General features: G+C 36.1%; 3 protein-coding genes across 3 annotated transcripts; 1 reads left to right on the forward strand and 2 right to left on the reverse strand.

Moving 5' to 3' along the window:
• Positions 1-38,379: 38,379 nt before the first annotated feature.
• On the forward strand, positions 38,380-39,213 carry LOC147486798 (uncharacterized). The gene has a single exon (XM_086573852.1). It carries the CDS (start codon positions 38,380-38,382, stop codon positions 39,211-39,213), a length of 834 nt encoding a protein of 277 aa, XP_086429978.1.
• Positions 39,214-42,261: 3,048 nt separating this feature from the next.
• Positions 42,262-44,614, reverse strand: LOC147486799 (uncharacterized). Its single transcript, XM_086572174.1, has 2 exons — positions 43,637-44,614; positions 42,262-42,503 (listed from the first exon to the last, which is right to left on the reverse strand). The coding sequence occupies exons 1-2, from the start codon at positions 43,897-43,899 to the stop codon at positions 42,362-42,364; spliced, it is 405 nt and encodes a 134-aa protein (XP_086428300.1). The 5' UTR covers positions 43,900-44,614; the 3' UTR covers positions 42,262-42,361.
• A 5,729-nt stretch (positions 44,615-50,343) lies between these two features.
• LOC147486800 (putative E3 ubiquitin-protein ligase RHC2A) lies at positions 50,344-52,479 on the reverse strand. Its single transcript, XM_086572173.1, has one exon. It carries the CDS (start codon positions 51,991-51,993, stop codon positions 50,737-50,739), a length of 1,257 nt encoding a protein of 418 aa, XP_086428299.1. The 5' UTR covers positions 51,994-52,479; the 3' UTR covers positions 50,344-50,736.
• Between the last annotated feature and the right edge of the window lie 19,610 nt (positions 52,480-72,089).

Here is a 72,089-nt window from a genome sequence, read left to right on the forward strand (position 1 = left end):
AAGCATGTTGTCAAGAGATTAGTTTTGAGATGGAAACCTAAGTGTTCACCACCTGTTAGTTTGTGGGATTTACTCCCCGTTGACCTTCAAAGGAATATTATTTCTATCGCTCGTGTAGGGTTCAGTAAAAGTTCATTTGCGCATAAGAGGAGAGTGCGTTGGTATAAGAATTGCCATTCTGAAACTTATCATGGGTTACAGCCATTAAGAGAAAATTGTTGGTACAAGGTATGCTTTTGTCAATGACCTGCTGAGAGAGATCGAAAGAATCCTTACAAAGTGAAACCTAGTGGGTGGGAATACTAGTCTTGAGGATCTAACTATAAAGGACTCAAAAGTCTTGAGAATCTGACTTTAAAAGACTCACATTACATCTTGGGGATCTCACATGAACAAATTTCTATCAGTCCTCAGAACTTTCAAGAACCAGAATATCAGGGATGAGAGTATCAAGTTAATTTTTTTTCCACTCTCACTCAAAGGCAAAGCATCTGAATGGTTAACTGCGCAGCCGATCAATTCAATCAACAACTGGGAGAAGTTGAGAACAAAATTTATGAACAAGTTCTACCCACCCCAGAAGATAGATGCCATGTAGCAAGCCATCGATAATTTCAAAGGGAAGGTGGCTAAAGAATATCATCAAAGCCGGGAGAAATTCAATAATCTGCTAGTCTCATGTCCACATCATGGTTATGATAAGAGCACACTAGCTCATTTTTTTCTTCGAGGACTTTCTACTATGAATAAGCGGATGATTCAATGATACATCAAGGTAAGTTTACATCATCGATGGAGAGGGAGCCTACAACTTTCTTGAGAATTTAGCCGAAGACACTCAACAATGGAGTACTAGCAACGAGGACGAAGCTAGAGTGAAGGGGGTGCCGAAGCAATTTGGTAACCAAGTTCGTGAAGACCCAGATCAAGCGATGCTATCAATTATGGCAAGCTTATCAACAGGACTTGAAACTCTGAACAAGAAGTTTGATCAATTCTCAATGAATCCTCTGAAAGCAAACAATTTCCAAGCTAAACCTCAGCCATCCAAGCCTTGTTATGTCATTTGTGAGTTATGTTCTGATGAAGGCCACACCACTGAAGAGTGTTCGTACTATTTGGATACTAAAGCAGAGGCATGTAGTATCAACTCTTGAGGAAGAAATAACCAGTTCAATCAGAGACAGAATTATTAGAAGCCACAAATTACAAATCAGAGGAATTTTCCTCCAGGATTCCAGAATTAGTCTAATCAATTCCAGAATAACCAGTATCAGTTCCAAGACCGCCAGCAACCATACAGAAATCAACAGTCATACCAGAACCAACAATAATAAGCCAACACAAACAAAGAGTTAGTACCAGATCTTATGAGTGGATACATTGCCCCTACGCCTCAGTCGAGCAAAGCAGTTATCCCACATATGGAAGAAGCTATCACTACCATTGTCAATGAGATGAAATAGAAAATTAAAAAACCCAGAAGTTGGAGAATAACTTTAGTGTCATTCAAGGCTAGATAGGGAAAATCGATGCCGCCTTGATGAAAAGATCGAAAGGAGCATTACCAAGCCATCCGGAGCTAAATTCGAAAGGAAGAGGTGTCTTGCATGTGGATAACCTGGAGATTACTCATTCGAATAACCAAGTTAATTCTGTCACCACTCTGAGGTAAGGCAAGAAAGTTGATAACAAGATTGTCTATGAACCAGGGAAAGATTCTGCGGAGCCGGAGGTAACTTATGTTCCCACCATCCTACCCAGTTCTAACAATCCAGATATATATAGTGTTGTGCCACCCACTGAAGTAACTGTTAAAAGTGAAGCTGAAGGAACTATTGTGGAAGTCAGTAAGAATAAGCCATCACGAGTGACTCCACCTTTCACTCCACTATCTGTTACCAAGCCAACCGAAACTAAAAGAAGAGAACCGATATTGAAGAATCCGCCAGCACCATTTCCTTCGAAACTAGTGAATACCAGAAAGGATGACCAGTACAAAGAGATTTGCGATGTATTTTAGAATTTGCATATTAATATCCCATTTCGACCGCCATCAAGCAAGTTCCCTCAGATGCCAAATTAGTGGAAAGATCTAGTGAAGAAGAAGACCAACATTCTGAAAGAAGCTTTTATCACTCAAAGATGTTCATCGCATCTACGTAATCTAGCGGTTGTGAAACCGAAGATCTTGGAAGTCCAACTATTACATGCAGAATGGAGATTATTTGGAGGAGCAAGCTTTATTAGATTTGGGTGCCGGTGAAATCTTCTACCATATTTCGCTTATCTACGAAATTAGGGCTTGAAGGATCTAAAACCAACTGATGTTACTTTACAGTTGGCAGATAGATCAGTGAAGATATCTAAAGGAATCATGGAAGACGTCATAGTCAAGATCGAAGATGTCTATTATGCGGTTGATTTCATAGTACTCGACACATAACCTACATCTAGTAAGTAGATACCAATCATTCTAGGAAGACCATTCTTGGCCACTGGAAATGCACTCATCAACTGTCGAAAAGGTAATATGACGTTATCCTTTGGTAATATGAGAGTCGAGACCAATGTTTTCCATATGTTACAGCAACAACAGGAGGTGTGTGCTGTGAACGAGGTATGTATGATTGAAGTATTAGCACAGGATTATCTTACTCATTCATATCTTGCTGATGAGTTATTGAAAGCTCTGACAGACTCTGACTGTGAGGAACTTAGTGTCCAGGCAATCAATGCGATTTTGGATTCAAAGCAAAGTTTGAATCGCCTACGCCTAATGGACCATCTAAAAAGCTTAAGAAGGAGCCGCCTAAGCTAGAATTGAAGCCTTTGCCATCTACACTAAAGTATATTTTCTTGGGAGATTTGGGAACCTACCCAGTAGTCATTGCATCAGATTTGACTGAGGAGCAGGAATCCAGGTTAGTAGCACTTTTAAAGGAATATATGACAGCTATCGGTTGGACGATTGATGATATCAAGGGGATCATCCCTATGATAGTTCAACATAGAATTTATTTGGAAGAAGACTCAAAGACTTCTAAGCAACCACAGAGGAGGCTTAATCTGAAGATGAAGGAAGTAGTTCGAGAAGAGGTCGTCAAACTCCTTGACGCCGGCATTATCTACCCTATTTCTGATAGTCAATGGGTTAGTCCAGTTCAAGTTGTGTCGAAGAAGTCCGGAACCACAGTGATCGAGAATGAGAATAATGAGTTGATTCCAACCAGGATTCAGACTGGATGGAAAGTTTGCATCGATTATAGAAAGCTGAATAGCGCATCGAGAAAATATCATTTTCCATTGCCTTTCATTGATCAGATGTTAGAAAGATTAGCTGGACAAGCTTACTACTGCTTTCTTGATGGTTACTCAGGATATTTCCAGATCCATATCCACCCCAGGACCAAGAGAAGGACACATTCACATGACCACTTTTGGTCTATGCAATGCAACCACCACTTTTTCAAGAATGCATGATGAGTATTTTTTGACGACATGGTGAAGAAATACATGGAAGTTTTACTTAATGATTTTTCAGTTTTGGATATTCTTTTGAGGATTGCATGCTTATCTCTCCTTAGTCCTTAAACGTTGTTCGCGATACCAACTTAGTTCGAACGGGAAAAGTGTCACTTCATGGTAAAGGAAGGGATAGTGTTGGGCCACCAAGTTTCAAAGGAAGGAATTCTAGTAGATCGAAAGCAAAGATTGATATTATAAAGGATCTACCCAAGCTGAGAATTGTCAAAGATATCCGTGCCTTCCCGGTCACCTGGATTCTACCGTCAATTTATCAAGGATTTCAAATGTAATTGCAAGACCCGGCCATCATCCGTTAGGGAAAGATGTTTTCTTTGATTTTGATACCTCATGTGTCGAAGCTTTTATGAAATTGAAGGAAGCACTCACTTCAGCACCAATCTTTCGTGTGCCCGATTGAGCCAGCCATTTGAGATCATGTGTGATGCATCTGATTATGCTATAGGAGCCGTTCTAGGACAAAGAGACAAGAAGGTACCATACGCAATCTATTATGCTAGCAAGACTCTAAATGGAGCTCAGATTAATTATTCTACCACTAAGAAGGAACTCTTAGCCGTCGTCTATTCTCTTGACAAATTTCGTTAATATCTGATAGGTTCAAAGGTAATAGTCTATACTGACCATGCTGCCTTGCGTCATTTACTCGCTAAGCAGGATATCAAGCCTAGGTTGATCTGATGGATACTATTTTTACAAGAATTTGATTTGGAGATACGTGATAAGAAAGGAACAGAGAATGTCGTTGTTGATCACATTTCTAGATTGCTAGTGGAGAATACGAAAGACAATTTACAAATCTGTGAGACTTTTCCTGATGAATAGTTCTTCAGTATATCAGAAGTACCATGGTACGGCCACATCGCAAATTATCTTGTAACTGACAAGGTACCATCGCGATTGAGCAAGCAAGAAAAAAAAGATTTATTCTACTCAAAGGCCAGATATTATTTTTGGGATGATCCATACTTATTCAAAAAGTGTTCGGATCAGATTATTCGAAGATGCATCCCGGAATCGAAATAGGAATCCATTCTATCATTCTCATTCATGATCAAATTTCATGGAGGACACTTTGGCCCACAACATACTGCAGACAAGGTATTACAAGTTGGATTCTATTGGCTTACTATTTTTAAAGATGCAAATGTTTATTGCAAAGCATGTCCGAGATGCAAATTTTTGGGCAAAACCTCGAAAAGGTTCGAGTGGCCTCAACAACCGATCCTTATCTCAGAAATCTTTGATGTATGGGGTATAGATTTCATGGGACCATTTCTGCCTTCTTTTCGTTACACCTACATTCTACTGGTTATGGACTATGTTTCAAAGTGGATTGAAGCAGTTCCTACAAAGACCGCCGACCATAAAGTCGTCGTGGACTTTTGGAAGAAGAACATTCTACAAAGATTTGGAACATCGAGAGCCATCATCAGTGATAACGGTTTTCACTTTTGTAACCGTGTATTTGGGAATCTTATGGAAAAGTATGGAGTAATTCACAAGCTAGCTTTACCATATCATCCTCAGACTAATGGTCAAGCAGAAATTTCAAATAGGGAAATCAAGAGTATTCTGGAGAAGACAGTTAATCCTTCTAGGAAAGACTGGTCTCTTAGACTCCAAGATGCACTATAGGCATACAAAACATCATTCAAAACACCCATAGGGATGTCACCCTATGGCTTGGTATATGGAAAGGTGTGTCATCTACTTGTTGAGTTAGAACATAAAGCCTACTGGACAGTGAAAGAGATGAATTTTAGCCTAGATCAAGCAGAGAAAGGAGAAAGTTTCGTGATAAGTGAATTAGAGGAATTGAGAAGTGATGCTTATGATAAGTCAAGGATTTACAAGGATAAGACTAAAGCATTACATGACGTAAGAATTCTCAAGAGAGAATTTAAACATGAACGCGAAGGTTCTAGTCTACAACTCTCATCTAGAAATTTTCCCTAAAAAGTTGAGATCTAGATGGACAGGACCGTTTGTAGTAAGACATGTCACACCTTTTGGAGCTATTGAAGTAGAAGACATAAAGAGAAGGACTTGTTCCAAAGTCAACACTCATCGACTGAAGCTTTTTCTGGAGTTACCTACTGGAGATGTGGAGGTCATTTTTCTCAAGGATCCAGTTTATCAAACCACTGTTGAAGCGGAAAATTCGGGTAAGTTACCTACACACCTTAAAGATTACATTCTATGTCTTGCCTAACCTATTACTCTGTCTAGTTTAAGTTTTTTGCATGGGGAACCCAAGCGTCGTAAGCTTGACTCCTTATGATCTCATTAGTACAAGTGCCACCGATAGCCGGGCCCTCAGATTTTCATAACTTTATCCTTTACTGAGAGGAGTTGCAAGCGCCGGAGTCAAAGTCTCATAACTCTAGTAGACCGAGTATAAAATGTCTACAGGAAGTAAGCATGTTGTCAAGAGATTAGTTTTGAGATGGAAACCTAAGTGTTCACCACCTGTTAGTTTGTGGGATTTACTCCCCGTTAACCTTCAAAGGAAGATTATTTCTATCGCTCGTGTAGGGTTCAGTAAAAGTTCATTTGCGCATAAGAGGAGAGTGCGTTGGTATAAGAATTGCCATTCTGAAACTTATCATGGGTTACAGCCATTAAGAGAAATTGTTGGTACAAGGTATGCTTTTGTCAATGACCTGCTGAGAGAGATCGAAAGAATCCTTACAAAGTGAAACCTAGTGGGTGGGAATACTAGTCTTGAGGATCTAACTATAAAGGACTCAAAAGTCTTGAGAATCTGACTTTAAAAGACTCACATTACATCTTGGGGATCTCACATAAAAAGACCTAAAAAATAAAATAATACTGATACATGATTATGAGGACTAATGCTGATTATGAGGATTAATTTTGATTTGAACTTATTGTATTTGATTTTCTCTATTTTGTGAGCTTAACCACTATATGACAGAGAAAGATCAAAATATTGATATTTGGCATCAATGGTAATATCCTACTTTTTTTTCATCCATTTCATTTACTTCTTTATACATTAAGGTCAATGCATGCATAAGTAGGGGGAGGGTGTACTTGAGAAATGAATTTCAAAAATTAGTTTTCAAAAATAAAAATATTTTTGTTTCTATATCAGTAACATGAGAAAAATGAATTTTAATGATGAGTCTGGGATATAGATTCTATACTGTTTAGTGTTGAGTTTGATAGATAGTTGATATTATTGATTTCATTACCGCTTAAACTATTTATTATGCTCGGACATAATTCTTGTTGATAAAATTCTTTATCAAGGCACCACCATAGTACTTGGTCAGTTTTGTGTACTTTTGCTAGAAGAGAGATTTAACCCCTAGTAAACTGGAAGTAGATTTTTTAGACTTGAGCTTTATACCTATTCTTTGGAGAGTTCTTATGAAAAATCCGAGTCTTAGTGACTCAACATCTCTCAGTTCTTTATGTCATTGTAATATAGTCTCATTATTCGTTGGTTTGGTTAATACAAAGTGACATCAACTGGGGAGATAGCCATTAGGTCTTGTAGTCTATTCGAAATAGAGTATCATATTGATAAGTCAAGTAGTGAACGTATTCAGCCCTTATCCCACCTGGTAGGACCATCATGTTAAACCCTTTTGAGCCTTACAATAAACCATTTTCTTTCATAAAACCCTTTACCCTTTACCCTTGTGCCCCTCGTATTCTCAGAAACATATATGAAGATTACAAGGAAATATCAGAGAGATACAATGAATACCATCATTCTGTTCTAAGTGAAAGAAGCTAGTGAAAAACAAGCATATCCAGTACTAATCAAGGATATACCACTGAGTTAAAGAAAAAAAAAAAGTTGAACAGAATGAATGGAAAAGCTAAAACAAAGGAAGAATTTTCTCTGTAATACAGGATTTGAAAAAATCTTCCAAAGAAAGAAGCAAAACCCTTAGTGTTTTCAGAAACAACCTTTGAATCCTTTTTACCTTTCCCTCATAAACCAATACGCAAGCCAAATTACAACCCATGACTATTTTCATGAGACTACTTTCATTCAGAAGTCCATTTTTCAAGGTAGTATGTGGGATGTTCGTATTCATTATTCTTTTCCCCGCGTACATGAGGTAAAATAGTATACCATTTTCTGAAAGATTCTTTGCTGAGAGTATGACCGGTGAGAATTGAAAGTTGAGATTATCTGCCTATGGTAAACTAGGAATTTCGTTTCTTGGATAGGAGAGTATAGGAGATTGACTGAGTACACACATAAGCTTTGATTAAAAATTTTGTCAATTTTTGTTATCTCCCATCATAATCTATGAGTCTTTGCAGCAATGTAGTTGGTAATAGAAACTCATCTATTAGAGTAAGCACTAAGTTGGTAAGGAAATTTCTCTCTCTGAAAAATGCCATCAGTATTGAACATGTTATTGATTGATTTTGTGGGTATGTCACCTGAAAACCCTCACGAGACTGTAACTCGTCCTTTTTGGAGAACTTAAAGGTTTAAAGCCTTGTTGCATATGGTAAATACAATCGCGATGCCTGTGAAAGTGAGTTAGGATTTTATTTTTGTTATTAGGATGTGATTTTGATCACTTATCTCTTTTTATCTTATTTGCTAAGAGACTAGCAAAAGGCTAGTTGGGAGTTGTGATAAGTGCTCAAAAAGTGCATTTTAACCTTCAATTATATCTCTTGTTTAGCCATTTAAGTGGACTAATAGTGTTTGTAAGTCATGTTTTATGATTCTACAGGTGAAAAAGAGAGTTTTGTAGAATATTAGAGAAAAAGGGGTAAAGCGGAGCAATTCGGAGCATTAAGGATCACATGGGAAGCTCGTGGACAATCATGGAGAAGGCCAAAGAATTGAAGCTATGAAAGATGCGATTTGGACCTATTTTAAAGCCTATTTGGAAATCCAAGGAAAAAGATTCGTTGCTTGGACCAAAGCCTGCAAAAGAGGAAAGAAGGATGGAGCAAAAGAGAAAAAATAGACTCTCGTGTCTGAGCCGCAAGGATCGTGTCTCCAGACACATGAACCGACACTGTAGCCACTTCTTTCACAGTTTTGGAAATGAAGTTGGACTCTGAAAGAAGTTGATTTGCATTAGAAAACAAACCACAATTTAGGATGCTTCTAGAACTCATTGTAACCCCTATAAATAAAGGACCTAAGTGCCTCATGAAAGTTGCTAATTCACTTACATTCTTGTCTCCAAAACTTAAGGTAGAGAGAGATTAATAATAAAATATTTGGTTTTAACGAGTCGAGTCTTGATAAGTAGTCTTTCCTGTCTTATGTTCTTCGACTCTTCTTCTTCTCGTTCTTCGTGTTCTTCCTTCTTTATGGAAGACTAATCTTCTTCTTCGAGGGAGGAGATGAAGCCGGTGCTTAGGGTTTGATGATTCTTCTGATTCATGGTGTTCTCCAATCAGGTTAGTTCTTTATGTTTTTAGTTATTAGTTTCATTGCCCACACTAGAAGATGAAAGTATAGAATAGGGTTTATGTTTTGCAATATTAATATCATGCTAGTGTTCTGCACTTTTCTTCTAGTATTATAGTTCTTTAGAGTTAGGGAAGTATTCTTTGTGTTGCCCTAGAAGGGGTAGCTCAAGGAGTGGCTTCCTAGGGGAAGTATTCTTTGTCTTTGCCTTAAGTGGTGATTCATTGAATGGCCGCCCTATTAGCAAGTACTCCTTGATGTTGCTCTCGGTATTTAATACATTGAATGACTGTCCGAGCTTACATAAAAAGAAAGAAGATATTAATAGTATAAACATAGGAACAACCTTAAGTAGAGTTATTCGTCAATGATGTTTCGTCAAAGAAGGTATCGGCACTCGCTCGATTGCCTAATTATAGTCTACTTGTGAGAACAACCATGAAACAGAAGATAACAGATCAAGGTAATGGTAGATTCTAATCTCTTGAATTCTCTCTCCTATAAATTCTCAATATAGTTTAATTAGTTTAGTTTAGTTTAACATTAGAATCTAAAATCTCTACAATCTTAGTTTTTAATCCCTCAAACCCCCTTTCCAGTCATGTCCTTCACATAACATAAACTTAAAAGTGGAACGATATCCTACTCATCATTTACTTATTGAGGGATAATTAAGTTTTGATACGCTTCTATTTTGTTTAACGACCATCATCCATATACCATCTCATACACACAAAAGGAGCGCGTGTCATCCGGTTAACAAAAGTGGGAGCTGGTATGTCAAAGACACGGCTCTTCCACTCGCTTTGTATTCAAAATGCTAGAATTAATTGGTGCAGAGCATGATCGCTCCGTTGTAGGGGTATACTGTGAGTATCATATATTGAACTAGATCCCATTCAATTGAGTATCATATATCATATATATATGTATATCGGGCCGGCTAGGTAGACAGTAGAATTTCGGACAGCATCCAAACAGCAGAATATCGGCGGTTGGATCATATCTGATCAGATCTTGATGAAAAAACGATATTTCGAAGGGTTTGGGTTTTGAAATTCTTTTTACGAAGGGGTTTGGGTTTCAAATTTCCTCCAAAGCAAACACCAAACTAAGATCATCAACAGACTTAACAAACAACAAATTCAAAATCAAAACCACCGAAATCATCAACAACAAATCATCAACAAAATCAAAACCACCGAAAAACCCAAAATCAAACCCAAAACCACTTATTTTCGATTTTCAACACCCAAATTTGAAGAACCCATCTTAAAATTCGATTTGAAGAACCCAAAAACCCCCATTCTCGATTCTCACAAGGTATGTACTTTTGAAAATTTTGAAATATTTGTTCGGTATGTTGGTTTTTGTTTGATTAGTTGATATTTAAGGTTGTTTGTTGATTCAATGGTTTGCTAGGCCTATTTTAGTTGATTTGTTGAGAATATTTGAGGTTGTGGTGCTGTTTTGCTTGTTCTTGTAGTCTAATTAAGTAATTTTATGTTGTTGTGGTTGTTTAAAAGAAGGAAGTTGGATAGAATCTACCTAGGGGAATGCTTTATATTGAATTTAGGAAAGAACTAGCTAATGAAATTGTTCTTTGCATTTTGTTTGTCGATCAGATTCCAGTTTTTGTGAGTATGTTCTAGATTTCAAATTCCATATTTGAAATTAAAGATTTACACAAGGAAAAATTTAGAGCTTATAGATTGCAGGTCGTAAAACGCCCACACAATGCCATCTGTATTCATATTTTGGTCATCACCGGGTTATGGTTTTTATCTTTGGCGATCCTTTTCGCTTTGCGCAATTCTTAATCAAAGTCATTGGCTTTCTCTTCAGCCCAAGTTGATTCTCATTCATCTTATCGATCAAGTTCTGAGTTCAAGCTTTCAATTGCTAGATCAATTAAAAGCATGAGCAGGATTTCTACCCCTTCTATTTCTGCTGTGCCATGTGGACTTTTAGTTTGGTCTCTTACTATTGCTCTTTGTTTTGCTTTCAATAGGGAAGAGGTATTCCAGGTTGAGTGGAGCCCTAAACATGAAACTGCTCTTAGCCATCCGGCCTCTGCGATGTGAGGTCGATGATTTGGGACCTCAGCAGGGTAGGTCACTCGACTATGGCATGATGGTTGTTTAAATGGCGGGTAGGACATTTTGAACTTAAAAAAGAAGGCAATTCCGCGCCTTTGATGTCTACATTCTTACGGTGATGTCTACATTCTTCGTGGTGTTTCTATCCCAGCCTTTGACATAGATACTCGTGGGAGTTCCAACCTAAAAAATAGGTAGTGCATAATTATGATGGTCAATACTCACTAAATGTATGTTTTTTTTTTTTTTTTAGGTGGTGCAAAGGCGATCGAGTGGAGTTGAACAAAGGAAGACTAGGTTAGGAAAAAGGAAAGAGATGCCAAAAGGGTCTATTTTTAGGGTTGGCGTTCACCGTGAAATGATTGAAATGTCATTGGTTTCTTTGGCGATATCTCGTGTGAGGATATTTTCCACGTAAACATGCACCACCGGCTTGGTCTTTATATCGGGCCGCAACTTTTTTCTGTTATTAATTTGCGGAACATACATCCTTTTCTTTTCTGAATGTGTGAAGCCCTATGAAATGGTTGAAAGCTATAGAAAACCTTGAAAGTGTCGTGCACTCCTATATAAAAGTCAGAGAATCTAGAATATTCTATAGTATAGATTGTCCCATGTAAATTACTTGTGCTAGTGAATGTGTTGATATATCTTCCGTAATTAGTGAAGTTTTTCTCGAGTGTCCTCCCAAGTTTATGGATAAGGAGGAGGACTTCATTTGTAGACATGCGAGGTTCTAAGAAGAATAAAAGTACTTTTCTTTAAACTACTTTCCGGATGTGTTTTTGTATGGGTCTTCCTTGGTGGAGTATAAGCGATATGTATGGTCCTAGACATAATCTAGTCAACTTAACCGCTTGAAGGGCAATCTTTGGAGTGTGATCACCGGTCATTTTATCTTGTTGGAATGCCGATTCTTTGTGGTCTTGGCTTTCTTTGCCGATTTTGACTTTAAAGGCTTATGGTTTGGCATGTTAGCGCCTCGACAAACAATAAGGGAGTCTACAAGCAGGGAGTTGAATCTGAACTTGCGGCAGCTTCGACAAACAATGTAAGGGTGCGATCCCTTGTAACTTTAATGACCTATCAAGTTGTAATAGATTTTGATGACCTATCAAGTTGTCCTTTGAAAATAATGGAAAGAACAATTGCACGTACTTGTTTCTTCTTCTCACTAGTGTTCCGATTAATTTTTTGTTTACTATTTTAAAATCTTTATATTTTTGGTATGTACTAACTCAACTTGTTTCTATCATCTGAAATTCTGAATACCCCATCTAAGCAGTTACTAGTACTAGTTCGAACCCAGAAATGCATTTCAAATGAAGTGAGCTTTCGATATACTTGAGTATTAATTGTTTGCTATCAGCTGACATTAGCATCACAAAAATTGCTTGACCTCAAGGCCCACTTCCAATCCCAGTTTGGAATTTGTCGAATGTCAATACCCAACTCATGTTATAAATGTCGGAAAAGCAAACACACAAGCAAAACAAGCCCCCCTGAGCTCTTCTTCCAGGTTTCTTGTCTCAAAAAAAAGGAAAGAAAAAAAATGATAAAATGGCTAAAAAAAATTGCGCTTTGGATTCGGGGCTTCCTTTCTTTGGCTTGTTTGTTTGGTTTACTTCACCCAGTTTGAATTCTCAAATATATATTTTCCCTTCTCATTTCGAATGTTAGGATTTTTTTTCCATCCTTGTTTGGTGGGTTGTTTATTATCGAATCTGCTATTTGACAAAGTCGCTTAATCTGTTGAACTAACCGCAGCCTTGTGATTTTCCACTACTTGTAACAAAGACTGATTCTAGCAAACCTGAAAGTCACACGCAAACAACAAAATAGGAGGGTGCTCAGGCCAAATAAGGGGATGACTAGCAGCAAAATTTCTTCTTACAGAGTCGCACAATGTTTAAATTTCAGGGTGTTACTGTCATATCAGCTTATGTAAGTAATGACTATATAATCTCCATCAATGAAACAACAAGCTACTTTCGGAAGGTCCACGGAACTTATCAATAAAACATAACGAAATAATGATGAGAAAAATACAACATTATGTTAAAACTGGTAGTACTAATCAGATGACAATAGCACACAAACTACTGAGCTACTAGCTTTTAATTTGAATCAAATCTTGGAACATTGCGACTCATTACAGGTACCGTAGGGTTTGGATTCTTGATGATCCAGACAAACAGACACGCACAAAAAAAATACCAAAATCACTTTCATATATCAAGTAGAGGATCAGAAAAATACCAAAATGCAACCTAGGAGTAATTAATAACAAAAATAACTACCAAACGAACCAATAACAAATCTAGGATCGTAACGACATACATATCAAGCTAAAACATACTGCATGACTACATTTAAGTTTCATAACAAGTCAGATGAAACATCGATCATACCGTAATATCATCATAGTAGTGAAACTTCATCAAAATAGAACGTTGAAACACAAATCAATTCCAACATTTTATCAACAACTCATAAAATGTTCACAAATACATCAAAACCAACAAAAGTTGTAACTTTAGATAGCGAGAAATGGATTATTAGTTTTTTACCTCTTCAGGCATTCTGTCAAGAGTTCTCATCAACTGAACCAAAGTCCTAACCATTTTACAAGCATAACTCCTAAAAACCCAATTATTCACACCAATCATTTAGTAAAAACCCAAACAGCTAGCAACCAAACACAAACTCAAACAACAAGTAATTAGCAAACACCGCATGTATCAATTAAAAAAAAATAAAAAAAAAAATTGAACAAATATTTCAAAATATTTCAAAAGTACATACCTTGTGAGAATCAAGAATGGGGGTTTTTGGGTTCTTCAAATCAAATTTTAAGATGGGTTCTTTAAATTTGGGTGTTTGAAAATCGAAAATAAGAGGTTTTGGGTTTGATTTTGGGTTTTTCGGTGGTTTTGATTTTGTTGATGATTTGTTGTTGATGATTTCGGTGGTTTTGATTTTGAATTTGTTGTTTGTTAAGTTTGTTGATGATCTTAGTTTGTTGTTTGCTAGGAGGAAATTTCGAAACCCAAACCCTTCGTAAAAGTAGAATTTCGAAACCCATACCCTTCGAAATATCATTTTTTCATCAGATCTGATTAGCTATGATCCAACGGTCGATATTCTGCTGTTCGGATGCTGTCTGAAATTCTGCTGTCTACCTAGCCGGCCCGTACAATACAATTTTATTTGTTTTGGGTGTACACCGTTACTTATTTTATGATTAGTTTATTTTTTTTTTCTTTTTTCCCAGTCATATGTGTGTTAACAAATGCATAAAGTAAATGTTCAAGCAACTCAATTTATTTTTTCCTTTGTTCTCTCATAGTTTCATTGTCATTGTCTATAAAGAAACTTTGTTATGTTAAACTTAACTTGAGATTAGTGTGGAAACTATTTTTTGTGGCGTAATGGTTTTAGGAGAATCGTTTTTGGTTGAAACTATTGTTTTTAGCAATTTAGTTTTTTTTCTCATTTTTTTTCGTAATTAGTTATATTGTTTATGAAAAGTTAGAGACTCTGTGAAACTCTAGATGGGATCGTTTCTTTATTTATATCCTACTTTTTCGTAATTAGTAATAGAGTTTAGAAAAAACTGGAGTCTCTGTGAGTGCTCCAAAAAATAGATTGGTGAGGGTATAGCTATAATATATATCTAAGGATTTGGATTTTTTTTCCCGTAATTAGTATTATAGTTTACAAAAAATTGGAGACTTTGTGAAGCCTTGAAAAATATAACCAATAGGGTATAGCTATAATATATATAATTTATTTAAGTCAACGTCCACTTTAACTTAATCTCGTTATTCTGCTAAAATTGGAAATTATAAAATTCAAAAATTTCATTGGAATATGTCGTAATTATTATGTCCGGAATTGTTGTTTTTGAAATTCTTAATTATGACTAAATGTCTAAATCCCACATTGGATGACACATCAAATTGATCCAACTTTATTTGTTAGGCCCATATATATAGTGCATACAATACAATTTTATTTGTTTTGGGTGTCCAATGTTATTTATTTTATGATTAGTTTACTTTTTTTTTTCCGAGTCACATGTGTGGTTAACAAATGCATAAAGTAAATGTTCAAGCAACTCAATTCATTTTTTCTTTTGTTCTTTCATAGTTTCATTGTTATTTTATAGAAAGAAACTTTGTTATGTTAAACTTCACCTGGGATTAGTGTGGAAACTATTCTTTGTGGCATAAAAGTTTTAGAAAAATCGTTTTTGGTTGAAACTATTGTTTTTAGCAATTTAGTTTTTTGTCTCATTTTTTTTTCCAGTAATTAGCTATATTGTTTAGGAAAAGTTGGAGACTCTGTGAAACTCTAGATGTGATTGTTTATTTATTTATATCCTACTTTTTCGTAATTAGTAATAGAGTTTAGAAAAAAACTGGAATCTCTGTGAGTGCTCTAAAAAATAGATTGGTGAGAGTATAGCTATAATATATATCTAAATATTTGGAATTCTTTTTTTTTTTTTTTTTTTTTTTAAGTAGTATTAGAGTTTACAAAAAATTGAAGACTATGTAAAGCCTTGAAAAATAGAATCAAGATGGTATAGCTATAATATATATCTAAGGATATGGTCTTTAGCACCCCATTGGACTTGCACTTGGAGGGCCTAAAAGGGTGCCACGTTAGTTTTTTTTGGCACTTTAGCATGTGAGAGTCAAATTTGTTGTGCCAAAAACCTTAAAATTGTTCCGATAGGTGTTTCTACTATAAAGTGCTAAATAGATATGGACGACACAATTTTTGTTGTCCGTCCATTAGTTGCACACATAAAGTCAAATTTATAGGACATACAACACAATGTCTCCCGAAACTTAATTATGACAGCTGCTAGATAAAGCCACAAATTTAGTGGGGTTTATCACACCAACCAAATTTAAGACCCTTCTAGCAATCCCATTAGATTGGTCATTTGGTGTTTTGAGTGTTATATGATTTTCATCAGCCCATATAACACCCTCATTGAACTTGCTTTTATGAAGCCAAAGCAGTGGGTTGAGATCCATTAATGGGCATTGGCATTAGGGGTGTGCACGGGTCGGGTTTGGTACTAAATCGACAACCAAACCGACCCTATCGGTTTATATTTTACAATAACCGAACCGAACCGATTGTCTTATACTAACCAAACCAAACCGATTCGTACCAATTTCTAGCTTAATTGATACCCGAACCGAACCAACTAGGTTACAGTTTAACCGAAATTAACCACCCGCTTTTCACATATTTTTAAATTAAATATGTAAATTAAATATATATATTATATATAGTGGGTCTATTCGGTTTGGGTTTGGGACTAAACCGATGACTGAACCGGCCATATCGGTTTTCATATATACTTAACGGAACCGACCCGACTAATAAGCATAATTGACCCAAAACTGACCGGTTTAGTTCGGTCGGTTTTGTCGGTTCGGCCGGTTTTATGCGCACTCCTAATTGGTATAGGCTGATAATTAGCCCATGAATAGCGACGTTGGAAGGCAAATGCAAAAGAAAGATGTTAAATGTCATATTTACTATTTGTAAAGATTTCGTGCAACATACCAGGAACTAGTTGCAACAGCGCTAACAAAGGAGTGGTTACCACTGAAAATTTAGAGGTGAATCAGCCAACTATAGTGTCGTTTGGATTGGAGGATAATAATGGTATAGTGAACAATGGTTCTATTGATGGTGATGCAAATAATGAAATAATGATAGTGGTCCATAACCATGCTCAATCAGATATGGAGCATGGTTGTCACACCCCGAATTTCGATAGAATTCGGAAAAACATTATTTGTTCCCGACTCTTCGATCTTCGAGGTGTGACGCACTCTCAACTCCCAAAAACCCATAAACAGTTTAAACATGCGGATAATAAAAAAACCAATAAAAATTTTAACTTAAACAAAAGTCCCCTTCATTACAAAAATTAACAAATGAAAAGGCAAATAACTTTATCTCAACTGAAAATCTATATCACCTCAAAGGAAAACAAAGCCTATCTTAAAATGCGACGCTAACGCAAACCACGAGCAGCAACCAATCTTCTTCAACACTAAACCTGTCAAGACTTATCAACTATGTTCATTTAATGAACACACCCGATAAGCAAACATGCAAATCGGGTCAGCATTATAAAAATGCTGGTGTGAGTAGCTCTAAAATATAACATATAATTATACATATATATACACCATCCATACAGCAGTTAGTTCCTCTACCGAGGCGCCTTAACTTTCAACGACTAATACAACATCCTTAAGTATAATAATTAAGGCAGATAGTTCCTCCACTGAGGCGCTTTAACTTTCCACTAGCCACACAACAAACTATATGCATAATAAATAAGGCATGTAGTTCCTCCATCGAGGCGCCTTAGGTTCTAACTAAACAAATAACCAACATATTACCATAATTATATTATTTAAGGCTTTCTTTGCGTGTCCCTAAAATCACGTCGTATATATGTCTTACCTAGTTTCCCTGGCTACCACAATCGATTCCCAACGCCGAACATGTACATTCACATGCCTCCCCTTACATAATGTACCACTCCGGCGTAACTACCCCGAAATGGGATGCGCGACACCAGGTAACCCTCACACGAAAGCCATTATGTAAGTACTGTCACTATTCGGCATAAAATATCGCGCGTCTCGTTCTATTTTGCGAACGGAATAATCAAGCCACTATTCGGCTACACCAGAAAGGCCATTCAGCTTTACTGAAACGCTAGAAGGGTCAATCACATTACTTATGCCCGAAGGCTATTCAGATTCACTGAAACGCCAGAAGGGTCAATCAAATTACTTACGCCCGAAGGCCATTCAGATTCACTGAAACGCCAGAAGGGCCAATCACATGAGTTGTGGTAGCTAGGTTCTAGGATTTTTGTTACGTAATTTATTCAAGTGTCATCCATTTATATCTCAGAATAATTCTCATTCTATCCCATGCTAGTATACTTAATCGTACTGAAGCTCAACATTTCTCGTTATAATACAATCCACATTATCACTATATCACGTGCATGTCAAATACATTATTGCACTAAGCCAAATATATGTAGAATTATTTCAATACATCTCATAACAGCTTTCATTCTTTCACATGCCAATATATTATTGCACTAAGCCACAATCCCGTGGGAAAATATCCACACATACTATAATACCTCATAGTAGCATCTCACATATAAAATAATGGAGCGTTTATATAAATCTATGTCTCCAAAACTATTGCATTCAATATATATATCCCACATATTACATAGTGTCACAATATCCACGTCAAATCTTAATTAGATAAATGACAACCAAATTTATACAAGCTTTCACAGCATTTTAGCATTTGATTTGTCCATACAATTTACAACATAAAATGTAGCACAATTAAACAGTCCACAGTACACAATCAAAGCCCAATATATATATCTTTTACACACTACTCACGTCAAATCTTAATTAGATAATGACAAACAACGTTATATAATTTTCGACAATATTTTATTACTATATTTGTCCATATTCTTAAATATGAGAAAAACTAGAAAAAGTCAACATTCTACAGTCAACGGTCAAAGTCAAAGTCAACACGTCATGGTCAAAGTCAAATTGTCGTCTCCATGTTCGACAGGTTTAGGGTCGTAGCCATAGTTCATGGCTAAGGTCAATGTGCATGGCTCATGGGCTCATGACTAAGGAAATGGTTCGGACCCAACTGGCCAAGCCCAAACCTTAGAACCCGAAAGTCTAAACCAACTTATTATTAAACCTAACCCAATTGGGGTCATAAGGACCAACCCACATAAAATTAGAAACCGGCCCAAAGAAAACTAATTAGTTTTGGCCCATACAACTTAAACTAAACCGGCCCAAAAACTTTGAACTGAATTCGGCCCAAAAATAGTTTAACCTAACATGGACCGGCCCAAGCAAAACAAAATAAGATCGGGCCCAAACAAAACAAAGAGAACTGGCCCAAAACTTAACTTGGTTCGGCCCAAAGAAAACCAATTAGAAAAGGCCCAAACAAAATAAGGTTTTTGGCCCAACCAATCTAATCCAAACCCGGGCCCAAGGTCCAAGCCCAAAACAGCCATCTTCTTCCTCCAGCAGCCACCCAAATCGGCCACCACCAGTCCTCCTCCTCCTCCAACTTCATCACATCGGTTTGATTCATAAATAAAAACCCTATAACTTTAATTAAGGCATAAACCTCAATTCCTTAAATCCAACTTCACCAAAACTAGATCTGGAAATCCATCGACCTCCATTAATGGTTCTTTAAGCTTTCAACAGCCCTCATTCAAACATCAATACCCAAACCTCAACCCCTTACTACCCCAATGTTCAATCAACACAAAAAAACAACAATCACAGTTCACCTAACTTTTACTGGCAATTTTTTTCTTACTGCCGCCATTAACAGAGCTTCGACAGCTCGTCCAATCACCAACAACCAACCTCCAGCACTCACTCAAACCCCACTCATCCATTCTGACCCAACCAAGACAACTACCGATTTAAAGTGTATCGAACCCTTCCTCCACAGCGCTGCCATTAACGAACTCCACGCTCCCGCTTCGACAACATCCAACCAACCTCCAATAACCCACATCAACCACTTGCACACTTGACCCCGACATCAACCCACAAATTTCAACCAACAAATACCCCAAATCCACAGTTCAACTAAATAAAATATCTACCCCACCACAGTATCCCAGTTCCCAGTTCGACAGTACCAATACAAATTTCCAGAGTTTCAAGTTTTAATAACACGACATATTTCAACTGAAAAGAAATCAACAGTAACGAGAATTTAATAAAATAAATCCATAAAATATCTACTCACTTTAACTAACAGCTCGACGAATTCCTCCTAGCCCGAGTCGTCGCGCTCCACCCTCCAGCAACCGAGTTTCTATCTCTGCCTCCATTTTTATTATTTTTTTTATTCTCCAAGAATCCTATTCTCTAGAACAATGTGATTATATACTTGGGTTTGAAACCCAAGCCCAACACAGACTCACGCCCAGAAACCAGGCCCGCGTATCCCAAATCCAATACAGCCGATTTTTAAATAAATAAATAAATAATTAATTAATTAATTAATAGAAAAATACATATTTTAAATACGGGCGTTACAATGGTGTTGACCCCGATGATAGAATACTGCATAACCTACCTATGGTACCTTATGTAGACACTATAGAGCACCTAATTAGCTCAGACGATACAGTTGCAATGGCGGAGTTTGAGGAAGAACTGGTTGATTTTATTAGAAGTTCAAAAGGAATTGGGGAAGGTGAACTGTTAGATGATGTTTTGTCAGTGGAGGAGACTCTTTACTTTAGTGATGACAAAGTTACTAAGCCATTGGCCATTATGGATACACTTATACACCAAAAGACTGATGTGAATCTTGTTGATACTGGAAATATGACAGAAGAGGAAGGATTAGATAGCAACAAGCAGAGGCAACATCAGAATTCTAGTAGCGAAAAGAAGAGCCATGGTAAGCGGAGTAGGGGTAGGCCCAAGGGTTCCAAAAACAAAAAACATTAAATGGTAGCTCTAATAAGTGTGTGGAATGTTAGAGGCACAAAGGATGTACATAAAGTTATGAAGATTAACAAGGTTAGAATAGAAAAGAAGATTTGTATTTTTGGTTTGCTGGAAACGAAGGTCAAATTAAAGCTATAAGAAGTTTGATGCTATAAGATATGTTGCACTCAATGGAATATTGTTAGTAACTACTCTTATAGTTCTGCTGGTATAATATGGGTATGTTGGGACCCTTTCTTAGTGCATGTCTAGAAATTGTCCGAGTCAGATCAATACATTCATTGCAAGGTCAGATTCAAGCCAAGCAATGAAGTTTATCTATTCACAGTGGTGTATGCAAGTAATAGATTCAGTGAGAGATTGGGATTGTGGAAAGATATTATGAATGTCAGTGCTTCAGTGTAGGGTCCATGGTGCGTGGCAGGAGATTTCAACAATATTTTAACTGCTAATGAGAGAATAGGAGGAGACTCCATGCACCCGAGTGAAGCTCAGAACTTCATCCTTTGCCTTCAAAACTCAGGTCTGTCAAACTTAAATTCCATTGGGTTTTTCTTTACATGGTGGAATAAATCAATTGGTGCAGGAAGCATTATGTCAAGGATCGACAGATGCTTGGTGAACAAAGAATGGATTACATCCTTTCCATACACTTTTGCTGAGTTATTACCTTATGGAATTTCTGATCATTCACCAGTGCTCTTGAGTTAGAGTGGTTATACAAGAAAAGCTCCCCCTTTTAGATTCTGCAACTTCTGGGTTTATCAACAAGAATACAAGGACATGCTGGAGGAAGTGTGGAATATGTCTATATATAATAATCCCATGTATGTGTTGATTCAGAAATTGAAATTGTTGAAACATAAGTTAAAACCTTGGGCCAGAGCAAACTTTTCTCATCTTCATGAAAGGGTAGAAACAGCTAAGCATGAGTTACAAGATGTTCAGATACTATTACAGAGTGATTCGGGAAATAAATTTTTGGGTGAAAGAGAAAGGGTTTGCTTGAGTAGATACAATGATTTAGCAAGAGCTGAGGCAGTGGATATGCAACAGAAAAGTGAAGGATTGTGGATGAAAGATGGGGACAAGTGTACAACATACTTCTTCAGTTGCATAAAGGAGAAAACAGCAAGAAAAGGCATATGGGCATTATCAAATGACGAAGGAATCACAGTGAAAGGTTAGAATGAAGTTATAAAGATCATAGTTGAGTACTATACCCAACTTCTGGGTTCAAGTGCAATGCCAGTGAAGGATGTAGAGTTTTTCATGAGCTTGAAGATAAGAAATATCATTCCTGAACCTTTGGCAAGGCAATTAGAAGCTGAAATCACAAATGAAGAGGTAAAAAATGCAATGTTTGATATGAATGACAATAAAGTGCCTGGACTTGATAGATACAATCCTTTTTTCTTCAAGGTTTGTTGGGAGATTGTGGGAAAGAATTTCACAAGTGCAGTAAAGAATGTGTTCAATAGCTATCACCTTCTAAGAGCAGTAAATTCGATCTACTTTTCTCTGTCTAATACCAAAAGTAACTACTCCTACTAAGGTAGAGGATTTCAGGTCGATAGCCCTGTCAACACCATTTACAAATGTGTCACTATGATCATCAACAACATACTCAAGACATGTATAAATGATTTAGTGCATTTGAACCAATCTGCATTCATCCTTGACAGATACATCCAAGACAATATTCTTTTATCACATGAGCTATTGGGGTGGTATGAAAGAAAACATGGAACTCCTAGGTGTTCAATGAAGCTTGATATCCGAAAGGCATATGACATGGTCAGCTGGGATACAATAGAGTTTATGTTGGAGAGATTTCATTTCCCTGAAAAGCTAAGGAAGTGGATCAAACTATGTATATGTTCTCCCACTTACTCAGTTCTTGTGAATGGTGCTCCAAAGGGGTTTTTTCAAGTTAAACGAGGATTGAGACAGGGAGATCCTCTCTCTCCATATCTGTTTGTACTGGTCATGGAGGTGTTAGAAATTATTGTAAAGGAGAAGTTTGATGCAAAGCTGATCAAGTTTCATTCCAAGTGCAAGAAAACCAATATGTCACATCTTGCTTTTGCAAATGATGTGTTGTTCTTTTGTAGAGGGGAAGAGGAGTCTATCAGAGGACTCAAGGATTGTTTACATCTCTTTGGTCAAGCAACTGGGCTACATATCAACAATCATAAAACTACTCTCATGACAGGATCCATTAGTGGTTACGAGGCTCAGAAACTTGCATCCATTTTGAGAGTAGAGTTGGTTAGTCCTCCAATAAAATACTTGGGTTTACCTCTCTTTACAGGCAGACTTGGGATTAAAGAGTGTCAACCATTGGTGGGTAGAGTCACAAATAAGCTCAAGGATTGGAAAGCTAGAATGTTGTCATATGCAGGTAGACTTTAACTTATCATATCTGTTCTTACAACAATGCCTATCTATCAGTATATAACTTTTATTATACCAAAGACAGTGATAGAACATATAGAGAAAGTTTGTGCTCGATTCTTATGGAGTAGAGTAGAACTTAAGAAGTGTCATCATCAAGCTAGTATCTCTACCATTTGCAAAACAAAGGAGGAAGGGGGTTTGGTTATTATGAATGTCACTTTGGAATAGAGGTGCATAATGTGGACTTGTGTATAGAATAGCAGCCAAAGAAGAAAGTGTTTGGGTTGAATGGGTTTGGAGTAATCTGTTGCATAACAAGTTTTTTTTTGGACTATGGTGATACCAAAGGATTGTGCTTGGTCATGGAGGAGTATTCTGAAGAGCAGGAGTGAGGTAAAGTAGTTTATTATATATAGCATTGCTACTGGAGATTTGATTCTACTATGGCATGACATTTGGTGCCAATCCAGCCCACTTATTCATAATCCTCAAGCAGTTGCTGAGATTCACTTACCGCTGGATGCAAAGGTTAGTCAATTGATTATGGATGGAAGATGGAGTAACATAGTAGATAATTTGTATAGCATTACACTCAGGAAAGACATCAAGAATACTCCCATTAACTCTCATTTGAGGGAGGATAGAGTTATATAGAAGCCACATCCTAGTGGACAGTTCTCCGCCAGCAGTGCATACAAAGCTTTATCTCCAATATGCCCTAAAGTCAAATGGCAGAGAATGGTATGGGGAAAGTTAGTAATTCCAAGGCACTCGTTTACATATTGGCAGTTGTTCTCTAATAGCTTACTGACATAGGGCAGGCTCGTGCACAAGAAGATAATTACTCACTCATCTTGCAGCTGCTTGTGTAACCAAAGCAGAGAATACTCTAACCATCTATTCTTTGATTGTAGTTACTCTGAGGAAATTCTGATAGGTATCAAATCTGTCTTGGGCATTGCTTCTGATACAAGGTCATCCAATAGGGAGTGGTCATCACTATTGAGATTATGTAAAGGGGAGCTTAGATTGGTGATATATATACAGCTTTCATATGTGCTTTGGTGGATGCAATATGGAAAGAGAGAAATGTGAGGAGGTTCAAGAATAATTCAAAGCCTGCGGCAGTGGTGTTGGGTAGAATAATCAGAGAAATAAGAGTTTATCCCCATATTTAGATTAATGTTCTTCAAGATACCCCTGGGAGTAGAAGTTTATGTCAGTCAATAGGTATTCAGGTACAGTTCAAAGCTAAAGAAAGAAAATGGTGCCAATAGCACCCACCGATTGGTCCAAGGCTTAAATTGAATACAGATGGGGCGTTAAATGATTTAGGCACAGGGTATGGAGGAGTGATACATGATGGGCTTAAATTGAATGCAGATTATTGAAAGTTGGTTAAGCTGCCACTGTTATCATTATGTTACATAATGTGCATATGTGGTTCATTAGATAGGCACCACGTCGGCACCATATCAATCTTCTGTTAGTACTTATAAGTACCACGTCAGCTTCCTTTAGTACATATAGGCACTCGATTATTGAACACACGCATATATATCCTCTAACAGAACTACACCGGTAGCTAGCCCAAAGTAAAACGATCAATAAATTTGATGGCCTAAATTATTCGAAAAAAAAATTCATGACCTAAAGTGATAAAAACGTGAAAGTTCATGGTACAAAATGACAATTTTATCAATGTTAAAAAATAATTTCTCCATTTCTTTATAGGTTTTCATATAGACACCACTATTTTCACCAAGGGCACCACACGTACACCAACCACAAAACAAACCGGTCCTAGAATTAGGACTGAAAAGAATAATATTTTAGAATAGTTTATTAATAATCAAAACACAATTTTTCTTTTACGAAATTTTCTAATATTCAAAATCAAACAAGAAATATTTATAAAATTTATCACTAAGTGAAGATACTCATTGATTTTTTTTTTTTTTTAAATTGATTGAATTATAAAATTTATCAAAGTTTAGAGGAACCCCAACATGAAAACAAATAAGTCTCATAATAATTTATGAATCAAATCCATAATCTTTTCTCCACATTATTATAGTTGAAATCAAAGCAAAACTAATAAAATTATTCAATCGCGCATTTGAATATACTTATTCATTTAATTTTATGGAAGATGATTAAAATTTTGAATTTTCTCAACATTGAAAAGGTTAATTCAATAGAACGTAAGATAAAACCAAACTAATCAAAATTAAACAATTTTTTTTTAATAAAAGAATAAAAATCTTAAGTGGTGTCTATTCAATTTTCAAGTGGTGCCCATTTGGTCTTAGGATCCGTTTGGTTTTGTTTTGGGTGTGGGTAGCCCTTGGTAAAATAAGTGGTGACTTTATAACAACCCTTATTTATTTGATACTAGGTATTACCCATGCCTACGGCACGGTTTGTTTTGAGGTGCTTATTATGTTGTTTGTGGTATTATTCTTGGAACACTCTAGTATTTTCAAATGTGTGGCATATGTGGTAATTTGTAGACATCTTATTTTGAATCGGTACTACACATTAACTTCTCTGCTGTTGTTTATTTTATGGAAGCTAGTATATGGTAACCAATGCAATTCTTGAAATAGTGTAGATCTAACTTTATTTATAAAACTTTAAAGTCGTGAATTGAACGCAATTTCATACATTGTACTCTCAGCAATGGATAGTTTTTCACATTTAATCTTTTTTTTTTCGAATAATATAAAGACAGTCAGATTAATGTCAATCATTATTGTGTATCGACAACACCTTTTATTCTTGTCTTACTAATCTTCTGAATTTCAAAGAGCACTTAATCGTGGCATTCTAGTTCTGCTGAGACATTTTCTTCATTTTTTTTCCAATCATGACAGTTAGTTTTATGTGAGCTTCGAGGGTGCCTAAATAAGAAATTAAATTTCTACCCATTTAATATTCTTTTGGCAGTGGACATGCCTTCAACATTTTACTCTTTAATTGTGAGTAGATTCATGCAAAAATCAAGTGAATCAAAACTTCACAAGATCATCATAAAGAAGCTGAGATTGAGTCTTTTCATATGTAATTATTGTCTATACCTTATTGTCAAAATAACAACCACCCAATCAGATACATCTAAAAAAATTAACAAAAAATAAAGAAATATGTTTATTCTGTTTGAGATTTGCATGTTGCTTCTTCATTAATACATAAACATACATACATATTATCGGCCACTTTGGAAAACTAAAGTGGTTATACACCACTGAATCCTTGATTATCTTTGGGATACACGTGCTTTTTACCATTTCGATACTTGAACAAAGTCTTTTATGCATTCAACACTTTGTACCTTATTGCTCGTGCCTTCAGTACTCCCATTCAAACTCTTTTATAAGAGGAACATAATCGGAGAATGATGTGGAAGATCCTAATGAGCTCGAGACTGCCGGGAACATTGTGGTTTTTTACTGAAAAAACCAAAATACTACGGTAAAATAAAACAAAACTAAATTTAGATTCAATAAATAATATGATGAATCTGAGTTTGGTAAAAGAAAATAATAGGGTACATAATATAAAGAAAAAGAAAACACAAGACAATAGGTTTTAGCTGTAATATGATGTCGTGAGACTAACACATTTTAATTATGTTATACAATTGTTACTGGCAAATTTCAAGAGCATTCTGATTGGTAAAGGCATATATGCACTTGATAAACATACGTACGTGAGAAGCCTTCTAAAATTGCAACTGTGCAAGTTCTCAATGGATGCAAGCCCTTAAAGCGGTCTCATTGAGGAGCCATCACATTGCAGGCAAAGCATCAGGCCATTGCTTGAATCTCAATGAGTAGCCATCATATTGCAAGCAAAGATCTAACACATGTGCTTTGATGTAGAAGTCCTTCTATAGTATATCACAATTTAATTAAGAAAAAAAAATAGAGTCAATGACACGGATAGCTAAAAACAATTTATTATTCATTTATTGGAGAATAATTAAATGTAATCTGTTTCTGTGCATTCACACTTTGTATCTTTTGTAGAGAGAATGGCCAATGGATAAAAACATAAGTTGTCTAAAAAAAAACCATAAAGTGGAGGCCATCACTTCAAAGGCCTTTCAAGCATATAAAATATTGCATCATTCAACCTACTTGATCTACGAATATGAAATTCCTAGTCGAAATTAGACCACAATTATACATACCCAAAACTCACTACATATAAAGTAAGGCATCTAAAACTGCTTTGCAAATTATACATACCCAAAACTCATGGTTTTCGTAAGGCAATGTTAATCCTAATGTTGGGTAGGCAGTCATTCCAGCATCAAAGGCAGGAAACCTAAAAGATGGAAATGGTAACAAAAAACTACATATATAAGAAATATGTCACATTGACCATACAAATGCGTAGGTGATATAATTCATTGAAAGATGGATTATAATTCATTTGATAGTAAATGATAGAATCTAGGTGATGTAAGGGTGTATTAGATAAGTTGAAGGTGGAGAAGGTTTTTTTATTTCTTCAAGATGGTCTATATCCGTGGATAATTGAATATATATAAAAGGTTGTGCATAATTTCCAATTTGGGTATCAATTAGTGATGTGCTTTACTAAAAACATATATAACCAAGTCAAGTAGAATGTTTGTATGAAGCAACTCGAGATAAGCAAGATCAGCATCAAATCTACACCCTTTTGGTTTTATGAAAATTAAAGTAGCCTAACACCGAATCACATGAATTTATGAAAGAGTAAAATAGAAATGTACCAGCAGTTGCCTAGAGTTTGGTCCTCATGATTTGATCTTTAGCCTCATCCTTTGGGATTAAGTCCCACGCATGAAGCCCAACTATTAATAAAAATGCAATTAAATCCATTTAATAGCATAGCCAAGTAGGGAATATATTAATTGAAATAAACATTATTAGACTTAGGCATCCAATATAATGCATAATAGTAGAATTTCATTGCCCATCAAGCTTAATAAAAGTACAAAAGAGTCAAATAGGAAATATAGTAATTGAAATTAGGCATCCTAAACATAATAAAAGCCCTCTAATTAAAAAAGTATATGCAAATCCCCACACACATCAAACTCAGATCCCAATGAAATTCCGACCACCCTTTGTCTTTATTATGTTGTTTATTATGTTGTTATTACATTAATCTTTGTACACCAAAGTATTTTCAAATGTGTGGCATGTGTGTGAATTTGAATACATTTTATTTTGAAGTGCTACTGGAACTCACAACACCTTGTAAAACTTTTGCAGTTCATAAATAAGAAATGAATTGTCTTCCCCTTTTAGTATTTCTTCGACAATGGATGTGCCTTCAATACTTCACTATTTAATCGTGAGTAGATTCTTGTAAAAATGTAAAATTCAAGTAAATCAAAACTTTGCAAGATTAGCACAAAGAACATGAGATAGATGGGTCTTTTTCATATAGAATTATTGTTTATACTTTATTTTCAAAATAACAACCACCCAATCATATACATCTAACAATTTGTATACTCATGACAAATATATGTTTATTTTGTTCAAGATTTACATGTTGCTACTTCAATAATACACTACATATAGCGCGTGCCTTCGCAAATTGCAAACTTTCTTATATCAAAGCACGCTACAGCTTTGACTTACAATATACAATGTTAATTTCTTCCTATTCATGAAGAGGTAAAATGAAACACACCCTGTTAGCTAGGCTTTCGCAAATACTTCCGTATTATGCTTTCTCATATACTTGTTTCCATGTAAACCCCGAACTAAAATTTGAAACTGCAACATTTTCCAGTTGAGTGTGCATGTGTTATACTTTTTGTATGAGATTTTGGAACTCCATGTAGGTGTTACTCAATATTGTCTAGAACCCAAATGTTTTTAAGACTCTAAAAAAGTCTAGAGCTATTTTCCACCTTTCTATAACCCAAACTGTTCTACCTCCTAAACAGACCTTGAAAATACTTGAACTGCCAACAGATTATGACATTATTGCCTTCATATATGGTCCCTTGGAACTTAGAAACTGTGTTGCTGCTAAAATTAAACCCAACTATATGTTGAGACTGCTACATTCAACTTCATGTGGTAACAATAACTATGAAGTAAGTTGAGCTTATTCCCAAATAACAAATCCCTTTGTCAGCTCTTTAATTGTCAAACAAATTGAACACCTGATTCTGCATAATGTTGTGTACATAAATGCAACGAAAGCAACCTAAAAATCATAAAAATATAATATAATCCTACCAAAACAAATCGAACTAATCACTCCATTCAATTTTAAAAAGGCAAACATCGAAAGGGCACTCCAAAGATTGGAAAATGAAGAATTAGATGGAGTTGTATAGATAATAAATATCAATTTACGGATTTCAATGACAAAGACCTAATTGACAAAAATCACATTTGCACTTAACCCCCAAAATTCATAATTGTTCAGATTCCAAAATTCATAAGTGTTCATGCTCGAACATTCTATAGAGCTGATTTTTGAAAAATCATATCACCCATGAAGGCATACACTTCCAGCAATATGCATGCATGAGGTTCATTGCTCACAAAATAAAGGTTAAGAAGAGTACATTATAAAAGCTCCAAATTCCAATTCCCAATTATGTTTTATTGGTGTTTATTTGTTACTTTTGTTATACTTTTGATTTCTAGTATCCTCCGTTGTTATCTGTTTTTTGCATTTGCAGAACAAGTAAGGGGAGTCAAAGTCTTAACATATATAATATTACAATTAAATTTTAGGATCAACAATCAATCCTGCGTAACTTCTATTAACAATTGAATACTTATATTTACACTAAAAAACGAAAGCAGATGACCAATCTTATTAAGTACTATAGAAAGAATATCACCAAAGTTATATTGTTTTTGACATATTTGTTTAATATTCAAAGCAGTGTCAGAATGTCAGTACAAAACTAAGAAAAATGAAGTGTTCGGCCATCATCTTTAAAAGTTCTTAGAGAAGAGGGTGGTATATGTTGTATTCGTGAAACAATTTCCTGCAATTTATCCCGAGTGGAAAATTCCCTTACGATCATGTTGCTTGACCATTTTATTCTACACAAAAAATCGTATCCATACATATCAAATAGTGAAATTATATATACCACCAGCTAATCAGACGTAAGGGTTGAAAAGGACTTTTAGGCTATTGCATCTCACATAAAAAGGTTAATGTTACCACGACAACAAGTGACATCAAAGAGAATGTACACCACCTTAGCCCAACTTTATAAATATTGAATCAGAAGCACTGACCAATATAGGGAGAAGTTTTTGAGAAGTAAAACTTTTGTGCACTAAATCCCCATACTATATACTACACAAAACATCACATCCTTGCATATATATCATACAATGAACTATACAACAAGCACCACCTTCCTTGCACTAAATCCACATCGTTGGATATCCTTACAAAAATGAAACGTACTACAATGTCATGGAAAAAGAAATGGACAAATTAAGAACCAGAACATGAAATGTAATGTTGGTATTTTACTACCATAGCAGTAAAGGTACTCATGGACCTTATCAACTAAGAGAGTCTTCTTTTAAGTGTTATCGTACTTTATAGTGGTCGCGAGAAGCAGATATAGCTTAGTTGGTCGGTGGAGATGTAAATATTGGTGAAAAATCTTTGATGGTTCGTTGATCTTATTGCAAATTATCCAAACACTAAAAAGGGAAAATAAAATAAAATCTAGAAAAAGATAACAAAAATTCTACATTAACAAAAGCACTCAAATTTTAAGAAAATAAAAATACCTGTTATGCCAACTTAAGCTTTGAATACAGTTTCATGTTGTAGTAATGTAATGATGGGGGCATAGGGGTAAAGAAATAGTAAACAGTAATATGATTTACTCTAAAGTCTAAACATATAAAAATGTCGGGTATAAATGATAGTGCAACTTGAGATAGCAAAAAATCAACATTGAAACCCTTCTGAATGCATGAAAAACAAAGTATCCTACCACTACATGAATCAATGAAAGAATACATGCCTAGAGTATGGTCCTCACTAATTGATCTTTTGCCTCATCCTTAGCACGTCCAGTGCACAAACATTGACTCCTCAGTGAAATTGTTTTGAAGCCCGTGCTTGATAATTGCTTCTTCAGCTTGTTCCTTCAAGTGATATTTCTTAGCCAAAAACTCGAATTAGATCAGACATAAAAGTGTAAGAATATGAAAAAAAAAACGTTTATAACTGAAGATAAAGAATTTGTTTAAGTGATGATGTCGATTTCGTATGCATGAGCGAGGGAAAGTGGGAAACCTTGAGATGAGAGATCAAATGCTTTCTTTGAGCTGATGATATTAACTTTTTCATCTACTAAAAGATCCATGTATCTGAAGAGTTTGTGGTAAGGGAAAAATATTTTGAAGAATGCTAAGAACATAACACAGTAATGAAATAAAACCATATCATTTCCATATTGCATGCCACAACCATATATATACATCCTCTAAAAAATTTAGACGGCAATCCTCTTACAAAGCTTTCAACGACAATCCTCTTACAAAAGGTTGAAGCAACGTGTTCAACTACAGGAGCTTCCACTTTTGTCTAAAAATTGATATAAAAACAACGGGGGGGGGGATTTACAGAACAATCATCTTCTTCCATTGTAAAAACACCATGAAAAAAGATGAAAATAAACAGCTTAAAATAATTAAATAACCTTTTGTGAGAGTAGAGACAAACTTGCTAGCTGAGTTTGGAATAGATTTGTTGAGACTTGAGAAGAGAAATTTATAGAACTGGGATTAGCACCGAATGAGGAATAAGGAGAAGAATCCCATGTAGTTTATTAAAGCTTATTAGTCAAGAAGTTACTAAGAAATTTATTCGAGATTAAGAAATTTAATTAGACTTGATTTTTAGAGATGAAAAGAAAAAAATAGAATAAAAGAGGACTTACTGTTGGGAGAGAAATAAGTTGTAACTTGTAACGGATGGAGCGGGATTAAAACAACCCTTATAGTTATAATCCGCCATCATTCGGAAGCCCGGAAGCCCATATTAAAACAACCCTTATAGGTCGCCCATCATTGAATTGACATTTACTTCCCAAGCCCACTAATCAAACCGAAACGATCTTCAACATACACCAGTCCACCTCCCCATTCCTTGAGCCTTTTCTTAGTATGGAAATTAAATAATAAATGAATTAACTGTTATAAATTAATTAGTCACAATTATGAGGGAACTAAGAGTTAAAGTCTATGGAAATCCCAACCGCACACGAAATCTCTACCACTCTTTGTCTTCACATTTTGTTTTATTATAACTAGTCAGTGGCACGTGCTACGCACGTGTCTTTATTTCTCTCTCACATTTCTCTCTACTTTACGCAGCTATTGTTGACTTTGGAAACAAAAAGATAAAAGAACAAAGTGATTGCCCCTGTGGTTGACGATATTAACGATTTTGTCATACCAAAAGACAAAAAGACGAAGTGATTGCCCCTGTAGTCGACGATATTAACGATTTTTGCCATACAAAAAGACAAAAAGACGATGAGTTTTAGAGATACATTAAAAAATATTAAATCACTATTGCCCTACTGTAGCTGAGGGTCGCGAGAATTAAAGTATTTTAGATAGATGTTGGATCCACAATTTATGGCAAATTCCGGGTTCCACATTTGGTGATGTCATCATTGATTTCATTACAAAACACTCGCTATTTTTATCAATGCACATCTTTTCTTTTTTCCTTTTCCTTTTCCACTTATTTGATTTCATTTATTGTTAATAACAAATCTTTTTTATTCAATTAAAAAAACATCTTTTCTATTCATGTTTCAAAAACAAAAACAATGTTTGCAAAGTTGGTAAAGCCTTTAGGTTTTTCCTCTTATTTATTTGATTTCATTTACTTAATTTTTATAACAAATCTTTTTTATTTATTTAACAAAATTTTTTTTTTTCTATTCATGTTTAAAAAACAAAAATAATATTAGCAAAATTGGTAAAACGTTTGGGTGATGATATTAGATGTGTGGGCTCGAACCCTTCAACACCAATGAGTTACTAATATCATTTAAAACAAGTTTGTCGAAAAAAAAAAAAATTAAATGTAAAAATAAACAATTCAAACAAAAATAATGTTATTAATAACGAAAATAAAATAATAAGTGTAATATGTAGATTATTTTACAATAAAAATAGGCTAAATCTATGGTGCGCAGGTCGTATGATATGCTATCAAATCTGGGCCACTCATACCAAGGGGTACGTGTGTATTGCATGGCAAAAGTACTGATCCAAAGGCCCACATTACCTGCGCACCATACATCTCGCGCACTGAAGACATGCTCATAAAAATATGATATCACAACATAACCGAAACTACTCTCTTTCTGATCTTCCTCTCTTTCTCAATTCTTTTCTCTTCACTTTCTTTTTCTTTCTTTCTTTTTTTCTTCTTCTCCTCTCTTGGTCATATCTCTTTCTCTCTCATTTTTTGCAACTACTCACCTCCCTCTTTCTTTATATTTTGCTAACTGCCTTTTTCTTTCTTTTATTTTTACCACTTAAACCTCCTATTTTTTATTTAGACTCCCTGGCAGATTTTAAACTTGCTATATATTTGGTTCCTATCAGCTGGTATGAAATATTAATTTAACATCAAACCCATAAAATAAATTTTTTTCTATACGAAGTCCTTGAAATATTTTTTTTCTGCCACAAACAACGAAAATAAATTGATAAAATGGCATACTATTTTTTTCTTGAACAAGGTGTTCTTTTTTATTTATTTATTTTTTCTCAATTCTCGATTGTGATTTTGTTGTTGAATTCCTTAGATTCGAAATGCAGTCAACCAAGTCATCTTGAGGCTCTTGTTACCGACATTGGTAGAAGTGAAACATTGCTTAGGGCTACTTTCTTTATTGGCTACAAAGACCATCTTTCTTCGGTTAGTTAAACGTGTCTCTGATGGGGCTCAATCTGTTCAAGATGCTTTTGAAGAATTGGGTGCCATGATTACTCTGCAACTACGAAGCCTACATATTCTAATGAAGTCGTCCAAAGAGATTATCATCTCATATTGAATGAAACCCTTCGTTATTGCAAAAAAAATTCCTAGTGAGATTCACGCTGGTCATGATGAATACCTCCACGAGAGGTTGAAAGACATTGTTGCCGTCACTGCTTTTGATGAGGGTTCTTCCACGATCAACACAACATCATATCAAGTAATGCAACAATATTGCATAAAGGACGATACTCCAAAGGATGGCCAAATTAAATGTTCATGGTTGAGATGATCTTATTAGCCATCCGAAAGTTAACCAAAGAAGGAAATAATATCTGGTTAAGTGGGTTGCTCACTGACGAAGAATTGAAAGTACTTGGGATCCACCAAAGAGCTTTAAGTCATTTCCATACTTCATCAAGGATTTTGAAAATCAGCATGGCAACGACCTCGCAATGCAAGAGCAAGTCCCCATTTTCCATCTCCGTATTGATGAGATGGGGGTGCGTGGCAATTGACCTTGACAAGCAGGTGAGTGTTGGAAAAAACGATACCAATCAATCTCCATTAAAATAGTTTGAATATGAACTCTCTATACTCTAATTGAAAAATCTAAGTTTTCACTACAACCAATTCTTACAAGTGAAGTGTTGCATGGGGACCTTAAGTTTCATTGGCGAATGGGTGTTACTTAAAACAAATAACATCTGTGATCCAGTATACCTACTATTTCCTTTTCAAGTCATTTTTCTCTGGTTAGCAAATTCTTATCCGTTTCTTTCCCTCCAAAACTTGCCCATTTAGGAAAATTTTCAGAGGAAGAAGAAGATAGACTTTGTACTCATGGAAAATCAACAAAATTCAAGCGCTTCAACACCACCTGTATGTTCGACCCATCTCAAACCTTCCCATCTCTAGTGGAACTGGTACTTGGAGCTCTCTTTTCAAGAGAACTGATATTTTCAAAACAACTGCTCTGCAAGCCTTTACTCCGTCTGTTGCAGATGGTGTAGCTGCGGTTCCCTTAGATATTATTGAAGAAGGAGTCAGAGACTGGGAAGACTACCTGGTTGGATATTTTATTGATAAAAAGCTTCCTTTTCCTCTGGTTCGAGATGTTTTACAAAAGACATGGAAGATCAAAGGAACTTTCCAAATTACTACTGATCAAGATGTATTTTACATGAATTTCTCAGATCTGGAAGAAAGAAAAATTGCTCTTGAAGGAGGACCGATATGCATATCAGGGAAACTATTCGTAGTGAAGCCATGGTCAAGAGAAACTGAGAGTCAGCGCAACAAGATTCAGACTTTACCCATTTGCACTGATGAAGCAACAACTAATAGAATGAGACTAGATTTTACAAAGGTATGTGTGGAAATACCTGTTGAGTTTGCTTTCCCTGAACATTTATCTCTTTATTTAGGCACCAGAATTGCAGTCGTGGATGTTGAGTATCCATGGCGGCCACAAGCATGTAAAGCTGTAAAAAGTTTGGACACCTATTAGCGAAGTGCCCACACAAAGGGGCTACTGTATGGAAACCAAAGGAAACACACTAATCAATGTACCAACAGAGGTTTTTGCTGATTGTGAGCAAGTGCGCCCAGATGAAAATGAGAATGATGTCAGAGTTGATGCAGATGCCGTAGTGGTCACACCAGCTTCGACTTCAAATCACAAGGGAACACATGTTAGGCAAGATTCAAATGATTCTCTTAGAAGCACTCTGCCCTTGTCAGGAAGAGCACCAAGTTATCGGTGACAGCGTTACAGAAAATGATACAATAGTGGATAGAATTGACACTGTTCGTCAAGAGCCTATTCTAGCGGAGAAGTTTATTGCCCAGAAAAATGCTTATCAAGCGCTAGTAGATGAATCTGATACAGAAGAGGAGGAAGAGATTGAAGTTTTTGTCAATCATGAAGTTGTTAACATCGAAACTCCTGCAAATACAAAAGGTGCTGTAACACAAGCAAGAAATGAAGTAGCTACAAAGAACGAAACTCTAGTTAATAAAACATCACCAACCTTAGCTGAGATTGCTAAAGGGAAAAAGACCATGCAAGGCAACAAGAAGACTTCACAGGGAAGACAAGAACCTTTGCCAAAAGGAGGGGGAAGGCCAAGAGGGCCAGGCAGCAAACAAAACCCCCATAGATAAATGTTAGACACCATGGTAGTGTGGAACGTGAGAGGTCTAAATGACCATCACAAAGCAAGAGAAATAAATAAATTCAGAATGGATAATAACTTGACTTTTTTTATTTTGCTGGAGACTAAAGTGAGGGCAGTGAATTTTGATGTTATCAGCAAATTGAGTTGCCCGGGATGGAGCTTTTTAAATAATTATGCTAGTGACTGCAGTGGAAGAATATGGATTAGTTGGAGTCCAAGTTTTCTTCAAGTTACAAAGCTAAAACAATCAGACCAATACATCCATTGTAAGATTCTGAAGTTCCCTTTAAATAAAATTTTCTTGTGCACTATTGTTTATGCTTCTAACAACAGCTTGCAAAGTAAAAATCTATGGAGAGACCTCCTTGAAATCTATCCTTCTGGTAGTCCGAGCATAGTGGCAGGTGACTTCAACAACATTTAATTTTCTGGAGAGAGACTTGGCTCAAGTACAGAGCACCCCAGAGATATGACTGAGTTCTCAGAGTGTCTTATCCATTGTGAACTATATGATTTGCCTTACACTGGATGCTTTTATACATGGAACAACAACAGCTCAGGTGCTCTCAGAAAATGCTCAAAAATTGATAGACTTCTTGTAAACTGCTCGTGGTCTATTAATTTTCCAAACACATCAGTGTCTTTTGATCTGTCTTTCATCTCAGACCATTCCCCCATTGTTCTGACATGGCACAACTCAGTAAAGAATACTTTCCCTTTCAGATTTAGCAATGCTTGGGTTCTTCACTCTGAATATCAAGAACTTCTGCAGTATACATGGAACATTCAAGTGCATGGTAACCCCATAACTGTTCTTATAGCCAAGCTGAGAGCACTTAAAGCATCTCTGAAAGAGTGGTCTAGAGAACACTTCTATGACCTGCACAAACAAGTTACAGAAGCCAAAGACCTTATGCTAAGCTTACATAAACTTCTTCATGATGACCCCCCAAACTGTGAGTTGGCTCACAAGGAAAATGAAGCAAGAGAAGCTTTCATGGTTATTTCGAGAATGGAAGAGGCTGATCTAAAGCAAAGAACTGATTGCTTGTGGATGCAGTATGGAGATAAGAACACGTCTTATTTTCATAATACCATCAAAGAAAGAAAACCACATAGAAAAATATGGACTATAGTGGATAGACAAGGACAAGCTCAGCATGATCATGAAGCCGTGGCACAGATGTTTATTGATTACTATCAGTTTCTCATGGGCATGCACATGACCGATGGTTTAGAAGATGAGTTCTATGACAAGATTGCATGTAATAGAGGTCTCACAGCTAATGAAGCAGGTTTACTTGACTATGAAGTCTCGGATGATGAAATAAAGAGTTGTCTTTTCTCAATGAAGGAGAACAAAGCCCCGGGACCAGATGGCTACAACGTTTTCTTATTCAAACATGCATGGAGCATTATTGGTGAGGATTTTCTCAGAGCTATTCATTATGTTCTCTCTACGGGTACCATGACTAGAGGACTAAACTCCACATTCATCTGTTTAATCCCTAAAATACCTAATCCTTCGAAACCAGAGGACTTTAGGCCAATTTCATGTTGCAACACTATATATAAATGTGTTTCTAAAGTCCTAACTCATAGACTAAAGCATCTAATGCCAAATATCATTTCTTTGAACCAATCAACTTTCGTCCCAGGTAGATCCATACAAGACAATATCCTTCTATCGCATGAGCTCCTTAGAGGCTACACAAGGAAACACGTTTCACCTAGATGCTCTCTAAAGCTTGATATCATAAAAGCTTATGATACAGTGTGTTGGTCAAGTATAACCAAACTTTTAAAAGCATTCAATTTTCCCCCAAAATTCTCTGCTTGGATACAATTCTGTTTCACAACACCTCAATATTCTATCCTTGTAAATGGAGTTGCAAAAGGATTTTTTCTAGGAAAGAGAGGTTTAAGACAGGGTGACCCTTTGTCCCCCTACCTTTTGTCATGGTCATGGAGATAATGAGCTATGTACTTGATAGAGGACTTAAAGACAACCTTTTTCTTGCTCACCCAAAGTGTAAGAAAGCCAAGATCACACACTGCACTTATGCTTTGCCAATGATCTCTTAATCTTCTTTAAGGGTAGGTTGGAGTCTATGCAAGCCTTAACAGACATAATTGAAGTATTCTCATCAGCTTTAGGACTAAACTTTAACTCTGAAAAGAGCACTCTAATGTCCGGTGGTCTTAGTCAAGATGACTACAATGCTTTTGCAAGTGTTATGGGAGTGGAAGTTGTCCAACCTCCTGTCAAGTACTTGGGTCTTCCTCTTACTGCTACTCAGATTGGAATCAAAGATTGTTACCCTCTCATAGAGAAATTTACCGCAAAAATTTCTAACTGGAATGCCAGAACTCTATCTCATGCAGGCAGATTAGTGCTCATTCAATCCACTCTAGCTTCTTTTCATGTCTATTGGTCTCAGACTTTCATTATTCTCGTTATAGTGATGGACAAAATAGCTAAGGTATACACAAAGTTTCTTTGGAATGGCCCTGATTTAGGTAACAAGATGCATCATGCTAGTAAGCATACTGTTATGCTAACAAAGGAAGAGGATGGTCTTGGCATGCTAAATATAAGGCAATTGAATCTTGCAGCTTATAATGGATTGGTGTTTAAAATTGCTTCAAAGGAGAAATCTCTATGGTGTTCTTGGGTTTGGCAAAACCTCATTAAAAATAAACACTTTTGGAATATGAACATCCCTGTTAACAGCTCTTGGGCATGGAGAAACATATTGAAAAGTAGAAAATTTGCAATCAAGAGCATCAGATATGTTGTGGCAAATGGAGAATATACTTCTATATGGTTTGAACCTTGGTGTTCACATGTACTACTCATTAACGGTCTGCAGGCTAGAAATGAGATTAACTTACCACCTGATGCAACAGTGAGTGAGCTACTAACTAGAGGAAAGTGGAATTAGATTGTTCATGACCTTCCTCAAGGTTTTGTCAAGCAAGCTATCCTCAATACTGAGATACACTACAACTAGGATCGAGTAGGGTGGTTTGGACCCCCTCACAAGATGGCAAATTCACCTCAAAGAGTTCATATCAAGCCTTATCAGTGCTGAATCCCAAGGTAAAATGGAGGCATCTAGTTTGGGGTACGCTAGTAATACCAAGGCATTATTTCACTGCCTGGCAAGCATTTTCTGACAGCCTTCCGACACAAGATAAACTAATGCAGAGAAAGGTTATACAAAACTCTTCTTGTGTGTTCTGCAATAACCACCAAGAAAGCTCAAAACACTTATTCTTTGAGTGCCCTTATACTCTACAAATTTGGAACAGCATCAAACAACACTTGGGAATCACTTTCAATTCCAATAACACAAATAGAGAACTGATGAGGATATTCAAAATGGCTGGAAAGAAGAAGTGTGATTATGAAATTTACAAAGCGTATATTTGCGCTTCTATCAGTTATGTGTGGAAGGAAAAAAAACATGAGAAGATTTCAACAAAAGACAATGGAGTGGGAACATGTAAGAGACTCAATCTTTTCTAATATGAGAGTTTATCTGCAAGTCACTTTGACAGTAGTCGAAGACACACCTGCATCAAGAAGTTTACTGACAAAACTAGGGATTTCTACATAATTCAAAGAGAGAGCAAGCAAGAGATGCAAATGGTTGAAACCAAATCACCAATTTGTAAAGCTCAATGCTGATGGATCTTTATCTCAGAAAAATCATAGTTATGGGGTGTAGCTAGAGATGAAAATGAAGAAGTCCTTTTTGCCTATACAGGTTCAAGAGGAGCGAGATCAGTAATGTACCAAGAACTAAAGGCTATTGAGCAGGGGTTACGGAAGTGCAAGGACTTTCTAGTGAGAAAACTTGTGGTGGTCTCTGATTTTCTTAGGGCCATCAATACTCTAAACAGTAAGGAAAATGCGCCATGGTATTGTCAAAATTTGGTCTTGGAGATACAAAAGTTGGCACTAGAATTTGACATCATAACATTTGATCATGTTTACAGGAAAACAAACCGAGCAGCAGACTACTTAGCTAGTCTAACTACTGATGTAAATGAGGAATGCACTTTCATTCCACCTCTAGATTTAAAGCTATGTAATATTATAGAGGAAGATAAGAGTGGCATGATATATGTAAAACTTTGATTAGTTATGAATGAAGGTTAAGGTCTGCCGAACCCTCTACTTTATTAAAAAAAAACAACCACAAACCTAAGTTATGAAATTAACTATCACAAACAAACAATAACAATGTAAAGTAAAACTTACCACAATGAGACACAAGATATAATGTGGTTTGGCCAATGATGCCTACTTCCACAAGAGCAAATTCTTTTATAAATGTGGAAAAGAAGATTACAATCACTCCTCTCAAGTCTCTCCAAACTTGCTAAATCTCTCTTCACTAATATCTCTTTACAAGTTTTATCTCTTTGTAAGAGTTTTCTCTCAATTTTGGTTGCTCTTAAAATTATATTTATCTCTTGTATGACTTATGGATAGACAAGCCTAATTTATATATATATGATTCCTAAATTTCGGTGTAAAATGAAATTCGGGTTAACTAGTATTACCCCCCTAACCAAAAAAAAATCAAATTGGGTTGACTATTTTTTTGTGCACGGCATGGGGGCGGGGCAAATTAGGGGCGTGCACCCCTTCACTTCTTCAAAGTAAGTAGTATTTTCTCCTAATGACGGCTGCATACCACTCGAGCTCCTTACGAACGATGTCATGAGATCGTCCAAGCCACAACACATGGTGAGGGACCACACCCAACAGTGCGTTCCCTTTGTTTATATATATATTTGCACCCTGTGTGGTCTCATTCTAGCAACATTCTGAAAACTCGGCTTGGATTTAACAGAGCTTGGAGTACTAGTACAGAATGCATTCGTCGCCAGTTTCTATAGACAAAAGAGTAGTATCGAGCAATATAGTTGCTGGCACTTCCATGTCTTGCCCACATGCATCATCTGCTGCTGCCAATGCCCAATGTCGAATCGTTTCACCCAACCTGGTCTCTGTCTGCAATGAAGTCCGCATTGGCGACTACAGGAAGTATATGAAGCATGAAGTTTCACTAGAATCGTTCGACTAAAATCTCAGTATATATCGTTTCTAGAGCAAGCTCAATTTTGTTTCTTTGCAGCTTAGACGCCCCGCTTAGTCCGTGAGTATTAATGTGACTAAAACAGATACAGAAACTGAGTATGGTTCAGGTCTTACTAATCCTGTTGGGCCTGTAGATCGTGGCCTATTATATGACGCAGGTGAAACCAATTACGTAAAGATGTTATCCCAACGTTCTTATGGTATACCAAGACTTTACAAATTGTGACGGAACAGTAGAGGCAGCAGTACTACAAACAGAATTATATGTGACCTCAATTACCTTTCTTTTGCTCTTACAGTCACCAGGGGAAAATCATTTCACCACTCTCACTAATGTTGGATCACCTGGTCCTACTTATGAAGCAACTCTGACGGCTCCAGATTTCGAACTCCTTTTTGGTCCCATTGTTGCGTGGTTCGCAAGCAAACTTTGGGTACATACAATGCATTCTTGTGCTCAGGTTGATCGAATTATTTGGCCAACTGAGCATATCTTGTTACGAACTAATGATTTATTTCAAAGCTATACATCAGAATGTTACAAATAAGTTGAAATCCCCGATCAATACCCAAATTTCTTATCGTACCAAGTACTTAACAATCGGTATCCAACTCCGGATATGTGGTGCCACATCAGAAGCCAACCCAAAAATAGAAAAGTACAATGGTGAATAATTAAACTTCAAATTCAATAACGGAACATGATTTTTATTCATCTAGTGTTCCAGTCGAGCTATAATTAACTAACCATTGTCGGATTTGTTATACGAGCTCGCTTGATTTCCATGTCTATAATCTTTTAACAATTTCCATGTACGCAATCTATTAACAATTACTACAAAGCAGCCTTGATAGACTGTTATATGAATGCATGATATGAGATCAACTTGCTATATGATATATGAATACATGATATGAGATCAAGTATGATTGAATACGATTAAAATAATTGAAAATTCGCAAAATTCTTAATTTGTTCACTGCTTGTCAATCTGGCCAAGCTTCCCAAGGCCATTGCATCTGGCGCACACTATCTGATTCAGGTCCTTCCGAGCAGCATTTGCCTGCAGGATTTTGCTTGATTGCCTCACAAATCCTGCACCATCGCATTCTGGGCACCTGCCAATGCACAAAGTTAAGCTATCAGAACTAGGTCTGTGTCTGCTTATACTTCTTAGTCGCATAGCTGAGAGTTACTAAAGGCGGAACTGATCCCAAAACCTTGGCCCTCTGCTGCACCCCTAGTCTACCAACTATTATAACCAAGTTGGTACTTGGGCAAGGGCGGACCGGGTAACTCCTGAAACTGTGTAAGCCTACTCCAAGATTGGAAAAATGCTAACTATTAGTCACTCTCGATGATTTTGACCAATAAGAGACTTAAGTGAAGTACGTCCCTGGAGACCTTCTGGTTATCGATAGGAGTTTTGATGATTCAAAAACAAACATATGCCTCGCCCCCTCCTCTTCCACAGAAATCAAAATAGAAAATGGCACATTTTGGTTTAAAAACTGGAGGCACATTGAAGTCTGACCCCCTCAACTTCAATATTTGAAAACCCGTATAACTTAACATAGCACTGGGACTTTCTAAATCCAACAGTTGAAGCAGCTCATGCTGAAACCCCAACATGTATGGTTTTAAAAAGTTATTAATGAAACACTTACTTTCATGAAAAGAAAAAACTAATAATTAGAACCGCCTCATAGTCTTTCATTCATGTCTTTCTATATCTAAATTTAGTACATATCTTTCAAAAATTGCTTCAAAACATGTAACCAAACCTGTTATAGAAGCGGGTAAACTATTGAAGACAGTGGTTGGGTAAAAAGCAATGAACACCGTATATGGTTGTCCTCCTCCCCCTCTTCTTTCCTCACCAAAATCTTAGGCCGTCAGTTGCTTTTATCACAAAAGCAATAGCCATATTCAAGTTTCTAATATTTAGGCTAGTCCACTCTTGGTGTGTCAAATTGCTCTAAATCAAGTCAGCACTTCAAAAAATACTTCCCCAGTATCTGTTTAACCATGACTATTTACTCAAAAAGAATTATTTAACATACTTGTGTTTACACTGTAGTTTATTGTACTAACCATTTGGCCCTCGACAGACGAGTCAGTTACTGATATCCATTAAGCATAAATAATTTAAGATATCATTTATGCCAAAGTTCTATTTCGCATTGCTCAAATGACAAAAAACACCATTCAAAGATATATCAATATAAGAGAATGGAGGTAGAGTAATTACACATCCTTCCGGGAGAAAACAATGGGAAAAGCAGTTCCAAGCAGCGCCACTGCAACAGCACCAGCAATGAGGTAGTTTGTCCCTTCAGCAGATACATCTCCAACGGCCGAAACTACCTTCAATGACCTCCTATTCTTCTGTGTCTGGCAACACACAGGCACCACTCTAGTGTTGAAATTGCATAGAAAAGAGGAACCTGTTAATAGTTTTGATGATGATGATGACGCAGCAGGGGAAAATAGAAGAGGAGCTAGAGAAGCCATTCTTGTATTAGAAATCTATTGGTGCTTCACAAACTAACAACAGAGGAGAACATACTCAGGACTTTGTATGGCAAATTTTAGCTACTGGATAAGGACACATCATAACTTGGATATTCTTGCAGTTCTCCATGGATAAGGAGAGGCCCACCAAGGAGATATCTCATTGCTTTTTAGCTTCACATGCACTAGTACCCACAGTCAAATTGTATATAATTTGTATTAATAGCGCCAACAATTAAAACAGTAGTAAAAACAATTACAATAGTAATAACGACAATAACAATAATAATAATAATAAATTATTGATCTATCGGGCGAAAAGGTCAAAATATTTAGAACATAAAATTTCATGAATCCCAACTGTGATTACATTCCTACGCAATTAACATAGGCTTGAAGGGGAAAAACAGGAAAAGCAAAAGAGATGGGTAGGTAGAAGTGTAGAACAAAAGCTTAATATCAACTCTTATTAATATTTCCATCAACATCAAGGGAAGGCTTCGTTCATGACAATCTAATATAAGAGATTTGTCCAAGGATTTAACTGACAAAGTAACTCCATGTTTCAACATGAAATCCCCTATTAAGTTCCCCCCTCAGAAGATAAGAATTCAGGTATACGATAGTAGACTTTTTTTAAGAAAAAACATTTTTAAATATACCCTTCCCAGAACATACAAACAAGAAGTTAATTCTTGTTTAAAGTTTATTTCTGTGCTCAATGTCACTACTTATGAAGAGTTCATTTAAGTATGAAATCTAAATCCATGAGAACTCTGCCTGCCCCACTTTTCTACACTACAAGTAGATGGAGAGGGCTCTCATCAAGAAGGTGGTCTGCAACAACACTGCAACTATATGTAGTGCAAAATCCAGTTCATCACAGTCACAGCAGAAGTCACTGAATTGTATAGAATGAGCAAAGCCGGTTCAAGTGGCTCAACTAAGGTAAAGATGACAAAGATGATAATCGTCAATCCTTCAAAGCGTCTTACCTTTTCTGCCACCTATTCAATACACATAAATTCAATTCTTAACTGTAACATAACATACAGAGTGAACCCTTGCATTTTTCAACGGTTTCTTCCACTACAGATGGTATGATCTGCAGATCATTGGAAGATAATTTAGCCTGACATGCAGGCGAAGCCATATATTCTATTCCCCTACTCTTGATCGATAGCACTACAGAGTCACATTTTAGGACAAATTTACTAGTTCCACTATGGATGTTCTTCTGTCCCTAAAAGTACAGCCAGCGGTTTGTGAACCCAACCAATACTACGTATATAAACTAAGAAACCAATGGCCTGGATTAAGAATAATATAATAACTAGTTCATTGCAGATATCTGCAAAAGGCACAGACTTGTGTTACTTGAAAGCCACTACCACATGCAACAAAGGATTCTCAAACTTGCTTAATGCTTTCCTCAAAATCAGTCCCTTCAATCGTGGCCATCAAGGTTGTGATGTCTTAAACGGAACTCAACATTCTAGCAAATTAAAATGGCCTTAATCTTCAATTTCATGGAAACAAGTGATTCTGTCATGGGACTAAAATGTGGCAACTGGAAACCGGTAACTGATGGCATGTACCACTGACATCTAGTACCACTATAAGCACCTCCTTAAGTTACCCAAATCCGGTTATGCATAACGTCTATACTAAAACATACTCAGAACGCCCATTTCGCTTTTTTGTAAAAGAAGGGACCCTTTCCATGTTATTATTCCCATCTCTGCAATAATGAAAAGTAGGGATCCATTCAGGCACTGGCTTATTATAAAAATAAGGACAGTGTATTCTCTCTAAGCATTTACCATAGAAGAAAATCATGTCTGTCTTCAGCCAACCCAAAGTCACTTTCACTTTCAATCATGTTCAACCAAAGAGTGAAATTGTTTGGAATAGAGACCAAACTCCAGACAGTTCATTGGAATAGACACAAACTTATGCACAAACTGTTTCACACACCAAAGTAAATCACCATTCATCCTACTTTACACAATGAGAAAGATTGAGGGGCAAAAAATGAGAAGAAAACAGCACAATCCTCGGAAAAATAAGATACCTAACAAATTCAAGCAAAATTTAATTATATCTTAACTATAAATCCCATATTAAAAAAAAAAGAGTACCTTCAAGAGAAACTTTAGATGAGCTGACAATATTCAGCCCAGGGTCATCCTGTCATTTCAGGATCAGAAGTTCTTTTATGCCACTTTCATCATACATTTAAAATCTGAAAGCAGAAGAATCTTGAGCATGGACATTAATATAAGGTCCTTAAACAAGGCTAGACACTCAACTTAGAAAAGTAGTAAAAAAAGGATTTACGACTGCAATAACAGTTTTGCATACCACATGACATAATTATTGTAGATTGAAGCTCCCTTAAGGAACACTCCTTAAGAAAGAGAGAGAGAGAGAGCAGTGTGCTAATTATGTATACAGTTTAGATTGAATGGAAATGATGTATCTATGAACCTGAGTACCCAACTACTTTTTCCACACACTTACTAAATTTCTGTTTCTGTGTTTGTTCATGCCACCGATCTATTTGAGAGCTTCCTTACCTCATCAGGAACTATGAACAATGCCTCAAAGCATTTGACACACAACTTTCCAGAATAGCCAAGGGTCAGTAGAACCAGGCACAACCACCTTCATGAAATCATCTCAAGTTTGAATGAACCAGATGTGTTAAAACTGGGAGGGTCGAGTTGTACTGTACTAATCTTCCAAGGCCATTGAGTTGGAACCTCACATTCTAAATTTGTAAGCCATTTCAAATACAGATCTAATTCATTTTCTGGTTTCCTAAATGATATATATATATATATATGCTAGAGTTCTTAGAGAGGTTTTCCATATTGTAAACAGACTATTTTCCTATATAAGAAGTGTGAGAGAAGGCTGAAAGCCAAAAACTAACTAAACCGAACTCTCTTTTCTCTCTCCTTTCTCTCTCAACTTTCTTCTTCATTAGCAATAATAAAATTTTAATTATGCAACCATCAAATTTTGGAGAAAACCAACCCTAAGAGAAAGGTGAGACAGTTTGACACATCCACAAACATAGAAAACGAAGACATATATTGTTTTTCTCTCAATCTTCAGAAGATTAGATAACTCGAAATTTATTTCAAGTAAAGACCTTCAAACAGATAAAACAAAGATTAGCAAAGAAAAAAGTTATGTATATACAGACGACTTTGCAGTATTACTATTGTTTCAGCAGAAAAATCCCTACCAAATAAAGAGTACCTTACAGAGAAATTTTGGAGAAGTTGACATGATACAAGCCAAGCAATTCCAGTCATTTGCCATCAGAGAGTTTTTTGGTGGCGCACTTATATAAAACATCAAATCTGCAGCAGACACCTTTTAAATGGACAAAGATATATAAGGTTATCTAACAAAGGTTACACTCCAAACTCGGAAAAGTAAGAAAGGATTACTGCTGTAATATGAATTATGTACACCACAACAGATAAACCATTGCAAATGGTACAGTTTCAAGAAAAGTCCTTTCTCGGCGGGTGAGCAACTGCACAAGAGCCTCTTGGGGAAAGAGAGAGATATGTGAGGCACCATTGGCCGTCAACATAGATTATTTTTAGCTACATTAGTACCTTATGTTTTTAGAGAACTAGAGGGGGCTGCTGTTAGCGTATATTTCACCTATCAGAAAGACAAAGGAGAAATAAAGCTAATCATGTATCCCAATAAGACAGAGAAATGACATACCTAACGAACCTCAGAATCCATTCCAAACATTTACTAAATGTCAGTGCTCGGTGTTCACTTGATGTATTTGAAAACTTCCTTAACCTATACGGGCTTAGGATAAGGTCTTCAAAGAATTTGACACATACAGACATTGAAAGTAGCCAAATAGAAGAAAACCCAGCATGACTCAACTCCCACCGTCTTCAAGATCATGTGAAAAAGATTATGTTTAAGATTAGGTGTTATATCTCCGTACCGACACTGGGGACAGTACCAATCTCCTATCTTAGTAACTGGTAAGGCTCACGCCTGCACCAGTAGCACATTGTGCAGGCTGGTCAGGATATATCGACTCAGACCACTTTAACTCACTCCTTCCCACCACAGGCTCTAGTCCGACTGCACATCACTGATCAGTTAGGGAGTTTATGTTTTGAAGATAGTGACTACTCTTTAAGTATCTTATTGTACTCATCCTCGACTGTGAATGATTTCTAACATTACAAAAGGTATAATGCGAAAGATTCTGGTTCAAATTACAAATTAGCTGTGTCAGCCAAAAAAGGGTATGGAAGTGTCTTGTTGGAAGCCCCCAGTCACGGCACTGTCAAATGAGTGGTGTAAAGATTTAATTTCCATAAGAACTTCTACTACTAGTTAATCAGTGGTTGCACAATTTGGATAGAACTTTGTCTCCATCAAACCACGACTTTTAGCACCGAGGAATCCTACCTACAATATCCACTGTTCTAAGAATCGGTCTAGGTGGCCGCCTAGGCGCTAGGCGGTGCCCAACCGACTCGCCTAGGCCCTAGTCATTTAAAAAATCGGAGGACCAACTAGGCAGGTCTGGCGGGTTTAGGCGGCCTCTAGGCGGTCCAATCAAGTTTTTTTTTTTGAATGATTAAATGTTGAAAAATAAAGGCCCGTGTAGGCTTAAGATTTGAATGAGTTTAAAAGACTTAAGTCTAATGTAAATTATATGCCACTATAACAAAGAGTATGTTTTTATATGAAGTCAATATTCCTCAACTATTACGCATTTTTGTAATAAGTATCTTTGTTTGTGTTTATTTTTTGAGTTATGGTAAATGATTTTCTTCATTTCTTGTAGTATATGTGTGTATTACTATATATATTAGGAAAAAAAACCACCTAGTGCCTAGCCCGTCTAGGCACTGCCTAGAAGGCCTAGGCGCTCTCCCACCGCCCGACTACCACCTAGCGTTTTTTAGAACACTAACAATATCAGATCTACCCTAACAAAGAGTGTAACACGACCGACAGTCTCTGCTTTATATCAACTTTCATTGGCAAATGTTCATGTAAAGAAAGATTAAAAACACTAAAATTCAGTACTGATAGCATTCTGATACACACAATCAAGTCGATGTAATTTATATACTATATGTCCACCCTAATAATTTTGAATATCTGTACTTTATAATCCTGTTGAGTTTTTTTGCCTTCTTGTTTGTTTCACTATATTTTCAGCTATTCATTGTCCTTCAGAGAAACAAAGATCAACTTCTTTTTAAGCTCAGCAAAAAGGTTATCTATTTATACTTTAAAATATTGTATCCTAATAAATTCTGCAATTTTTTCCCCTGTTTCCACATTATGTTTTCAACATTCTTCAGACACACTTCTAAACTAAGTTACACATTATAAACATAGATAATTGATTGAAGCTCTGGTCCACAAAAAATACAAAACTAACAGTAAATAAATTGATTGTTAAATCAGTCCTGGTTTATAACTTTATATGCCTAATAGGCTAATACAAACTCCAAGATAGATAGTGCAGAAACTAAGCATAATGCTGTCATATCAGTTGTTTAATTTTCTGTAAAACTACCAAATTTACAACTGAGCCATTAACCTAACTTGATGAGGGTTCATCCTCAGAGCTAACCACACATCCACCCAACTACACAAAGCATAAATTTCCCTCTGTCCATCTTCTTTAGCTAGTCTCATGACTCCAGTAGCTCAGAGTCTTTTACCTCTATGGATTTTGTCTAGAAACTATGAAAAATCTTACACAATTACTTTTATTTGAGTGGAAGCTTTTTTAAAAGCAAAACAAACCCCATTGTAGGAATACGAATATTGTTTTGTACTACCTTTTGGATGGTGTAAAAGCATGGGGTATAGAATGCAGCATATATTAGCTTTACATACAAACTTTACATAGTTATGATATCTTAAGGTTTAAAAAGTGTTGTGATTTCTCTGTTCTTTTCCAAGTTGTTCTGGAGAAAAGGATCCATGCATGAAGAAAAAACCTAATCTTCCCAGCCCAGCTGACTTTCTATGTGCAAATTTACACATGGGTAACTGTACAATGATTTCTTTAGAAGGACCATGAAGGTATAATCCTCACATTCTATTAAGACATTTTAATAACATATCCAATTTATACTTTGTTTCCTTAATGATCTATTACCCACAAAAAAAATTGCAGGAAAAGCACCTTAAAAAGTAATGCTAGACAGAGATGATTGTTTGAAAACAAATGAGCAGTTTGAGGAAGCCATCACATGGTAGAAGGAAACATGGTACACCCTCAATAATTAAACATTTAAACCTATAGCATTTATATGTTTTCCTTCTCTCTTATCTGGCACATACGTTTAGCACATCCATAATAGTAAATCAAGAAATAATTGTGCATCCAAGCTTCAGAAGATCAATACAACTCAAAACTTTTGCAAGTAAAAGACCTTAAAAGAGATATAACCAACAAAAGCTACGAACATATTACAAATGGAGAAAATAAAAAAAGGAAATTAAATCCATACAGAAGGTATTTGCGGCAAAACTAATGAATGATTGGAACCATGGCGATAGCAGGCACAGTCGATACACGGGGAATGTACCTTCCCATTTGCCAAATGCCATTTGGAGCTACATCTTCTCCTTCGTACTCTTTTCCACCACACTTTCCAACTCTCTCCAGAATTCTACGCAAAAACCGTCTCTGCTTATCAATTGAAATTCTGACGCCTTCCAAGTGTAAACCGCATTTCTTCCTCATTGCTTCTATTTACATTGAGTAAAACTATTCATTTTACAATTCATTCAGTAGAAGAACTATCATTACCATCTCGACATCGCACTACTATTCACCAATGGCCAAGCTCTATTTTGCCTCCTCGACGCTCTCCCCAAAACTGAACTGGATTGACTTCTCCTAGTAGTCCTCGACTCAGATATGGAATTCGATGAAGAGGTTCTATTCCTTCTAAAAAACGACACAAAGTTCCGAAAGAATCCACCAAACCCACCACTCTCATTACTTCTACTACCCCTAGAAGTCCAAGATATCCGTCTCGGCGCACCCCCATTATTAAAATCCCCATCCATTTCAGTATAAACAACTGGCAACTCCCTCTCCGCCGCACGTCTACCTCCCGAAAACCTCCCAACAGCAAACCCACCTCCAGGTAATCTCCATATCGTCAACCCAACCGCATCGTCTTCAGCTTGCACTGGAGACGGAATCTCATTCTCAGTAGTACTCCCATCAGAAACAGGTGAACTCCCAGTCCTCACATTCCCCACATCAGTAGTAACAGCAGCGGGTAATTCATGTCGACAAACGGGACAAGAATTGCGTAAAGAAAGCCAAGGCAAAATACAATCAGAATGATAAATATGCTTACAAGGCATTTCTCGTGCATCAGTACCAAGTTCAAAAGCTTCTTTACAAACAGCACAATGAGAATCCATCATAATATGAGTCCCTACAATCTCAACTGTAGGCATAGACTCAATAGCAGCTTTAGAAGCTGGTGGATGTTCACATCTACCATTCCCACCTACACCATTTATTTCAATTTGAGCTAACTGATCTAATAACCTATCAAAACCAGACCCCATCAAGAAATCAGACATACTAGCTGGCAATGGTTGTAAACCAGAACCAGCTCCATCATCGTAATACAATTCAAAACTCCCCCTTTCTCTTTCCACGTTATTATTATTATTATCTGATGGTCCACGGAGTACAATAACTGGATTAAAAGGCGAACGATCTCCACCGTTCCTTCTACGACTACTACGAAACCCGGGATTATTGTTGTTGCTAAGATCTGAATTGGGTCTGTTATTTGCACCCCCACCTCCAAGCATGTACATAGCTGCAGCTGGAAATCTTCTTCTTCTCGGTTGTGATGAATCAAGATCATTTCTTGCTGTTGTAATAGATCTAGTGGGAGGTGGGTTTTCGATTTCTTCAACAAATCCACCTTGACAATTTGAACAAACAATTGAAGATGAATCTGATTCCAATATTCTAACAAATCTACTACAACTATAACACCAGTGTGATGAATTTGAACCCATTGAATCCATTAATAACTACAAAGATCGAATCTTTTTCACTTGAATTGAATAAATCTCAAACACCAACACTTCAATTTTATTTAACTTTCGATCAATTCAGAATAAACCCTAATTTGAATGAAAACTCAAATTGGGGAATTTTGTGATTTGGGGAAAATGAAGAAATGAGAAATGAGGAAAGAGATAGAAATGTGAACGTTATAAAGTAAACGGCGAAAGCGCGTTGTTGGGGGATTTAATAACAGCGTGGGATTGACGCTTTGATGTGGCATTTTCTGTTTTACTTAACGGAGTTAAAATTTGGGTACGTTTTATTTTTTGGATGGGTCGTATTTGTCAACTTTGTAATTGCAAGGAAATGGGCTGGAATTTGGGTTGGAAATGTGAAATGAAATTTAATGACAGTGTAAGAACGTGCGTGATTTCTTTCGTATGCTTAAAATAAGTCCATGACTTTTCTGTGAAGGTCTTAAATTGTGAGAATTTAATAATGTGTGTGTGGTTTCGGTGTTTTTCACAATCTTGATCTAGACATATCAAGTGATATCACTGTCCTCAATGGCTCCATATCTGTAGTCTTAATCCAATTTGTCGTTAAATTTCGTTCACTATATATATGTTGATGTTTAAGTTTCAACTAATGTTTTGATTTTACATTTTTGTTTTTTCAGTGCATTTAGCAATTTTAGTATGAAAACTAATGTACCTAAGTTAAGATAGATACTGTATTACTGTGTGTTATGAAAATTATTTCCTGAATTGCTGCTACAGCCAATATTTGTTGACAAATGACAACCAATGAGTAGAGTGAAAAAAAACTAAGGTGTAATAAATTCATTGAGTAATGTTCACTAGTCTCTCATTTGAAATCGATAAAACTGAGTTGAATATTTGAATCTGCTGTATTGGTTTACCATAAATTAAGTCGAACTTGCTGATTTATTTAGTGTATTCACTTTGACAAATGACAACTATGTAATCATATTCTGCTATTTACTGCTAAAGTTCATCTATAGCGAACAAATTAAGAACTTATTCAAATTGGTTCATAATTAGCATTTAGCAGAAGGGTGCTAAAAGCAGTAAAAACCTCTGCTACGAAAATCGTGATTTGTTTTTCTCTTAGGAAAATAACACGCAGATGAGGATACCGTGACCAAGGCTCAAAATACCAATATCGTCCAACAAATTAGAACTTTGAATTTCCGATTGAGCAGTATATAAGCAAAATTCAATTGATCATCAAAGCGAAAATTGGGAAAATAATTGCCAAAACATTGTATTTAAATCGAACATGTCAATATCTGCTACCTGATCTCTAAACAGTGTTTTTTCGACTAGGTTGGAGAATTTTTGGTAATTTAGTAAGATAATAAAAACTCTTAAACACAAACAATTGAACAAACATGAAAGAGGTTGAGGGATATATACTTGTGGCCCACGAAACACAAGATGTCAAAATGGGTAATCCGCCCTATCTCCCTATCCTCTATTTCTTTCTTTGACTGAGAATCTAATTACAAACCGTGTGCCCAGTCACTCTCAATGCGAAATACAAGAAAAATAAATCACAGAATTAGCAGCTTGAAAAAGATTAATAAGGCGCTTGACTCACGAAAGCAAAATATAATAAAATGAGTGAAGCATCAGATAACACGTCGTCATCAACCAAACAAATGTGCTCATTAGAATTCGTAATTATGACTGATAAGTGGTAGCATATGATTCATGATGTATATATTTGGAAAGATTATGCTTGTATTATTGCTTTTTATACATGCGTTTCATGTTACCTAGCTCGTTGAGGAGAAATTTAAAAGGTTAGTGACACGTTAAGTGTACCTACAAAAGAAAGCATCTCCTTCGAACGCATGCAAATCTTACCTTGTTCCAGTAATAAAGACATAAAGTTTAGATTCCCCCATGTTAGGAAGAAGGAAAAGGCAAGCAGCTAACTAAGTTGTATGTGAATAATGTGATGGACAATTTGTCTTCTTTAGATAGGCGATATTGGTAATGGACCAATTAGGAGTTGGGACAAAATTTCTTGACTAGTGCAATCTTGATTGTGTGAATGAATGGTACCGTTTAATTTTGTGAGATCTTAAATTAATTGTAACATTTACCAGAAGACGTCCAAAATGGAGTATTTATGATTGATTCCATACTTTGGTATTAAAACCATTATAAATAAGCTAGATGTCCAATAATGGAGCTAACATTACCCTCTAATTAATACTAAGATTACCAATCCGGCAATCCCTATTAACATTACCCTCTAATACCAATACTAATGATTTGTCCAGTAAGCATTGGGTTCTTTGTAATTTCTTTACGGGAAAAAGTTAGAAAAAGGATTATGTTTGTTCTCTTTAGATATTTCATGAAAAGAGAATACACGTTACATAGGGTTCCCACTTCCCACACTTTTTTATGCTCTTTTTATTTTTTCAACAATCCTTTTTGTGCGATTCTTTTTTCTTGCTTTGCTTTATTTCCTTTCTCGACGTTGACTGGCGCATGAATCACAAATATGAAACACACGCATGGAAACTTCCACTCAAAATACTTGTTTTACAAGCTTTAAAATATTTATTTGTAGGATGGCCTTATTAGGGACATTCCATCAGTCACATGTGAACACCCATCACACTCGCTATTTTAGAACATTCGCATACTCAACAACTCAGTGACTCATTATTCGATTTCATCTCGTGACATCATCACATACTACTGTCATCAACCAGCAACTTATCTTTAAGCCCCTTTTCCGCCGTAATACATGCGCCATCCACCATCATTATGGAAAACATCATTATTACAACCAATGCCAACTCAGATAGACCTACTGTCACAATCCCAAATTTCCAGAAAATTAAAAATAGGGAATTATCCACACCCTATTCCATTTTCTGAAAATCCAGGATGAAACAAAACTCTAATAACCCATTATCAACCATGATATTAAAATATGATATCAAAATTAAAACCAAACGAACAACTCTTAATGTACAAATTCAAGAATTTACTAAACCACTCTATTACATCTGTTTCAAATCAAGACTTTATACTTCATAAAACTTATACCAGTAAGACTCCAAGAGTGAATCACAATTAAGCGTCTTCATCCGCTGCATTCCACCATCTATGTTCCCAAAAACACACCCACGTTGCAAAACAAAGCAACCATGGGTCAGCAAATTGAATTTGCTGGTATGAGTAAGACTAAAAATATAAAATAGTTTCATACTTTAATTATTCAAACAACACTTTATATGTACTCATAACTTAACCATTCTCAGCTTGGAAGACAGGTAGTTCCGTCATTTCAACCGGCATAGTTTCTTCCCAAGCAAGTCATCCATTATATTAACTCATTATAATAACTTAGTAATTGAATTAAATCTTACCAATATCCACTGCTGTATAAGGGTAGGACATCGTCCCTGCACAAAATATCATTAAGTCCTACCCTCCTGCAAAACAAAGTTAGGTTTCCCAAACCTAAACATTTAATTCGTACATCTATTTCTCTCACCATAACCATGAGAATATACAATCTAACATAATATATCACCCCACCGTATCAATTATATCACGTTAACAATATTTACATTCTTTTGTAAGAAATCATATGTATCATATTATAATACACAACCAATCATATCCAATAATTCACTCATACATAAAGTCAATATTTTTCTTTAAAACCACTCGTCTATTTATGAGAACGAGAAGAATCACAACCAGGGAGTACATTCATCCCTCGTGAGTATCAACTCACACAAATCACATAAATATTTCTCATAAGAAATCATATACATCATAATATATAAATATTCATATGCAATAACTCCATCACACGTAAAATCAATATTTTACTTTGATTATTAATTATCTCGTTGACTCTTTCATTAAAAGACACAGCCCAACCTTTAGTTCCTACTCCACGATTTGCACTACGCATATTTGCTAAATAACACATATCTGTGTGCCACACTCACACCGAGTACCACTACAAGACATATGTCCCAAGCGGGGATATCGCCTCTAAGAAACATATTTTCATCTTGTAAACTCGTAACTTGTGAGTCATAGTCATCTCTGGGCTTCTCATACACACAATCACAAAGCTTTTTTTGGGCATAACAAAATATCAGGTCATTCATGACACATTCAATGAATACATTGGGTCATTCCCGCCACATTTAAGGAATACCCATCATAACACTAACAGGTCATTCATGGCACATTCAATGAATACCTTGGGTCATTCTCGCCACATTCAAGGAATATCCATCATAACACTAACAGGTCATTCATGGCACATTCAATAAATACCTTGGGTCATTCCTACCACATTCAAGGAATACCCACCTACATTCCCGTACATTCAAGAAATACAGCCAGCCCGCAAGGCGAATGCCTTAGTTCCTCTCTAAGGCGGCTTTTCACATGACATCATTAGTCATAAACATTTCATTTCTTTTCTTTTCATCAAAGAGGCTTGGAGAGATCTAAAGATGTGGGCGACACATTAAATTTTTACCGGACACTTTTACACTGGATTTTAATACTCAAGAGTTCTCAGTTATTATAATATTTTCATTATATTATAAAATATACATCGTCTCAAGCAATAGAATCATTAATAAAGATTTTAAACACAATAACCAATCAACTCACCTCATTATCCATTATATAAATCATAAATATCAAAAGGTTCAATCAGAAATAACACATTAGTTAAATGTCTCGTGAATACATTTTAAACTACCACAATCACGTACACAATTAAGTACTAACATTGTACACATATAGTTAATTATGACAATAACTAATAACTAATAACTAATATATAATATAGTGTAGTATAGTGGCTGCACTTTTACTCAAAGCTGCCTACGTATCCAAATCTTTCAAGATTGAAATCAAGCCTTCGTAGTTCTTATCAGCCACATAGTCAATGCTATAGCTTTTCCTACATTCATCCAAATGACATGTAACTTAATTATTTAGAAACTAAGGTATGTAGATATACTTTTTCATGTAGAACTCGAAGTCCCAACCTCTGCCCATCTAAAAGAAAACTTAGGTTGAAAACGGTAAAAATCCTAATTTTAGCAAACTAGATTTCTGATGGACTATCTTTTGAATGACACAACTCTTTCCACAGGTATCCAAATATCCAAGGCTTTCTGTGTTGAAATGCTAACACAAGGAACTTACTTTTTTATGTTTTACAAAAATACTCAATCTCATTCTAAGTGTGCCAAAACTAGGCTCGAACATAGTGCGAAGAAACTGATTTCTGGCAGTCAAACTTCCAAACGTCATAATTAATTCCACGGGACTTCGAATGTGATGAGGCCGATTGGAATAGAAATCAGACTTCCAGATCTTACTCTTTTATGTTTTATAAAAATACTAACTCTCAACCTAACTATTTTAAAATTGGACTTGAACACAGTGCACAGAAACTGATTTCTGATGCACTATTTTCTGTCAACCAAACTTCCAGGCATTATATCTACCACCACAGACCTCGGAATATGACGAGGCCAATTGACTTAGAAAGAAGACTTATAAAACTCACATTTTCATGTTTTACAAAAACTCTAACTCTCCCCCTAGCTTTATGCAATTTGTGATCAAACCTTATGTAGAAAACTATTTTCTGACGAATAGAATTTCTGACGCATAGAATTCTCAAGGTCATATCTTTTCCGTCACTCATCCAAATTAAGTGAGGCTCACTACATCGGGTAAATGAATCTCTAAGGTTTCATTAGGTTTTGGTTTCCCACAAATCTACGAAGTATATTGTCCTATACACTTCCTACAATGTGCACAAACAATTATCATATATTGAAGTCAGTTTTCATAATCTTAAACACGAGTATGAACTCGGGTCAAAGTATGAGGTTGTACCTCTATAAGTCTAGATTCTAATGGTTTTGGAATCAACACAAAAGAGTAAATATTTTATTTTATATGATTTTATTACTTCAGACTGCTCAGTTTTCGTACCAGTTTCTGCGCCAGACTTCAACTTAAATTTCAGTATGCAAAACGACTAGATATGAAATTTTATAAAACACGAAAGTTGTAGATATGCGTGTCTACAGTAGACAGGCGTTGGATTCATATAAAAAAAAATCAAAAACGAATTTTATATGCTTAAATTACTAAGAACAGTTCTGAAATTCTGAAAATCAAAACTCTATAATATTAATCCAATGACTTCACATCATTCAAAACAGCTGCAAGTCTATATAATACTACCAATCAATCAATAAACACATGGTTTACTCACTACCGTATACAAGTACTCCTGAACGTAACAACACCTATATATCAAAGCTAAACTTTTGGTGTCAGTAACTCAATATATCGAAAGTCTCTGATTAAACAAATAATTTCGATCTCAAAGTTCTATATCATTATAGAGAATTAAATATGCAACTAATCTAAACCATAGTAATAAATCAATTATATGAAAATAAGGTTTAGACTACTCACCTAAAATTGAATTTGCAAAAGAATACCCATATATGCTTCCTTTTCTCCAATCCCTTTTCTTCTTCTTCCCTTTTTTTTTTATTTCTTTCAATCAAAAATATTCTTTTTAATGGAGGCTAGGGTTTTGTTTTTGAATAATGAGATTTTTACAGAGGAAATTCGCATGTATTGTTTATTCAATATTTTAAGTCTGTTTAAGTTAACATATGGGTCTCAAATGGGTCTAAAAACACCCAAGGTCCATACCTATATGAATGGGTACATTTTAACAATATTTTCAAGCCCAAAAATAATTCTAAAATACCCACACAAGTTCTAACAAATAATTCAAGTAAAAACAATTTTGAAAAATCAACAACAACCAACCAAATTCTAGAACAAGCTTGACTTCATAATATAATAGTTATTTTCAATTCAAATAATGTAATTTATGTTGTTTAAAAATTAGGGTTGTTATACCTACAATTGCTATCCACATGCCTCTCACAGGCACATGTCATCCATCTTGACCGCGCATCTGTACTCATTAGTACACGTGTCACACTTGATGTTCACTCTCAATGACTATAAACTACGTGTGGCTTGATTCAAGTTTCACTAACACAGTACTGGATACGTAGGCATCTTCTTACTCATGAAGAGCAGCCATTAACACTATATAAAATCATCCCCTCTTTATTATCCCAACTTAAGAGCTAAGAACTAAGTCTTAATTCTTGGTGTAAATTTAGTCATTTATAAGCCTCAAGATTTTTCATTTAATATACTGGTCAATGGTCTTAAGATTTTACATCTCACACAATTTGATTGTTGTTACTTTTGAGTTTCACTGCTAGCTACATTTGATTTAATGTCTTTATATACTTTAAAGTGGTCGTCATTCATATATTTGAGAAGTCATCATTCAGCAAAAAAAAAATAAAGATATCTCACCACTATGAAAATCCATTTTCTACAATTTAGTTTGAAGAACGGAAAACATTTCTTAATTGAACTTAAGTTGAGTCCAATGGCATTGTATCCCCACAAAAGTGGAGTGAAAACCGGCAGAAATAACCCTCTATCTAGATATTACCCTATATATATATCGGTTTGTCTAGAGTGCCACTCTTATCTCACTCTTCTCCTCAGCCGTCCGAACCCACCTCAAGATCATCAAATCTAATTCACTCAAAAATTGCGAAATTTCAAAATTTCGCACTATTTCAAAAACAAAAAAAAACAAAAATCACAAAAAACACGAAATTTTGTTTTCTCTCTCTCTCTCTCTCTCTCCCAAAATTCATAACCCAGAGGCTGATCAAACCATCCTGCTGATCCAGAGAGGTCATGGTGGTGGTGGGTTTCGTGATCGGCCCCTCCTTCTAAAGTAGTTGGTACAATTTTTTCCCAACTCTCTCTATTTACTACTCTATTTGATTGCTTGCTTCACTGTGAAAACCATATAAAACTCTAAAAAATGTATCTTTTAAGTGGTAAAGCAATCTGAATATAAGATAGGTTTGTTTACTTGTTTGGTTAACAATCATGAGAAAGAAATGGGTTGTTTCTATACTTTAATGAGCTTAATGCGAACCCTTTGTTGTTTATCGGGTTAGTATATTGCATTGTTGTGCATATATGTTTTTCCTTGGGACAATTTGAAAGTTCTTGCTGAAATGTTGAACTTGTACAATGAAATTAGTAGACCTCAAGTATTAAACATGACTTAATTTGCAGGTGTGGCCATTGGTGCTTGGTTGGCAAGCTATTGTCGCCTATGTAAATATTGGGTGCTATTACCTCGTGGGATTGGCAACTGGTGCTATTTTGGGCTTCAAATTCCATCTTGGCTTGGAGGTTAGCGAAACAGACTGAGAACTGTTTTTTTTTAAAAGTCGGGTGTTTTGAACTCTGTCGTATTCTTCATGCCGTATTCTGTCAGAGTTTTGAACTCTGTCAGAGTTTTAACTAGCATATTCGGTGAACTCTGTCAGAGTTTTGAATTCTGTCAGAGTTCGGCGAACTCTGTCAGAGTTCGTTGAACTAGCATATTCGATGAACTCTGTCAGAGTTTTGAACTCTGTTAAAGTTTTGAACTAGCATATTCTGTTTAACTTTTGTTTGTTCATTTGTTTTTTAATGTTATTGGTTTAGGGTTCCATAGTTATTACATATTCAGGTGATTTTACATTTGCATATTTTGATATTTTTTATTTTTAATTTTTTTCCTTCTACGATGAAATTCGATCTATAAATGAGGTGCCCTTATTGTGGAAGCTCGGTTCTTAATAAAGTCTCGAATACCCAAATGAATCCTGGACGATCTTTCTGTGTTTGCGAAAAAAAATGACAAACGTTTGCCTAAGGATAAGAAATGTAGGTATTTTAAGTGGGTGGATGAAGAAAATAATTGTGGAAGCTCGTCGTCGTTGAATATAAATGAGAGTCGAGCTCCCACATTTTCCCCAACTGAGAGTCGAGCTTCTATTTGCACAAGGAGGATAACGACTGATTCGGAAATTCACTCAATCGGAATGTTAATATTTAAGTTGTTGTTGGTCTGTCTTCTCTTAGCGGTTTTGTGTATTATCAAGTGGCTGGTTAAGGTGTTATTGGCTTAAGTTGCTTTGGATGTCGTGTGGCGTTGTCGATGATGAGTTATCCTAAGTTGCTTTGGATGTAGCTTCACAATAATTGCTTTGGATTACAGTTATGTGCAAAATTCTGATTATGTTTCAGTAGGAAGTTTTCTTGCATTGGTACAATGGCGAAGGAATGAATGAGATGGAATTTCTTCGAGGCTGAAGTATCAACAATATCAAGATGCGATTGTTGAAGAAGAAGTAGATTATGAAGACGATGCGCTAAAGTTTTTCATGAAAAAATTGTGCTCAAATTCCAATTGTGCTTGATTATAAATAAGGTTGATGAGCTGAAGTTTTTCATGTATTTGTCTTGTACTTATTTATACTCAGGAGTGAGAAATAGAAATTTCATATATTATGAATTTCATGTATCAACTGTGCATTTCAGTATAAAACTATAAGCGGTACCGAACTATAAGTGGCTTATTTAGTTATTTTCACTCTTTTGGCTTGTCTACAGACTAAGTCAAATATTTTTTGCAAAATGGAAGAAACCGAAAAACTAATGGACCTTGGGGATAACTTATTTTCCCCTTGGAATGGATTCCAATAATTTGATTGCTCAATGTATGTTACAAACCTATCAAACACCTTCAACAATCAAATGTGTCTGTTTGGACTTTGTCCCAAACGGTGTGGTGTGGCCATGCCGTTTGGCCTTAGTACCAAATGGTATGGCCATGCGGTTTGGGACTAAGTCCAAACGGTGTTACATGCCATTTGGCCTTAGTACCAAAACGGTGTGGCCATGCAGTTTGGGACTAAGTCCAAACGGTGTGGTCATGCCGTTTGGCCTTAGTACCAAACGGTGTGGCCATGCAGTTTGGGACTAAGTCCAACGGTGTGGCCATGCCGTTTGGGACAAAGTCAAACAGACCGCCATTTTTTGCAAGTTCAAATCCAAACGATATGGCCACACCGTTTGGACTTAGTCCCAAACGGCATGGCCACACCGTTTGGGACTAAGTCCAAACGGTGTGGCCATATCGTTTGGATTTGAACTTGGATAAAAAAAATGGCGTGTTTGTATGGACTTTGTCCCAAACGGCATGGTCATACCGTTTCTTCGTACAAAAATCTCAAATCCAAAATGATTATTAGGCATTGAGAATGATTAGTTTCAAAGTTCGAAAGTGATGATAACACATTATCAACCAAGAACGGTCCTGTCTAGGATTTTGCACACATTTGCGTTCTCTAATTTATAGTGTAGGAGGCATTTTATACATATGTGAGAAATGGTCATGTTTTTGTCTCAATAGCCTCAAATCTTTGTATTTTCTTATGCTTCTCTTTCTTATTTTCGTAATCATTAATTGTGTATAAGCTACTACTGAAAGTAAAAAGATAGAGGAACACACACATACCGGATGTATAAAGTAAAATATAACGCAAACACCCGAAAAGGGTATTTTCAGGATCGAGCTACAAGAAGTTTAAAGTTCGGCACTAAAGTCTTGATAATAATATATAGGGGAATCATTTGGAGATTGGATGAACAGAGTGTGTTGAAGACTTTAAACCAAGATTGTTGCTCATCAATGACCAACTCGGCAGGCAAAATAAAACTTCGTGTTCTTTGTTTCATAGTTTCAAAACTCGACGAGCAAAAATAAAAATACATTACCCTAGCAACTTCCTCACGGCAAACCAAAATAACTTCGGAAGAGTGATCCGATAGAAATTTATGTACATGAATTCTCTGGAAGAAAATTACACATCGATCATATAACTAAGGGCCTCGGTGATGTTCCATGCTCATAGAGGAACCGCCCCATTCTAACCGGATGTGTTCAACAAAAGTAGGATTGTGGACTGCTCTTGCCAAATATTTCATCATGCCCAACTGCCTCTACTCCCTTTCTTGTACCTTATGCTCCAACTCCTCTAAATCGAACCTTTGTTTTGGACTTACGTTGTTTCACTCTCCAAAGATTGGTCCGAATAGAGGTCTTTTCCCTAGAAAGTTTATCTATTTCATCATCTAGTCTTTGCTCTTTCTGAATCCTCGACCCTTGAGGATGAGAATGACTAATGAATAGGCTTCCTTCGTGAATGTTCTTAAGCAAATGCTTCGATCCTTTATGAAATCCTCATTAGCAAACTCCCATTTCTCTGGATCAACTTTTGAAACCCCCCGATACATACAAATGCAAATCTGATTTACAAACCACCGATTTCATTATTAGTTTCAACTTACAAACATTAAGTCAACAAGTTGACACTCTTAATTAGAAAAATGGTTGTACGGACTTAATTTTAGAAAACAGCCATTGACAAAGGTCCATAGTGATCATGCGAGAAAGAAATGTGAAACCAAAACGAGAGAGTACCAAACTAAGAAGACTTGAGCAAGAAGCTCCAACACAATTCTGAGACTACAAACAACTTGATATCAACTTGATATCCTTCTATTCCTTTTGCTTAGATAAACAGATTGAGGAAGAATTTTTTGCAAAAACATTGACATACCGGTGTTGCAGGTACAATAGCACCGAGGATTGGCGAGGATGAGACATCAAACCGAACACTTCAAAGGTGCACATACGAGAACTAAATATTGGCCCTGCGAAAAAGGAACAACCACTTATTAGATTGTAAACACTAATATAGTGTAGTGAGGTTCCTTTATGATTCTCCTGCCCAACTTGGCATCCAAAACACATATCACAGAAGCAAGAAAAAGATCAAATATTTATTTGATTGTGAGCATCAGACACAACACACACACACAATCAAACCATTAACGTCAATTTCTTTAAATTCAATGAGAATAGAAACGGGCAAGAGTACACTCGCATCCACGAACTGCGGTTAGTACAAAATATACCCCCAAAATCTAATTTTCACATAGTATAATCATCATTTCCTTCACAAATTAAATTTCACATAGTACCAAAAAAAAAAACGTATGCGATTGTCATGCGGTTAGTACAAAATATGTTAACAAAGTCCCAACTCCCAAGTAGGACAATTCAAGTTGGCTATGTTCCAATGATCGATATTACAACATAACAGCAAATCATATTAACAAGCGGCTTTATTACCTCTTGTCCACAAAAAGATGATCAGTTTCATAGCTGAGCGAAGGGTCCTTCTCCAGTTTCTTTGCGATCAACCCATTTTTGTACTTCACGAAGGACTCGTCATCAAGCACATCCTGCATTTGCCGTATGTCGTTAAGACATACAGAAGTTAGAGTTCACAAGTAATATGGAATGCTAACATGGATTAAGTAGTTATGTTTAACTCCTAAACACTTTTGGTTAAAGGTACATTTATCCTGCATCAAGTGACCTGCTTAAATGGTTACCCTGTCTAACATGCAGGTCCTATGATAGACACACGATTCCTCTAAGTCTCCAACAGAAGAAAAAAAAACACCTTGTCCAAAATAGAGTGTATGCTCTCCATATAAAAGCACAAATCTCTTGGGTGAAAACTTGACAATTTTTCCATAGATCAGAAGCCTTATCTGACACAAGAATCAAATTGGACTACTCTAATTTTGTCTTTTAGTTAGTAGAAGTAAAGCTTAAATAATATACTGCAAGAAAGAGTACAAGCATGGACAACACATTCTCTCTCTACTCTGCGGTCCCAAAGTGAAGGAGATCCTCACAAGAGATCTCAAAAAATATGTTGATTTCGTTATTGCATATAAAAGATGATGAATTCAACAAAACTTAGAATTTTTACTGTTTCCAATCCAAAGATTGCAAAAACTGCAATGAAATTGATTTTGTTGATTTCAATGTGCTATAAATTTTTGACATTTCTACGAATAAACATACAACAAATTTGAATTTCATACAGAAACCACAAATTTTAATACATACCCAAGTTGTCGATTCTACCAAGCAAGTAAACTGGGTCATATTTAGAAGATTGAACACGATACCAAAACCCAAGACCACATAAACATCACGGGACTGAATTGGAATTAGAAATGGGAACAATATTACCCTTTTCCCTAAATCGAACAATTTGGGTGCTGGAAAATCGAACTAAATAGTTGGAATTGAGATGGAGAAAACCCAAACCCTTCGTTTTTTTGAGATGGAATTGAGATGGAATGGAAATTGAGTTTTTCGTTTTTTTTGTTTTTGAAATAGTGCGAAATTTTGAAATTTCGCAATTTTTGAGTGAATTAGATTTGATGATCTTGAGGTGGGATCGGACGGCTGAGGAGAAGAGTGAGATAAGAGTGGCAGATTTAGAGTGGCACTCTAGACAAACCGTATATATATATATATATATATATATATATAGAGTGATTTTGAGGAATAAAGAGAACATCCTGTGCCACTAGATTTGACTCAATTTGTAAACATATAAATTACGCCACATGGGCGTAATATGTTTCTGTCATATGAACTGGCACCACATCAATTTGTAATAAAGTCAATATGTGATCTCAAACTATGCCATGCCATATGAACTGGCGTAATATGGTTGAAACCATTGGCCAAATTTTCTACTTTATATCTGTAAAACATTATTTTTTTAGGGATTGAGATGCAGAGTCCAAAACCATTGGACTCGGCCTTAGTACTTGTATCTAACACATTAATTGTGTGTCTCGTTTACATTATGAGATCAATACAACTTAAAAAAAAAATCAATTCTGTCAAACGAACATAGACAAGCAGGATCTCCATTCCATTGACTGGGACCTTACTTCAGCACATGCATTGCTTAAAAGCAACTATCTATATGTTGTTTAAGAGCTCGTTATATTGCTAATTATGATGCAATCGATCATCTTGCTAGTCGGTTTTACCAGTATGCATAATGGACGAAACAAATTGAAATATTGAATCAATAGAGACACAACTTTACTTTGTCTTGGAAGCAAGTCACATATTTGGGTTGCTCGGTGATGTAATACAACTTTTCTGTTGTAGTGTTTGTCTTGGTTAAATCCTTTGAGCGACCTTCAAAAACAAAAAGTATTTTAGTAGCACAGTGTAAATAGGCAATTAGCATAGGTCATAGGACTATATTAACAAAGATTGTCATAAGCCTATTGCATACACCCTTATTAAGGATTCATCATTCATCACATCTAATATAAGGGATGAAATGCACTGAAAGTGCACTAGTTGAATCTTGGTGTATCATAGGTAAGCACGTGATATGCATGCGCAGGGGCATTCTTGCCATTTCAAAAAAGCAAGTAGCATGACTACAATCAACTGAGTTGACTGACGGTCAAGTGACAAAGTTAGGACTAAAATATAATATTTCAGCTTTTCTAGACCAAAGTCTAATAAACCTACTATGTGTAGGACCAATGTCTTAAAAACTCTCTAAAAAACCCTTTATTTTTTATTAGCCCATACGGGAAATTCCTTACATCTGTCCACTAGGAGTGTAAAAAAAAATCGTTGACCCATCATCCGGTAGGGCACCCGGTTTTCACCTATCACCCAAACCATACCGGACTTCAAAAACGACCCTCCCCACCGTTTTTATCTTGGACGGGATATGGGTGTAGGTTCTATGTTCAAACCCGACCCGTCAAACCGCCCAATCCGCACCGTGTCAAAAACCGTTGACCCAATCCCGCTGACCTGCACAATTTCAAGACTCAAATATAATATTTTTGTATTTTGTTTATATTTTCTTTTAACTTTTGTAGGAATTTGGGAGATATGAACACAAACTTATGAGTTCAACATCAATTTCAAATATTCAAGTTTGAACATTGGGCAAATATCAAAAGTTCAAATTTTGGAGAAAACGGATTATTCATCCTTGTATTAATTTTCGAATTATTTTAGTTTATATTTTATTGTTTTGTACCATAGATCCTCGCTCCCATCTTCACTTTATCATGCTATGGAAAATAATCATTTTACAAATGGTAAATCACGAGAAAGAAGTCAACCCGACCGTCAAAAAGCCAACCACTTGACCGCAAGACCGTGTCAAAACCGTTGACCCAACCCCCACCGACCAAGCAATTTCAAGACTCAAATATAATATTTTTGTATTTTGTTTATATTTTCTTTTAACTTTTGTAAGAATTTGGGAGATATGAACACAAACTTATGAGTTCAACATCAATTTCAAATATTCAAGTTTGAACATTGGGCAAATATCAAAAGTTCAAATTCAATTTTCGAATTTTGGAGAAGACGGATTATTCATCCTTGTATTAATTTCGAATTCTTTTAGTTTATATTTTATTGTTTTGTACCATAGATCCTCGCTCCCATCTTCACTTTATCATGCTATGGAAAATAATCATTTTACAAATGGTAAATCACGATAAAGAAGTTTCAAATTTGCAGATATGGTTTTGGGTTCAAGTTCAAGTTTTTTTTTTTTTGTTTTTTTTTTATTGATTGATTCCATTTTTTTTTTCTATCTTGTGAATGGGAAGTATATTACTTGCAGAATTTGAAAGTTTTTTTTTTGGTGAAATTGGATTAAAATGATAATTTCCACCCGACCCGGATGACCCATCCAAAACCCTCACCATAAGCTGACCCAACAGGCCGGGTGATGGTACTAAGATATGACACTTCAACCCACCCCGCCCCGCCTATCGGAACCACTAGATTTGTATCTCCTAGACCCACCCCGACCCATTAGTATTTGACCCGTGATTGACCCAACCCGTCCCGTATTACACCCCTACTGTCCACCAATGGCTTAGGTCGATCAGTGGGTCAGTGGGATACCTCTCAATTTATGTAGGACAAGTTTAGCTCTCGTGTACAGAAACTGAAGGTTCTAATATTGGCCGACAACAGAAGTTTGTATAATGTTTTTAGCTGTCAACGTGGAGTATATAGATCATATAAAGAAGCGTTCAATTCTTTACCTGAATTATTGTTAGCAGTACGTGGTTGCATTTCTAATTAGAAGTACTATTTTCAACCTATTTCGAGCCCTTAAAAAAAAAGAAAAAAATGAGTTGATTTTCACGCGCCGAGGAAGATCAGATCCACGGACTGAGACCACTTTTAAGCAATTTACCAAAACAAAAATGTTTTCTATCGGAAAATCATTAGCTCTTAATATATTTTGCAAGGTCCATTATTTAAGAAGAGATGTATATGTAGGTTCTCATTCATACCACATGAATTCAATCAAGAATTGAACTTGATCTGTGACGTGAATTGAAACCGACTAAGGCAGCAATACAGAATTAATTAATCCAAATTTGGGAAATAATAGGAACTCAGTATCACTTTAACATCTCAAACTCTTCAATGGTTCCAGCAAAAAAATGGTGTTCCAACTACTGTACTTGCTTGTAAGTGTATATATATATCTATTTATGTGCACTCAACATGCATATATCACTCGAGTTGGGGAGAAATTGAACATGACGAGCTTAATATGTGCAATAAATGTTCATGATATAATCAGAGCGTACGTACTTTTGATTGTATTATCATCGTTAATTCGTTAATATAATTAACCTACTACGTCAGCTGGTCGCCTGGTCCGAGTATCTCCAAACTCCAAAGCCAGCATGGGCAATGAAGTGCATATTAATATGATTCCAATGTGCCTAGACAAAGAGTAAAGGGTTAGACTAAAAAGTCCAATAGGATGGATGCGATTTGCGAAAACATGGAATCCAAGGAAATCCTTTTCAGAGTTATCCCATCTTTTGAGTTTTCATCCATCTATCATCTATGATTCTTTTCGGGAACTGAATTTTCCACATTCGTTTTACCACTTCCACATATTTTCAGTATATTAATTTTCAGTATATTTTAGGGTAATTTTGTCTAATGCACTGAAAATCCGTAGAAGTGGTAAAAATGTCTGTGGAAATTAAAATGTGTTTCATTCTTTTCAAGGAAAGTTATTCTCATGAGTAAAAAAGAAGAAAATAAAACTTATTCTTTTTTGTTCTTACATTCTCACTTTAAAAGAAAATTATATCTCTTTTTGGTTAAAGTGATGAGTTTAGTAAGATCATCTGTATTCAACATCATTTTGATTGACATCGAGCCACGAGTTACCCGGGTTAACATATGTGACCACAGCCCACGAACCCGACACTAATCCGACACGAAATTAGCAGGTTTGGATTGGAAAAAAAAACTTTTGGGCCATTTAAGGGTTGACCCGCCGAATCTATCAAATAAATGAGATGGGTTATGGTCACATATGTTAACCCAGGTAACTCGTGAGTAGACCCGATTAGTTCTCAGGTCTACTAGGTTGGGTCATCAACCCGTGACCTGTATGACATGTTTTAAGATATGTTTCCTAAATTTCTTGATATTATTGACGAACCTTCACTCTATGTCTAGATTGCCTTCATCTCCAAGCTAGAGATCTTGGATATATTCACAACACTATCTTGGATATCATAGATATATTCTCAGTAGTTATATGTTACTATAGTTGTACATATCTTTCTAAGTTATAGGATCTCATACACTATGTAAACAACTCTATATAAGTGATGAATGAATAAGAGAAAGTAAGCCACTTTATTAATTGTTTATGGTATCAAGAGCAGGACAAATCCTAACTCCATCCCTTAATATACTTTTTTTTAAGCCTACAACATGGCAAACAACACTAATTCAACTACATCTTCTTTCTCCTCGAGCACTATATCAACAGTGTCTTCTACCACCCCAACTCTTGCCTTACCAAATATTTCCACTTTTGTCTCTGTGAAACTCACAGAAATAAACTTTCTTCTATGGGAAATTCAAATAAAACCTTTCCTTATTGGCCAAAATTATTGGTGTTTCATTGATGGTTCCTACCCATGTCCACCAAAATTCATTTCAACATCTCGATCTCAATCCTGAATACACCCTTTGGTATCGCACATATCAAACTCTCATTAGCCTAATCAATGCTACACTTTCTGAAGCAGTTCTTTCACAAGTTGCTGGTTTATCTACTTCTAAAGCCATATGGGAGTGTCTTCAACATAACTTTGCTTAACAATCTCTTGCAAACGCAACTTATTTACACTTCCAACTATTCTCTATAACCAAAGGAAACAAATTTGTCTCTAAATATCTCCAACATGCCAAGTCTCTCTTAGACTCCCTTACTGCTATCAATGAACCTGTTAAGGATACTCACCTTGTTACCTCTATTATGCGTGGCCTCGGTTCTAATTATAAAATGCTTGTGACAGCCATCCTTCAAAACCCCCCTCTCCCTCCCTTCTTTGATCTTCGTGCTCAACTTCTGACATTTGAATCCTTGAATATCAATTCATCCACCACATAGATCACTTCCGCTAATCCCACTACTGCTTTACTCTCTTCCCATAATTCCAATCCAAATCGTTGAAACAGTACCACTCGGGGTGGTCGACAAGGTCGGGGGTCTAGAAACTACCAAACCGACTACTATCACTTTAATCCGTCTTACAATTCACAACGAGGTGGCTATGGACGTGGTTATCAAGGTGGTGGGCATGGTCGTGGTCGTGGCCGCAACCAATCTCAAGGCATACTTGGTCCCTCTCCATCTTCCATTTTGTCACAAATATGGCCGCACCGCTTCGAACTGTTATAGGCGTCCCTGCAATTCCGATGATGATTTGTCCTCACGATTTGCTGGTCTTCAGGTTGGACCACAGGTTCCAACTGGTATCCAGACTCAGGTGCTACGAATCGTATGACTGGTGATGCTCGATCCTTTACAGACTGTTCTGATTATGGTGGAAATGATCAAGTTCAATTGGGTAATGGTGACTTCCTTCCTATCCTTTCAAGCACTTATGTCATCTAGCTTGTCGCCCACACTTTGGCATCGCCGTTTGGGGCATCCCTCGTCAACTATTCTTAGAAAATTATCTAATAACAAATGTTTAGGTGCATTTTCCATTAGTCAGTGTCAATTTCGTAAGGCCTGTGCCATGGGGAAGTCTACACGACTTCCTTTTGTTACTCATGAACATCCTACTACTGCACCATTTGATTTAATTCATAGTGATGTTTGGATGCCTCTTATTTCATTTGTCTCTAGCTACCGTTATTATGTGCTTTTTACTGATGATTTTACTCGTTACTCATGGGTGTTTCCCATGAAACTAAAGTCTGAAGTTTTCAGTCACTTTGTTCACTTGTTTAATTTCATTGAGTATCAATTTTCTGCTACCATTAAGTGCTTTCAAAGTGATGGGGGTCGCGAATATGATAACTCATCTTTCCATAATTTTTGCACAAATAAAAGAATTCATCACAGGTTTTCATGCCCACACACACCCCAACAGAATGGTCTTGCAGAACGTAAACACCGTCATATCTCTGAGATGGCTCGCACCTTGATGATTACTGCTAGTATTCCTCTCACTTTATGGGCTGAGGCAATTTGCACTGCTGTATACTTAATAAACAGGTTACCAACACCGATTTTGCACTTCAAATCTCCATTCCTCGCTTTGTTCGGTTCCACCCTAGATTACTCTATTTTACATATTTTCGGTTGTGCATGCTATCCGTATCTTGGAGATTATGCTGCTCACAAATTATTGCCTAGATCTGCTGCTTGTGTTTTTCTTGGTTACAACTCTTGTCACAAGGGGTTTCGCTGCTTGAATCCAGTTACTGGGCGCTTATACATCTCTCACCATGTGGTATTTGATGAATCAAACTTCCCATATGCAACAGCTTCAACCGATTCATCTAGTACAGTAGTAGTGCCTGATTATTTTGATTTAGTCTTCATTCCAATCATTACTGCACAGGAGACTCCATCACTTCATATACCACCAACAAGTTTAGAGGTATCACCACCGTCTCCTCTCTCTGTACCAACATTAAATTCAGAGTTCCCACTTGATCAGCTCCCAAATGTGCGTTTTATTATCCGTATATTACTGCATTATAGTTCTTCTTGCGCTTAACGAAAAGACAACTCATAGCTTTTACTTCCTTTTTCAAGTTAAGGAGTATTTCATACCACTTATCATAAAAGATGTGTCTTAGCACTAAAAGGAGCATTAAT

The sequence above is a fragment of the Coptis chinensis genome, chromosome 7, assembly GCF_015680905.1.
Source record: "Coptis chinensis isolate HL-2020 chromosome 7, ASM1568090v1, whole genome shotgun sequence".
NCBI lineage: Eukaryota > Viridiplantae > Streptophyta > Magnoliopsida > Ranunculales > Ranunculaceae > Coptis > Coptis chinensis.

Excerpts from the sequence above, each read along its gene's own strand:
- LOC147486798 (XM_086573852.1), top strand. The coding sequence starts at position 38,380 with ATGCAAGCCTTAACAGACATAATTGAAGTATTCTCATCAGCTTTAGGA.
- LOC147486800 (XM_086572173.1), bottom strand. The coding sequence starts at position 51,993 with ATGGATTCAATGGGTTCAAATTCATCACACTGGTGTTATAGTTGTAGT.
- LOC147486799 (XM_086572174.1), bottom strand. The coding sequence starts at position 43,899 with ATGGCTTCTCTAGCTCCTCTTCTATTTTCCCCTGCTGCGTCATCATCA. Across the intron at positions 42,504-43,636 it reads GTTTTCTCCCGGAAGGATGT|GTGCCCAGAATGCGATGGTG; the intron begins GTAATTACTCTA and ends GTGCATTGGCAG.